This window comes from Lithobates pipiens, unplaced genomic scaffold (assembly GCF_037356315.1).
Source record: "Lithobates pipiens isolate NorthernLeopardFrog02 unplaced genomic scaffold, aLitPip1_a1.2 Scaffold_27, whole genome shotgun sequence".
Classification (NCBI taxonomy): Eukaryota; Metazoa; Chordata; class Amphibia; order Anura; family Ranidae; genus Lithobates; species Lithobates pipiens.
Genome location: NW_027507788.1, coordinates 7,571,938 through 7,644,026, shown reverse-complemented (window position 1 = coordinate 7,644,026; position 72,089 = coordinate 7,571,938). Strand labels below are relative to the sequence as shown.

At 45.4% G+C, this 72,089-nt stretch overlaps 1 protein-coding gene across 1 annotated transcript; it reads left to right on the top strand.

Annotated features, from left to right (window-relative positions):
• The first annotated feature begins 35,259 nt into the window (after positions 1-35,259).
• LOC143933070 (IgGFc-binding protein-like) lies at positions 35,260-68,042 on the top strand. The gene is made up of 6 exons (XM_077456027.1): positions 35,260-35,296; positions 37,883-37,936; positions 45,780-46,994; positions 60,215-60,777; positions 61,906-62,470; positions 67,880-68,042. The coding sequence occupies exons 1-6, from the start codon at positions 35,269-35,271 to the stop codon at positions 67,894-67,896; spliced, it is 2,442 nt and encodes an 813-aa protein (XP_077312153.1). The 5' UTR covers positions 35,260-35,268; the 3' UTR covers positions 67,897-68,042.
• Positions 68,043-72,089: the final 4,047 nt, after the last annotated feature.

Below are 72,089 nucleotides of genomic sequence, written 5' to 3'. Positions count from 1 at the left end.
AGAATACCAAGGAAGAAAACAGACCTTTATTATATGGCTCCAAACATCGTATGTTACGCAACGTTGATCAGCCACACCGTTATGATCGGTGACAGGTTAAGTGAATAGCATTGATTATCTCATTGTTAAAAGTGGGTGAGATATATAAGGCAGCAAGTGTACTTGCTGTCCTTGAAGTTGAAAGCAGAAAAAAAAATGGACAAGCATAAGGATTTGAGCGACTTTGACAAGGGCCAAATGGTAATGGCTAGAAGACTGGGTCGGAGCAACTCCAAAACTGCTGCTCTTGTGGGATGTTCCCAGGTGTTCCCGGTCAGGACCGACCAAAAGTGGTTCGAAGGAAAACCGGCAATGGGGTCATGGGCAGCCAAGGCTCATTGATGGAGGTGGGGAGCAAAGGCTGGCCTGAGTAGTCCGGTCCAATGGGCGAGCTACTGGAGCTTAAATGTCTGAAAAACTGAATGCTGGTTCGGAAAGAAAGGTGTCAGAACACACAGGGTATGTTGTGTATGGGGGCTGTGTAGCCACAGACCGGTCAGGGCGCCTATGCTTACCGGTGCCTACAATGGGTATGTAAAGATCAGAACTGGTCCACAGATCAATGGAAGAAAGTGGCCTGGCCTGATTCCTTACAGTTTATTTTATCATGTGGATGGCCGGGTGTGTGTGTGTGTGTGCCACTTACCTAGGGAAGAGGTGGCACCAGGATGGAATATGGGAAGAAGAAAAGAAGAGGAGGTAGTGTGATGCTTTTGGCAAAGTTCTACTGGGAAACTTTGGCTCCTGACATTCATGTGGATGTTACTTGACACCTACCACCTGCCTAAACAGTGTACACCCCTTCATGGAAATGGTATTCCCTGATGGCAGTGGCCTCTTTCAGCAAGATAATGCGCCCTGCCACGCTTCAAAAAGTGGTTTGAGGAAAACAACACCGAGTTTGGGGTGTTGACCTGGCCTTCAAGTTGTCTAGATCACAATTCGAGCATCTGTGGGATGTGCTGGAAAAATAAATCCAATCCATGGACCATCTCGCAACCCATTGAACTTAAAGGATCTACTAGTGATGGCTTGATGCTGGAGACCACGGCATACCTTCAGAGGTCTAGTGGAATCCATGCCTCGGTGGGTCAGGGCTGTTTAGGAGGCAAAAGTGGGACCTATTTAGTATTAAGTGCGACATCAAAATTCAAAGAAGGGCCTCCCTATGTCTGCACATCTGTTCAATCACAAAGATCAATGGTAAGTTGCAGCCTCAGCATGGACTCCAGCCAGGCCACACCCCAACGTGTTTCACTCTGCCCCTTGGAGCTTAATCATGATTTCCTTTACACTTAGCATTCACAGGGGCCGGGACGAGCTCCCTCCCGGACGAGCAAATTCAGTGATGGACATCAAGGACGTGCATCTCTTTCAGAGAGCCTGAGCGGCACAGGTCTTTTGGGTCACAGTGGGACACGATGCTGTTATGGCTAATAGGTGTATGTGTAATGTATATCACAAACAGATTTAAAGAGAAACCCGTAGCTTGTTCGTATAAAATATTCTACAATTTAAAACTCTTCAAATCACATAAAATAAACATTGATTGACCGAGGACCTGCTGTGATGTTCTGGTGGCTTCACTCAAGGTGTAGAGCTTCCCAATGAGTTCAGTCCAGCCAAGAAATACTGTTTAAGGGCTTGTTGGCTCACTTTTATTTTAAAAAAAAAGGAAGAGAAAGTTCCAACGAAAAAACAAAAGGTTTACCCTTACAAGGGGTTTCCACCATCACTACAAACACAAAAGTAAATGACATTAGCCTTCTGGCTTGCTCTGGTAATGTCACCTCTCAGACCTCAAACATAAAGCCCCACTCCGGGACTGCGAGGATTAATGTTGTTTTTGCCTGTGATATTGGAGACTGTAGATATACTTACCTAATCTTCTGATCCTCCCCACATCTTTTACATATTTTCTGGTGAACTTTAAGGCACGAACAAGCATAAAGGGGCCCTTAGGCTCCTAAGTATACAAGTTTATTTTTTATTTTTTTCTCACGCTAGAAATATATACCGTAATCATTGAGAACTTTGTCTATATACACTGTTCTGTTTTCTGTCATGATCTCTTGGTGTCCAAGGTAAAGATCTTGCCATTTAATCGAGTTAAAGAGCTGGACCCCTCTTGATTTTCCCTATATAATTCCTGCCTTCATCTCTCCTTTTTTCCTCTCTCTTCTTGCCCCAACACCCCCCCCCCCCCCCCCCAGTCTATTATTTCCCCTTCCCCTCCACTCCCGATACTAGTGCCTTTTTTTTTTTTTTTCTTTTTTTTTTTTCCTTTGTCTTTTTCCCTTTTTATCTACCCTGTATCTGTTTAGTGTATAGATAGATTATAAAACCATGATGACGTAGCCTGTATATGACCACATACCGGAACAAACCTTTTTTTTCTTTGGTTTTTGTTTTCCTGTTGTATATTTTTGTGTTAACGATTGGATGTTGACATAAGGAAATTTGGACTAAATCTTCGATTGCTGTAAAAAGTATTAACCACTCTGTAATCTGATCGAATTAAATAAAGTATAAAAAAAAAACAAAAAAAAATAGGTTATTTTTTATTACAATCTGACCCGTTATTTTGGAAATGAAAGCGTCACGTTACAACTGTGCGTTGTGTTTAAGTCATTAAAAAAAAAAAAATGGAATGTATAATGTTTTGCGTTCAGTTTAATTTTATTGAAAAATTAAAAATGTCAAATATCGAAAAACACCAGACATAAGCCCCGACGTATCTGGGGCCGAGTACAAAATAAAATAAAAAGGAACAACAACAAAAACACAACAATATTATATATTAGTGCCGGTTCACACTGGGGTGACATGTCAGGTGACTTGACAAGATATTTGGGGGGGGGGGGCACACCCTAAAAGATGCATTAAAGATGGTGCAGCCATAAGACCATACAACAGAACAAAATATTACAGCGCACACATGCAAAAAATTTTTTAAAAAATACATTTACCTCCAGCAAGGCTTATTTAAAACACCTAGAGCAGCCTTTCTCAACCTTTTCAACACAGAGGAACCCTTGAAATAGTTCTCCGGTCTCGGGGAACCCCCTTTTAAAAATTAGAAATCTACAACTCATGATACATTAGTGTGATGGTCAGTGGGAAGAATGGTCCTTACACTTGTGGTCAGTGGGAAGAATGGTCCTTACACTTGTGGTCAGTGGGAAGAATTACCTCCTTACAGGTAGCTAAAAAGATCAATGGTGTCGGTGGGAACTTATCTGAGAGGCAGAAATTGCCCAATGCTGAAGGAACCCCTACAACCTCTGGAGGAATCCTGGTTGATAATCACTGACGTAGACATTTTCAAAAAACATTATAAAAAAATATGGGGATTTGGTCACACCATATTGCTATATGGTGCTTAAGCCCACTTACTGCGACAAAGTACCCCATGATTAGCGGGTCCTACACTATCCATAGACTGGGAGATCCTGCTTCTCTAAACCATGGGAGCCATACACTTTCCTCAAATGGGAGAACTTGAGGTCTCCACCAATGACACAGGTGGACACTAATGAGAGGTACTTAATGAGGGAGTGTCTTTCTATTAAAGATGTCGTTTGCAAGCCGCGCTCAAGTCCCGCTGTGCGGGGGCAGCTTCAGAGTCTGACAATTTTGAAGCCGCCCCAGTGTGAACTGGCACTTAGGAGCGTTTCCAAGGAGCCAGCAAGGGTGATGCCAAAGATACTAAGTATTGGGACACTTGCCTGATCTCACAAATGTGCTTCTGGAAGAACGGTCAAAAATTCCCCATAGACACCCTCCTAAACCTTGTGGACGGCCTTCCCAGAAGAGTTGAAGCTGTTATAGCTGCAAAGGGTGGGCCAACTCAATATTGAACCCTACGGACGAAGACTGGGATGCCATTAAAGTTCATGTGTGTGTAAAGGCCGTCGTCCCAATACTTTTGATAATATAGTGTAAGTGGTCCAAAGTACAGGAGCTTAAACAGATACACAATGACCAGTGTCAGAGCAAGCTGTGTGAACATGACCAAAAGCAATAGATACAGTCCATAAACACCGTCAGAACTTCATGTCTCCATCCGCGATAAATGTAAAAGCAAGATGTAATGGTATCAAACTAGCCAAAGCCCCACATGCACAAAAAAAAAGATGAGCAAAGAAGAAAACTAGACGAGAAAGCATAGCCCAAGGAGGGGCAGAAAAAAAACCACCAATCGATCCGAAATAGGTAAGACAGCTTTCAACCCATTAGTAGGTCCAGAAGCTCCGAAGATTCTCTGTACATATTCCAGGAGAGCCACATACAATGACAAAGTTCTTGAGTCAGAAGGAATTCCATGAATTCAATGTGATCCATCTCCTCCACCCATTCCATCAAAGACGGAATACAAGCTGTACGCCAATAGCGGGGGATCACCAGTCTGGCCGCCCTCAAACAATGACGTAGAACAGTGATTCTCAACCAGGGTTCCTCCAGAGGTTGTAGGGGTTCCTTCAGCGTTGGGCAATTTCTGCCTCTCAGATAAGTTCCCACCGACACCATTGATGTTTTTAGCTATCTGTAAGGGGGTAATTCTTCCCAATGACCACAAGTGTGAGGACCATTCTTCCCACCGACCATCACACTAATGTATCGTGAGTTGTAGATTTCTAATTTTTAGCAGGGGGTTCCCCCGAGACCAGAGAACTATTTCAAGGGTTCCTCTGAGTTGAAAAGGTTGAGAAAGGCTGACGTGGAATAATACCCCGTTTTAAACTCTAAGCCCTTGTACACACGGTCGGAGAATCTGTCGGAATGAGTCTTATCGGACCGTGTCGTCAGATAATCCGACTGTGTGTGGTATGCATCAGACTGATTCCGTCCGACCCAATTTTCCAACATGTTGGAAATATTTCCCGACCAACTGGGCCGGACGGACCTAATCCGATCATGTGTAGAGAATTTTCATCGGACCAATTGCCACGCATGCTCAGATCAAATTCCTACATCAAAGCTATTGGCTACTAGCCTGAACGTAGTCCCATCGTAACAAAATTACGTCATCACGTTCTGAAAGATCGTATTTTTTGCCAAGTTGGCCCGACCGTGTGTATGCAACAGTTTCGGACTCAATCCGTCGGACTAAATCCGACGGGCAAAATCCGACGGATTTGGTTGGCAAAATCTCCGACCGTGTGTACGTGGGCTAATAAGATATGATGTTTTTTTAATAAAGCTGTTATTTGATCTCTAATGGGACGTTCAGGTTCAAAATCCTTACACAGTGGGACCATGTTCCTACATAAAGTGGGACCATGGAGAAAGACCATGGCTCCCACTAATAGAAAGTTAGATCATAGCAGGAAAAAAAATGGAATTTGGAGATTTGGGGGAAGCTGTAAGCAATAGAAGGGACTTTTTCTGAGTTAAAAAAAAACATACGTGAATAGATTTTCTTTAAAACCAAAGTGTAGTGCCCCTCTACTTATGACTCGTCTCGGGGATGGGGAATGAGAAGACCACCTCCTTGGAGATGGAGCTCAGCTTCTAATAACCTGATGACAAGAGAAGAATCTTATCTTTCCAAAGGCAAAAAAGAAAAATGAACCATACCCTTTAACTCAATGTTGATGAACCACATTCTTACATTTCTTAAACTAGTCTTGGGGAATAGATTAGGATTTATTCCAGGAAAAAGTCTGCTCCAGGTTCTGGTTTGTCTGCCAGAAGAAATGTTGTTTCTCAAATGTAACTCAAACTATACTCTGTTAGAAAGAAAACTGTACTCTACAGTTTGGAGGGGAGGCCCATATGTAAGTAGGTTGAGTTGAATTTATACCGCAGCCGGGAAGGTTGGTGTTAATATGTTTTCCTGGTTCTTTCTTTGCGGGATTTCTTGGGTCTGACCCACTGGTCTTGTTCCATATATAAGAGGGATGTCCAATTCAAGCACGTGATTAAGTAGGTTTGAATATTATCGGAGGTGTCACTGTTACTGGGGTCCTCCCACAAATTCTTCTGCCAAAACCGGAGCCCCCTATGGAAAAAGAGCCTTTACAGAGTGCGGGAGCACAAAACGGCCAAAGACCCACCAGAGCTCCTGGCTCCTCCCTCCTACCGAGTGCCCCCAGAGCAAGCAGCTATGGGGGCTTTCGAGCCGCTGCTCTGTGTGTCCATTCAGACACATAGCCCACCCCTTCTCTCTCCTTAAAGTGGTTGTAAACCCTTACAAACCACTTTGACCTATAGGTAAGCCTAGATTAAGGCTTACCTGTAGGTCCAAGAAATATCTCCTAAACCTGTACGGTTTAGGAGATATTTACCCGAAGACAGCCACCGCAGGCCGCAGATCACAGCAAAATGTCGTGAGTGTCGGCTCCCGTGCGCGTGCGCGGGAGTGATGTCATTGCGGCTCTGGCGAATCACAGCGCAGGAGCTGCGAGACCCGAAAGTCGCTCCGGGATCCATGGCAGCAGCGAAGAGGAAGACGGAGGACCGCTTCGGGGGCTTTGTCAGACTAGCACTTACCAGACCGGTGAGTTCGCTTGGGCAGAGGGTGGTCTCCCGTACGTGTCCGACTTACAACCCCTGATAGAGCAGACAGGTGGCTGAGAGTGTGGAGTAGTAAGAGAGCCTGTGGTGTGGATCCAGGAGCAGGAATCCGCAGGAAACTCTAAGCAGCAGGTATTAGACAGGACACAGGCAAAACTGGGTACAGAGCAGGAACTGAGCAGGCGGATCCGGGTACAGGCAGGGTTCGGCAACAGGCGGTCAGCAGAGGTACAGTAGGAGCGGGCAGGAGCGAAGTCAAACAGGCCATGGTCAGGTGCAGGCAGAAGTCAGGGATGTCCAAAGAAAGCCGGGTCGTCAGGAGATCAGGAAGCACGTATGCAGAATACAAGGAATGCAGGATACAGGCAGTGGAACAGGAACCGGGAAGCTGTTGATCAGGCAGCACCTGAATGGACCAAACAGCAGACCTAAATAGGCCGATTGGCGCCAAGCGCCGCGCATGTGCGCGCGCCGACGTGCACGGGAGCTATGCATACTAGCTCATTATGCCTTTGCCTTGCAGGGTGTGTTTTTTATTTTTATTTATTTTTCCTTTTACTTCCTCTTTAATGGCTCTGACTTTGTTTGACAGCAGTGGGAGCCAATAGTGCCTGCTGCTGTCTCAGCCAATGAGGAGGGAGAGTCCCCGGTGACCCGAGGCTGTCCTGAACATTAATGGATCGAGAAGGGGCTCAGGTAATTATTGGGGGGGACTGGAGGGTGCTGCTGCGCATAGAAGCTTTTTTTACCTTCATGCATAGATACATGAAGGTAAAAAACCTTCTGCCTTTAAAACCACATGTGAAAACACAAGTGGTTACCAAAGGCAACAAAGGTTTCTCTAGCAGCCTGTCATAAGCGTGTGCCTGTAGCAGGTGGGATAGCCTCTTGCAGGAGGAGTTGTGGTCAGCAGTCTCCCATAGCAAAGGGAGCAGATCAGCACCCCAGATTTGCTCAGCTTGTGCACAGGTAAGGAAGAAAAAGAGTTAGGTGAGTGCGCGCATGGAGTCCAATCTAGGTGCATGACGGGACCCTATTCCATTACTGGGAGTGAGGTAGTGGAGATACGCTGGACAGGTGAAGGGGCATTGGCTCTGCATGTCCCTTCTAAATGCAACAGTGACCACCACGTCTATATAAACATCAAGAGAGTTAACTAAAGTTCAAGTTAGCCGCACAAGTAAAGGTATCCCGTGTGTAAGGCAGTGACCCTATCCAAGGTGCCTAGCATAGCCCCGAAGAACATACCCCAGGGTAGGCCTTCCCATGGCCGGATTAAGAGTATCATGGGCCTGGTGCTGAGGATCTTGATGGGCCTTTTTATGGAAATAAATAAAATGAAAAAATGTTTTTTTTTGTTAAAGTAAATTAAATATTTGAAACAAACCACTCATTCACACTGTATGCCCAAGAGAACCCATGTGAATGAGCCCTTATTCTTTAAAATTATTTATTACATTTTTTAATTATTTTCTTCATTTATTAATATTTGTTGGAGTTTATTTATTTTTTTTTACATTTTTTTACTACTTTTAATACTTTTTTGGGATAATGGAGCAGTGGAAGGTGTCAGTACTGCATACACATGGGGGGGCCCAGAGCAGGGGGAATCTAATGGACAGTCTGGGGTGATCAGTATGGGGGGAGGTGGAATTACAAGCACTGATCTCCCTCTAGAGAAGGTGAAGTGGCTTTCAGCTGCTTCATAGAGGGAGGCTGTCATGGTGATGGGGCTTGTGATTGCCCGCCGCACCGATCACCCCCCGACTTTCAGATTCCCCCTGCTGCAGGCGCTACAAGGAGCGTCTCATGCAGTGCAGTATTCAAATGGTCAGTCCGTCCCTGCTGGGCCTATATTAAGGTAGGGGCCTGGAGCTGCAGCTCCAATAGCCCCTATGTTAATCTGGCCCTGGGCCTTCCATGTGACTCAAACTTGGTGCCCAATGCGGAGGGGAACATGGAGGATGTGACAACCACCCCCCTACCCCACTCTTACACACATACCGTAAGGTAGGTATGATGGTCAGGTGCCAACAAACCTTTTGCCATTATATTTTAAGAACTCTGTTCATCTCAACCTCATATGGAGGAATGAGAGGATCACCACCTTGAAGATCATTGGAGATAGCTATGAATAACCTAGTGACAGAAAATAATCTTATCTTTCCGAAAAGGCAAAAAAAGAATCATAACCCTTTACCTTAATGTTGATTAACTTGATTCTCCTGTAATTCTTATCTTTTTAAAATGCTCCTGTGGGATACATTGAGGTACAAATCAGGAGAAAAGTCTGCTCCAGAGGGTTGGTCTGTTGGCCTGAAAGAGCTGGATCAAGCTTTTCTTCTGAATGTATCAACTTGATTCTCCTGTAATTCTTATCTTTCTTAAGCCCTTGTACACACGGTCGGAGAATCCGTCGGAATGTTTCCTATCGGACCGTGTCGTCGGATAATCTGACTGTGTGTGGTATGCATCGGACTGATTCCGTCCGAATCTCCGTCGGACCCAATTTTCCAACATGTTGGAAATATTTTCCGACCAACTGGTTCGATCGGACATACTCCGATCATGTGTAGAGAATTTTGATCAGACCAAGTGCCACGCATGCTCAGTTCAAATTCCTACATCAAAGCTTTTGGCTACTAGCCTGAATCTAGTCCCATCGTAACGAAATTACGTCATCACGTTCTGAATGATCGGATTTTTCGCCAACTTAGTCCGACCGTGTGTATGCAACAGTTTTGGACAAGATCCGACGGGCAAAATCCGACGGATTTGGTTGCCAAAATCTCCGACCGTGTGTATGTGGGCTTAGTCCTTGTACACACAGTCGGACATTCCGACAACCAAATCCGATGGATTTTGTCCGAAACTGTTGCATACACACGGTCGGACAAAGTTGTCGGAAAATCCGATCGTTCAGAACGTGGTGACGTTATTCCCTTATGACAGGACTACGTTCAGGCTAGTAGCCAATAGCTTTGGTGTAGGAATTTGATCTGAGCATGCCTGGCACTTTGTCCGATCGGAATTCTCTACACATGATCGGACAAAGTCCGATCGGATCATGTTGTCGGAAAATTTTATAGCCAAGCTGGAAAACTTGGTCCGTCGGATATTCCTAAAGAAACAGTCCGATGGAGCCCAAACACGGTCGGATTATCCGACAACACGGTCCGATCGGACATTTTCCGTGTGTACAAGGGCTTAAAATACTCCCGTAGGATACATTGAGCCACAATAAGGAGAAAAGTCTGCTCCAGAGGGTTGGTCTGAAGAGCTTTGAAAGAGCTGGATCAAGCTTTTCTTGAATGTTACTCAAATTATACTTTATGTTAGAAACACCTGAATATTATCATTTGGAGGGGAGTCCACAAGCTTTAGCCATTTAAGTAGGCGTGATGGTCAAGTGCCTACAATGTTTTCGTCATTCGATTTTAAGAACTCTGTTCATCTCAACCCATTCCTATATACTCATTTGGAGGAATGTGAGGACCAACACCTTGAAGATGGCTTGCAGCTTCTAATAACCTAATGAAAGAAAAGACTCTTACCTCATTCTCCTGAAAGTAAGCATTTAATCATATACCTTTATCCTATTGTAGATTAACAAGATTCTCCTGTAATCTTTACCTTTCATAAATTAGTCCTGAGGGATAGATCGAGTTACAATCAGGAGAAAAGAATGCTTCAAGCAATGGTTTTTCAGCCTGAAGGAATCTGAGCAGAATTTTCTTCTGAATGTAACCCAATCTATACTTTATACTAGAAATATTATAATTTAGAGGGGAGTCCACAAGCTTTAGCCATACAGGTAGATGTGATGGTTAGGTGCCTACACATTTTTAGAATTCTGCTCGTCTCAACCTCTAAGGCGACTCATCTTGAGGAATGAGAAGGTCACCACCTTTGAGATGGCCCTCAGCTTTTAATAACGTGATGACAGAAAATAATCTAATCTTCCCGAAGGCAAAAAAAATGTATTCATAACCCTTTACCTTAATGTTGATTGACTAGATTCTACTGTAATTCTTACCTTTCCTAAAATGGTCCTCGGGGATAGATTGAGTTACTTATGAGAAGTCTGCTCCAGGTGCTGGTTTGTCAGCCTAAAGGAACTGGAGAACGCTTTTCTTCTGAATGTAACTCAATAAATGCTCAAAACTAGAATTACCTGAACTTTATCAAATGGAGGGTTGTCCACATTCTTCAGCCATATACGTAGGTGTGATGGTCGGGTGTCCGTAAATTATTTTGCCAATTCAATTTTTTAGAACCCCGTTCATCTCAAACTCTCAGGTGACACATATAGAGAAATGAGAAGATCACCACCTTTGAGATGGTCCTCAACTTTTAATAACGTGATGCCAGAAAATAATCTACTCTTTCCGAAGGCAAAAAAAAAAATATTCATAACCCTTTACCTTAATGTTGATTGACTAGATTCTACTGTAATTCTTACCTTTCCTAAAATGGTCCTCGTGGATAGATTGAGTTACTTATGAGAAGTCTGCTCCAGGTGCTCTTATGTCAGCCTGAAGGAACTGGAGAACGCTTTTCTTCTGAATGTAACTCAATAAATGCTCAAAACTAGAATTACCTGAACTTTACCAAATGGAGGGTTGTCCAAATTCTCCAGCCATATACGTAGGTGTGATGGTCGGGTGTCCGTAAATTATTTTGCCAATTCAATTTATTAGAGCCCCGTTCATCTCAAACTCTCAGGTCATCTAGAGAAATGAGAAGCTCATCATCACCTCTAAGGTGGAGAAGCTCATCATCACCTCTAAGGTGGAGAAGCTCATCATCACCTCTAAGGTGGTAAGGACTCATCTGGGGGACTGAGATTTTTTACCACCTCGGAGAAGGTTTTCAGGTTCTAATAGCCAGATGACAGAATAGAATCTTTCATTCCCGTAGGCAAAAATATTAACCATAACCCTTAACCTCAATGTTGATGAACCAGTTTCTTCTGTAATCTTTACTTCTTTTAAAATGAATAGCTCTGATAGAACAAAGCTCTTAAAGCGATTTTTTTTTTTAAATGTATTTTTTTTATTTTATTTTTTGTTACAGTCAGGCATATTTTCAGCGTGAACGCAGGGGAATGGAGTTCCAGCACCTCTAGCACTGAATGTATCTAATGGCAAAGGGTTCTGGGGTGTGCTAGAGAGTCCATTGATGTTGGCTCCTGGAGGATCTATTGTTCTTTGGGGATATCTATTGTTGAGGGAGGGGGTCTATTGTTGCTGGGCGGTCTTATGTTTTGGGGGAGGGGTCAATTGTTGCTGGGAGGGATCTACTATCAAGCGAGGGGTCTGTTGTTGCTGGATGCTGGAGGGTCTAATATTGTTGGCTGTTGGGAGATCTTTTGTTGCTGGTGGGTGTCTATTGTTCCTTAGCTAGTTCTGTTGTTAGGGGGTATTATGTTGCAGGAGGTCTATTGTTTCTGGGAGGGAACTATTGATGCTGGCTCTATTTTACTGCTTTTTAGATTATCCATACAAATTACTTAGCACCACAAAAATGATACTTGGTTCTGTTTTCTCTAAAAAGGGTGGCATTGAGAGGTGGGCAGGGGGTGGAACCAAGAGACGGTGCTTATAGGTGGGTTGGGGGGGGGGGCAGAGACAAGGGGTGACTTAGAAGAAGGGAGTACCTCTACCTATTCTCTGGGGAAAAAAACCCTGATTACAGGTACTTATATAACACAGTGAATTAACACGGTGCATAAAGTCGTTTTAAAGGCTCATGGTTTTTTACCTTCGCGCATGCATTCTATCCAGAGATGTTAGGAAAGGTTTATGGGTGGTTCCACGCGAATGCCTAGATATAAGGAGAACTTCTGCCTCAACAAATGCAGCCACCTGGGTGGAGTAAATGATGAAAGGTTTAAAAAGAAGTAGGTGTGGCTCTGTTCTTCAATTCTAGGGTGTGGGTGCTCCCAGCTCGCTCTCTAACCAATACTTTATACCAGGGTCCCATCATGCCTCTGCCTCTGGGTGTCATGCTTGAGTCTTGCTATGCCTGATGGGACTTCTTCAATAGCTGGAGGTCTGCCAATTGCATATCCCTGCTTTATACTATAATACTGGTCCAAACCATTGGTGGAGGGGGGATTATGGGTTGTTTTTCATGGGTTAGGCTGGCCCCTTAGTTCCAGTGATGGGAACTCTTAAGACGTCAGCACACCAAGACATTTTGGACAATTTCATGCTCCCAACTTTGTGAGAACAGTTTGGGGATGGCCCCTTCCTGTTCCAACATGACTGCTCACTTGTGCACAAAGCAAGGTCCATAAAGACACGGATGAGCGAGTTTGGGGTGGAGGAACTTGACTGGCCTTCACAGAGTCAACCCGATAGAACAACTTTGGGATGAATTGTAGACTCAGCAGTCTTTGGACACCTTAAGGAAAAGGGACATTATTTCGAAGATCAGCGAGGTGCACATTTTCGATAGGTTGTCAAGAGGCGTAAAAAAAGGCAGTCTACATCATCTAGACCACACATTCCTAAACGAGGTTGGCCTTTGTCAGTAGAGAGGTTCACACAGAGATGGATGAGCGAGTTTGGGTTGGAGGAACTTGACTGGCCTGCACAGAGTCAACCCAATAGAACACTTTTGGGATGAATTGTAGACTCAGCAGTCTTTGGACACCTTAAGGAAAAGGGACATTATTTCGAAGATCAGCGAGGTGCACGTTTTCGATAGGTTGTCAAGAGGCGCAAAAAAAAGGCAGTCTACATCATCTAGACCACACATTCCTAAACGAGGTTGGCCTTTGTCAGTAGAGAGGTTCATACAGAGATGGATAAGCTAGTTTGGGTTGGAAGAACTTGACTGGCCTTCACAGAGTCAACCCGATAGAACAAATTTGGGATGAATTGTAGACTCAGCACTCTTTGGACACCTTAAGGAAAAGGGACATTATGTCGAAGATCAGCGAGGTGCACATTTTCGATAGGTTGTCAAGAGGCGTAAAAAAAGGCAGTCTACATCATCTGGACCACACATTCCTAAACGGGGTTGGCCTTTGTCAGTAGAGAGGTTCATACAGAGATGGGTGAGCGAGTTTGGGTTGGGAGAACTTGACTGGCCTCCACAGTGTCCTGACCTCAACCCAAGAGAACACCTTTGGGGTTGAATTAGAGCGGCGACTGCGAGCCAAGCCTCCCCATCCAACACCAGTGCCAGAGGTCCATAAAGACATAGATGAGCGAGTTTGGGGTGGAGGAACTTGATTGGCGTGCGTCCTGACCTCAACCCGATGGAACACCTTTGGGATGAATTTGAGCGGCGTCCAACACCAGTGCCTGACCTCACAAATGGGCTTCTGGAAGAATGGTCAAACATTCCCATAGACACACTCCTAAACCTTGTGGACGGCCTTGGCAGAAGAGGTGAAGCTGTTATAGCTTCAAAGGGTGGGGCCAACTCAACATTGAACCCTACGGATTAAGACTGGGATGCCATTAAAAATCATGTGCGTGTAAAGACATAGAATGCATGAAGGCAAAAATACCTTCAGGCTTTACAACCACTTTAAATGAAAAGAAAAAAAAACGAATGTGCACATTGTTTTCTTGTCTTCCTTCTTGCATGGCAACTAGCTAAAAATAAATTGTTTTAAAAGTTACCAGTCCATCACCATTTGGAAGGCAATGTACAAATGTTATCTTTATGAATGTGTTCTATGTCAATGCATCTGTAGATTATAATGGGACAATGACCTTCAATTTCCCAGAATCTGTCTACAGGAGCTCTATAATACAGTAGAGGTTTAGTCTCGAAAAACAGGAAGAAGCACCTTTACAGGTATTTTTTGTTGTAGCTGGTCTAGAGCAAACAAATCTATTAGTATGTCTGTGGAATGTAAACAAAACACCCATGCAAATACCTAGAGGGACATACAAACACCGTGTTGCTAGTGTCCTGGAGGGGATTGCATTTAAGAGTCTCGGCAGAATAGGGCAAATGGGGTAGGGGCTATCTTGACAAGAGGGCAAAAATTGTAATCAGAAATTAGCTTTTGTTCAGCAGCTTCAGTCACTCTTGCTATACAGTGCCTTGAAAAAGTATTCATACCCCTTGACATTTTCAACATTTTGTCGTGTTACAACCAAAAACGTAAATGTATTTTATTTGGATTTTATGCGATAGACCGACACAAAGTGGCACATCATTGTGAAGTGGAAGGAAAATGATAAATGATTTTCAACATTTCTTTTTTACAAATAAATACATGAAAAGTGTGTGGGGGGGGGGGGGGGGCATTTGTATTCAGCACCCTTTACTCTGATACCCCCTAACTAAAATCTAGTGGAACCAATTGCCTTCAGGAGTCACCTAATTAATAAATAGAGTCCACCTGTGTGTGTGATTTAAGCTGTTCTGTGAAGCCCTCAGAGGTTTGTTAAAGAACCTTAGTGAACATCATGAAGGCCAAGGAACACACCAGACAGGTCAGGGATGAAGTCGTGGAGAAGTATAAAGCAGGGTTAGGTTATGAAAAAAAACATCCCAAGCTTTGAACATCTCACGGAGCTCTGTTTAATGGAAAGTGGAAAGAGTATGGCACAACTGCAAACCTACCAAGATATGGCCATCCACCTAAACTGACCAGGCCGGGCAAGGAGAGCATTCATCAGAGAAGCAGCCAAGAGGTCCATGGTAACTCTGGAGGAGCTGCATAGATCCACAGCTCAGGGGGGAGAATCTGTCCACAGGACAACTATTAGTCATCTCTCCACAAATCTGCCCTTTATGGAAGAGTGACAAGAAGAAAGACATTGGAGAAAGAAAGTCATAAGAAGTCCTGTTTGTAGTTTGTGAGAAGCCATGTGGGGGAGGGGGCAGCAAACATGTGGAAGAAGGTGATCTGGTCAGATGAGACCAAAATTGAACTTTTTGGCCTAAAAGCAAAATGCTATGTGTGGGGGGAAAACTAACACTGCCCATCCCCCTGAACACACCATCCCCACCGTGAAACATGGTGGTGGCAGCATCATGTGGTGGGGATGGTTTTCTTCAGCAGGGACAGGGAAGCTGGTCAGAGTTGATCGGAAGATGGATGGAGCCAGATGCAGGACAATCTTATAAGAAAACCTGTTAGAGGTGGCAAAAGACTTGAGACCGGGGTGGAGGTTCCCCTTCCAGCAGGACAATGACCTGAAACATCCAGCCAGAGCTACAATGGAATGGTTTAGATCGAAGCATATCATGTGTTAGAATTGCCTAGCCAAAGTCCCTAAAAGTCTCCTCTTGACCCAACTTAATCCCTGGACCTGTATCTGTGAATAGGCCCCCCAGCTAAGCCCGTTTGTGACCTTTGTGTCTTCCTTAAAGCCACCTAGAGGATTCTGCACCATCCTGCAGGAATGAACCAATGAACACTGCCCTTTGCTGCCCAGGCATCAGACTATTAATGTGATCTCTCTCCACCTTCCCTTCTGGGCACACCTCCTCAGAGATTGGTTGGAGTTCTTTAAATATTCAGGCTGCCCATTCTGCTCTTCCTCCCACTATACTTTTAGGATGGAGCATTATTGCTCCTACTGACACCAACAACTTCTCCCACCTACACCAATGATGGAACACTATATCTCCTTCTGATACCATAGATGGGGCAATGTTTATTCCCACCGATACCAGGACCATTTCTACTCCCACTGGCCACAGTCCAGCCCCCTAATGTCTGAAGGACATTAAACTGGCCCTGCACCAGGTTGGCAGAGCCCCTGCACACTGGACCAAGGTACACTGCCCCTGCTGCCCCTGCCTCAGACTATTTATGGGCTCTTCATCCACTTTCTGCGTACAGCTCCCCAGTGATTGACTGGGGTCCCATAAATATTCCAGCTGCCTATGCTGCTCTTCCTCCTACTACAGTATACTTGTAGAATGCTCTACGACAGTACAAAATAGATTACAGTGCACACATACAAAAATGACATTTAAATCCTGTAAGGCTATTTAAAACACCTGAACATATTAAAAAATATGGGGATTTGGTTACACCATATGGCCAAATAGTGCTTGAAAAATAATGCAGGGCGCATAGGCACGTGATTGGAGTCTGAGGCTCTAATAGGCTTCAAAAAAGGATGGGCTTCGGAGCACAGAGCACTGCCCCCTGAGCCCAGCCAGTTGTGTGTCAATAGCGAATGAATATCACACTGATTCTCCTCTCAGCCAATCAGGAAGCAGGTCGTGAGACCCATTTCCTAACTGCCCGAAAGGAGAAGCATTCCAATTGACCTAGGAGGAAGAGGGAGGACGAGGGAGCAGATGCCAAGGAGGAGAAGCAAGGGGAAGCCGCCGCCCGTTGACCACGGCATAGATGGGGTAAGTGCTTGGCTTGGGCAGTGCATTGGGTGATGATTACCCAACCGGACGGGGGGGTGGCTGGGGGTGCATTGTTTGCTGCCCCCCAGAAATATACAACCAGCCATCACTGCTCTACAACAGTTGTCTCTCCAAACTGTGGCCCTTTGCTTGCCTTTATCAGGTCCTTGGGGCCCTATTGACACCAAAAATACTGACATCAAGAACGGAGCACTATTTCTCCCACTGACACCAATAATAGGGCACTATCCCCCCCCCCCTGACACCACGACAGGACACTATTTCCCCCCACTGACACAAACGACAGGGCACTATTCCCCCCACTGACACCAAGGACGGGGCATTATTTCCCCCCACTGAACTATTTCCCCCCACTGACACCAAAGACAGGGCACTATTTCCCCCCACTGACACCAAAGACCAGGCACTATTTCCCCCCCACTGACACCAAGGACGGGGCATTATTTCCCCCCACTGACACCAACGACGGGGGACTATTTCCCCCCACTGACACCAAGGACGGGGCATTATTTCCCCCCACTGACACCAACGACGGGGCACTATTTCCCCCCACTGACACCAACAATGGGGCATTATTTCCCCCCACTGACACCAACGACGGGGTACTATTTCCCCCACTGAACTATTTCCCCCCACTGACACCAAAGACAGGGCACTATTTCCCCCCACTGACACCAAGGACGGGGCACTATTTCCCCCCACTGACACCAAAGACTGGGCACTATTTCCCCCCCACTGACACCAAGGACGGGGCATTATTTCCCCCCACTGACACCAACAACGGGGCATTATTTCCCCCCACTGAACTATTTCCCCCCACTGACACCAAAGACAGGGCACTATTTCCCCCCATTGACACCAAAGACCGGGCACTATTTCCTCCCCACTGACACCAAGGACAGGGCATTATTTCCCCCTACTGACACCAACAACCGGGCACTATTTCCCTCCCACTGACACCAAGGACGGGGCATTATTTCCCCCCACTGACACCAACTACGGGGCACTATTTCCCCCCACTGACACCAACGACGGGGCAATATTTCCCCCTACTGACACCAACAACGGGGCACTATTTCCCCCCACTGACACCAACGACAGGCTTCCCCCCACTGACACCAACGATGGGGCACTATTCCTAATATGAAAGGTAGAGCACTGTTGACTCCACTGATGCCAGGACAATTTCTTCTCCCACTGGCCACAGTCTGGCCCCCCACTAAATTCTGAAGGACAGTAAACGGGCCCTTTATTTCGAGAATTTGAAGACCCCTTGCTCTGGGAGACACGGGGAAGCAGCAGAGCAGCAGCTTGTGAAACACGGAGCCCGCCCCCCCCCCCCCTAAATAACCAACCCCCGCTCCACTAAGCACAGGGGAGCCAAACTAAATGTACCTAGACGCCTGCTCTAGGAGGAGGTTGCTACAATCGGTTGCACAATGGATAGGCTATTTACATCGTTTCGAAAACAATGCAACTCAGCCAAACTAGTTCACATACCAGTTAAAAGACCCTGAGTCTTTTTCCTGTTAAAAAAAAACAAAAAAACACCCTACGGCACATAAATAGTTCAAATACAATGTAGACATACCCGCTTTGTTAAAAATGTCACATATATGAGATTTAGTTGCTTGACATTGAAAAGTAACAGATTTTTAGTTTTTGTAGAGTTGAACTCTAAGTGGCTTTGGGTTAAAATGCTTTTCTTTACGCTGATCCTTCCAGATGGACGTGTTTCTAATGACGGAGATTCATTCACTACCAGTAAATGTTTGGTGAATGCAATGCTGGGACAAGGTCCCCTAGGGAGAGCCCAGGGCGAACATGCCAAACTGCCCCCCCCACCCCCACCCTCCTCCCAAGATGTATGAACATTATGTTAGCATAATTCCCCTCCCCGACAAAAACACTGAGCACTAATCTGCATGCTTACCCCCTAAGCATAAATCACCCCTCCTTTCCGGTACACATCCGTCCTCCTGCTGAGATCCCCCTTTTAGCGCAAATCATTATCTCCCCTCTCCACCAAATTCCCCCAGCTCAAATGTCCCCTCCAACAAAACAAAAAAATTCCCCCTCCCTCCAGTACAAATCCTCTAGCCCTAAAATTCCCCCTCTTAGTACACATCTTCTCCCCCCCCAATTCAAATCCCTCCCTCCCTGTACACATTTTCTTCCCCCCCAGCCCCCTCTCCCAACACAAATCCTCCTCAGATATCCACTTTTAGCCTATCCCAAATTCCCCCCATAGAAGAGCTTACTAGGGATGCACCTATAAAAAAAAGAAAAAAAAGGAACAACAAGTACGAGTACCAATACTTTTTTTAAGTACTCGCCGATATCAATTACCGATACCTATTGCCTAGGAGGAGTAGGTAGAGGGGTGGTGTGGACAGTGGGTGGGGTGGGTGAGGCTGGGGTGAGGGCAGGGTGGGGGGAGTAAAGCAGTTGGGTGAGGATGGGGTGAGGGCAGGGTGGGGGGGGGGAAGTAGGAGAATAAGTGAGGGAAGGATGGGGGGAGTAGGGGGGCAAGTGAGGGCAGGGTAGTTGAGGGTAGAGTGGGATAGGGGTTAAGGGCTGGGATGCAACTTTTCAGGCAGCTGGATCATCTGGAGCTGGAACCATCTTAGCACAAATCTTCTTCTTCTTCTACTTTTTTTAAGAACTCGCTGATATCAATTACCGATACCTATTGCCTAGGAGGAGTAGGTAGAGGGGTAATGTGGAAGGTGGGTGGGGTGGGTGAGGCTGGGGTGAGGGCAGGATGGGGGGGGGGGTTGGCAGTTGGGTGAGGATGGGGCGAGGGCAGGGTGGGGGGGGAGTAGGGGAGTAAGTGAGGGAAGGATGGGGGAGTAGGGGGGCAAGTGAGGGCAGGGTGTGGGGAGTAGGGAGTTGAGTGAGGCTAGGGTGGGGGGGAGTAGGGGGGTAAGTGAGGGCGGGGTTTGGGGAGTAGGGAGTTGAGTGAGGCTAGGGTGAGGGCAGGGTGGGTGGGAGTAGGGGGGTAAGTGAGGGCAGGGTGGAGGGGGGGAGTAGGGGGTTAAGCGAGGGCAGGGTAGGGAGTTGGGTGAGGCTAGGGTGAAGCCAGGGTAGGGAGAGAAGGAGAGTGAGTGAGGGCAGGGTGGGGGGGGAGTAGGGGGGTAAGTAAGTGCGGGTGTGGGGAGTAGGGAGTTGAGTGAGGCTAGGGTGAGGGCAGGGTGGGGGGGGAGTACGGGGGTAAATGAGGGCAGGGTAGTTGAGGGTAGAGTGAGATAGAGGTTGAGGGCTGGGATGCAGCTTTTCAGGCAGATGGATCATCTGGAGCTGGGACCACCTGAGCACAAATCTTCTTCCCCCCACACCCCCCCCCCCAACACAAATCCCCTGAGATATCCACTCTTAGCCTACCCCAAATTTCCTCCATAGAAAAGCTTACTAGGGATGCACCTATAAAAAAAAATGTGACACCAAGTACGAGTACCAATACTTTTTTTAAGTAGTCGCCAACACCAATTACCGATACCTATTGCCTAGGAAGAGTAGGTAGAGGATGGTGTGGAAGGTGGGGGGGGGGGGGGGGTTGGGTGAGGCTGGGGTGAGGGCAGGGTGGGGGTGAATTAGGAAGTTGGGTGAGGATGGGGTGAGGGCAGGGTGGGGGGGACGTAGGGGAGTAAGTGAGGGCAGGATGGGGGGGAGTAGGGGGGTAAGTGAGGGCAGGGTGTGGGGAGTAGGGAGTTGGGTGAGGCTAGGGTGAAGCCAGGGTGGGGGAAGAAAGGAGGGTAAGTGAGGGCTGGGTGGGGGGAGTAGGGGGGTAAGTGAGGGCAGGGTTTGGAGGTAGGGAGTTGGGTGAGGCTAGGCTGAGGGCAGGGTGGTGGGAGTAGGGGGTAGGTGAGGGCAGGGTGGAGAGGGGGAGCAAGGGGGGTAAGTGACGGCAGGGTGTGCGGGGGGTAGGGAGTTGGGTAAGGCTAGGTTGAGGGCGGGGTGGGGGGAGTAGGGGGGTAAGTGAGTGCAGGGTGTGAGGGGTAGGGAATTGGGTGAGGCTAGGGTGAGGGCGGAGTGGGGGTAGGGGGGTATGTGAGGGCAGGGTGGAGGGTCATAAGGGGTAAGTGAGGGCAGGGTAGTTGAGGGTAGAGTGGGATAGGGGTTAAGGGCTGGGATGCAGCTTTTCAGGCAGCTGGATCATCTGGAGCTGGGACCATCTGAGGACCAGCTGAGCACCGCTGACACATCTGTCCCTTCCTCCTGGGTAACTGGGGCTACTGGGTGCTCAGCGGGGGAGCGGATGTAGAGCAGGCGGGACTCCAAAATTCTGTGCACCAATTACCTAATCCCCCGCTGTGTACTGAAAGAAGAACTTCTCCGCCCCCCTATGTTCAGTGGGTGCAGAGGGAAAGAACGTGGACTATTTAACCACTTTCGGGTTTAGGGAAATGAATCTGCAGCAGCGCTCCCAACTGGCCCCAGTGTACTGATATGGAAGAGGCCAGCCTTCAATGTAGTTGTGTGAAGCGCTACTGCAGATTATTCTGCCTAAACCGAAAAGTGCCTAAATAGTCTGCTTTCTGTCCCCCCCGACACCTGCTGAACATAGGGGGCCTGGAGAAGTGTTTAAAACATAAATAGCTGCACAGCGGGGGGGGGATTAGCTCATACCACATTTTTGAGTCCCTGTCCACTATATTTCCAGCCCCAACCCCACTGAGATTGCAGAGACGGGCCAGGACAGGACAGGACAGGCTGGTCTGGTGTGAGTGGTGGGGGTGGAGATGGGGACAGAAGTGACAAGTGACAGCTGACGGGATGAGGAGGCGGGGGGAATCCCGCGGACAGTTAAAATGTCATCAGTTGTTAAGGACGCAGCGGCCCCGCTCCTTAGCAACTGTTAATTGCCGGCATTCTTTTCTTTTACATTTCAGCTGTTAGTGGGTAAATCCCGCTGACAGCTGAAAGAACTGGGCCAGAAGGTATCTGTTTTGGTGTATATGAGCATTTGCACGAGTACCGATACTCGTGAAAAATGCTTAGTATTGGCACAGATACCGGTATCGGTACAACCCTAATGATTACCCCCTTCCAACACAAATCCCCTCCCATTCTCCTTGTGGCTTCCCCCCACCCACACTATCCCCACTGTGAAAGAATCATTTGGCCAGGGATATTGCGCAAGGGGTAGTGCCACACCCAGTATTATAGAAAAAAAAAAGAGGAAAGGATCCCCTAGGTGATGGACTTTTAAGGCACAATATAATTTCAGAAAGATTTTGATAAAGTGTATTAATGTTGACAAAAATATTTATTTAGAAAATATAGAGAAAAAAAATGTATAAAAACATAGGATGCCTTAACACATCTAAAATGTATACATCATCGTATATAAATATACAATACAGTATGTCATTTCTTGCACCCTACGCGTTTCAGAGTAGTAACTTGCCTCCTTCTTCAGGGGGACATGCAAGAAGAAACCATACCAAACCACTCTACAATAGAATAGTGAGTAAGTAAACATATAGCGGTAACACTCTTATTCAGTGACATACAACATTCTCAGAACACAGTGTCAAAAGTCACTTACAAATATTGTAGCAATGTATTCAACATTCCAATAAGTTGTGTCATTTAAAAACATGCGAGGGCATAGATGCCTTCAAGTTCGCGCCCCCGGGGAGACCCGCAATGGCATAAACATATGTAGATGTTCACAAATGTCACATCCAAGGACCAAGGAGGAGCCCGCCGTGAGCCCAGGGGAAGGGAGAGCCTGAGGACACACTGGGGTCGGGAAAGGAAAAGCCCCGTAAGGTGTAGCCAAAGGATTCTAAAATAGAAGTCTATAGCAGGCAACAGCTGGAAATCCCATTCTCTGAACATTTCAGATTTCAGAAAATACAACACTACCTTCATAAAATCTGGAAATTTAAATCCCAACACCCTCCCCCACCCCCTTTGATTCCCTCCTTATGAAATTTGGTGAGGACAGTCCATGGAACAGAGGCGTGGAATCTCCATTGTCTACCAGTCGCTGGGCCAAATGCCCGTCAAAGCCCCGTATTTGATGTCTTAGGAGAATGACCTGCAACATAAACCAGACATCTTTTTCTAGAGCATTTAAAGAGATACAAAATATATCCCCGATCGAATCCAATTTAAAAGTGATGACCAGATGGTACCTCGCTCTGGCCAAGTCGGCCTCCACGTACCCTACAGCCAACCCTCAATGCTTCAGAGGGTGCCAATTTACAGGCAACATGGTGGGAATGCCCCAGATTGAGGTCATACTGGAACAGGGTGTTTGTCTTAAAGTGGAAGTAAACCCTTCTATCGTTTTCAGTCAAGGAAGCCGCCATCTTGGCCTCCAATGATTCTTCAACTGCCATAACGCCGCACATGTGATCAGTTATGAAACCAGCCATTGGATGGTTTGAAAGTTTGGTTGACAGCACAACCAATGTGAAAGTTAGCATTTCCGGCATGCCGGGAATGTAAGTGTTTTTTCGAAACTGGGTTTACTCCCGCTTTAATCCAAAGGGTTACAAATCACCAGATTCCAAAAACCCCGGCAGTTGCTCTTCTGAGTGCCAGGACGTCTAAAGCCGACGCGCAAATGAATACACTTCATTTTACTAGGCAACAGCTAAGGCTTGGAAACAACCAAAGGTTTCCCTTCCCGCCACCAAAAGAAAGATCTCATGGATTATGCCCCAAGAAAAACTCACAAGCATCCTCTTAGATAAAACCAAGGAGTTTGAAGCAAACCCTGGGCCAAATATATGGGTTGGACCACATATAACAGGGCTGGACTTACCATTGGGCTTGACTGGGCTCAAGACCATGGGCCCCACCGAACAGGGGGCCCCCGCAGGCCCCACCGAGATACATAGCCGAGTGTACTCAGCTTGGCTCCGCTCACAGTCATGCCCAGTCCCGCCCTACGATGGACATAATAAAGGGACTGGGCGTGACTGTAAGCCGAGCTGAGCACACCCGGCTACTCTTGGCTCCGCTCGGGACTTCGAGAGGACCCGAGAGCCGCCGAGATACACAGGACTCTGTATCTCCGCTGCGCCATTTTAAAACTTCAAGACTACAATGATAAGGCTGCAAATGACACTGGACAAGGCTGCAGATGGATGGGCAAGGCTGCAGATGGACACTGATAAGGCTGCAGATGGACACTGATAAGGCTGCAGATGGACACTGATAAGGCTGTATTGATGGGCATTTAAATGAAAGTTTTTTCCTTAAACTTCCCTCCTAAACTTGGGGTGTGTGTTATGCGCCGATAAATACGGTAATATATAGAAGGTAGGGCCCGAAAGTGACTCAAGCCCAGGGGCCCCCACCACCCTAAGTCCCGCCCTGAGTACCACCACTCCCACTCTGCTGTTTGGCGTTTTCCTTCTTTTCCCTGCCTCACCCCCCCCCCCTTTTTCTCCTGCTTTCTGCTACTCCTCTCCTCTCTCACCATACATTTGGCATCTTCTCCTCACACCGAGGGCACCTATGGTACATCCGCCTGGGAGAGAAGACTCTATAACAACCCCCCATCTAGAAGAGACTATAGGCCTCAGCTCCAAAGTTTAATTCCCGGCAGCCTCGGTTGTCGGGAAACCTCCAACCAGGCTCTCCTGGGGAGGGATTTGGGAGATATTCCCTGGGCACAGCATGATCCCCCAAAGGGGTGCCCAGTGTGTCCTCTTGTTCCCCTCAGTAAGTCCTCCAAAAAACAGGAAGCATCACAAGGTTTTCTATGACTAATTAATATAAATTTTACATGGAACGTATAATTTTAAAAATAATTTGAAATGTATTAAAAGTGTGTGTACCTCCGAGGGGAAGCTTCTTCTTTTTTTTTTTTTTTTCACCCTTAATATGACAAGTTCTTTAAATTAACAAAGAAAAATAGTGGAAGGATTGATTATTAAAACCTGAGATTAAAATTTAAGAATTCATTATTAGTGGTGATTAAACAAGCAATAAATAAATAAATAAATATATATTTGTATATATATTATTATTATTATTTTTTTTTTATTAAAGCCTGAGATTAAAATTGAAGAATTAATTATTAGTGGTGATTAAACAAGCATAATCAATCCTTCCACTATTTTTCTTTCTTAATTTAAGGAACTTGTCATATTAAGGGTGTAAAAAAAAAAAAAAAAAAAAACTATATATATATATATATATATATATATATATATATATATATATATATAGTGGGTCTAACCTATGACCTTATACACCTCTTAAACACATTCCGCACTTGTCAAATGTAAAAATAGAAGTCTATAATGTTTATTATGTTTGTAGTTGTGTTAAAGAATTTAAATACCCGTTAAAGATGAAATTTGTTCCTGCACGGAACGAATAAAATAGCATAAGGCCAAGGCTCTGAAAGGTAGTAATTATATGACTAATTAATATAATTTTTTATATGGAACGTATAATTTTAAAAATAATTTGAAATGTATTAAAACTGTGTGTACCTCCGAGGGGAAGCTTCTGTACTAGCCAGCAACAAACATAATCAATCCTTCCACTATTTTTCTTAGTTAATTTAAAGAACTTGTCATATTAAGGGTGTAAAATATATATATATATATATATATATATATATATATATATATATATATATATATATATATATATATATCTTTTTTTTTTACACCCTTAATATGACAAGTTCTTTAAATTAACAAAGAAAAATAGTGGAAGGATTGATTATTAAAACCTGAGATTAAAATTGAAGAATTAATTATTAGTGGTGATTAAACAAGCATAATCAATCCTTCCACAATTAAAGAACTTGTCATATTAAGGGTGGAGAAAAAAAAATATATATATATATATATATATATATATATATATATATATATATATATATATATATATATATATATATATATATATATATATATATTATTTTTTTTTTATTAAAACCTGAGATTAAAACTGAAGAATTAATTATCAGTGGTGATTAAACAAGCTTAATCAATCCTTCCACAATTGTTCTTTGTTAATTTAAAGAACTTGTCATATTAAGGGTGGAAAAAAAAAAGATATATATATATATATATATATATATATATATATATTTTTTTTTTTTTTTTTTTTTTATTAAAACCTGAGATTAAAACTGAAGAATTAATTATCAGTGGTGATTAAACAAGCATAATCAATCCTTCCACAATTGTTCTTTGTTAATTTAAAGAACTTGTCATATTAAGGGTGGAAAAAAAAAAGATATATATATATATATATATATATATATATATTTTTTTTTTTTTTTTTTTTATTAAAACCTGAGATTAAAACTGAAGAATTAATTATCAGTGGTGATTAAACAAGCATAATCAATCCTTCCACAATTGTTCTTTGTTAATTTAAAGAACTTGTCATATTAAGGGTGGAAAAAAAAAAAAAAAAATATATATATATATATATATATATTTTTTTTTTTTTTTTATTATTAAAACCTGAGATTAAAATTGAAGAATTACTTATTAGTGGTGATTAAACAAGCATAATCAATCCTTACACTATTTTTCTTTGTTAATTTAAAGAACTTGTCATATTAAGGGTGTAAAAAAAAAAATATATATATATATATATATATATATATATATATATATATATATATATATATATATAGTGGGTCTAACCTATGACCTTATACACCTCCTAAACACATTCTGCATTTGTTAAATGTAAAAATAGAAGTCTATAATGTTTATTATGTTTGTAGTCATGTTAAAGAATTTAAATACCTGTTAAAGATGAAATTTGTTCCTGCACGGAACGAATAAAATAGCATAAGGCCAAGGCTCTGAAAGGTAGTAATTATATGACAATAATTAATATAAATTTTCTCTATAATCTATAAATATTCTTAACATAGGATAGGAGACTAAACTATAGTATATGTATTACATATAACTAAGCCTCAGATGCTGGATGAGTGAAATACTCCACTTAAAAAGGCCAGCTTGTTAACATATTATATTGTATGGCAAAATGATCAATATATATATATATATATATATATATATATATATATATATATATATATATATATAGAGTGTTATATCCAAGATTTACATTTTTTATTTTAAAAAAAGAAAGAGAAAGAAGAGAGGAAAAAAAGAGAGAAGAAATGGTGAAATGACAGTGAAACATGGTGGTGGCATCTTCATGTGGTGGGTAGGGATGAGCTTCGTGTTCGAGTCGAACATCGGCTGTTCGCCCGTTCGGCGAATTCCGAACGTTATGGGCCGTTCGCGCCAAATTCGTGTGGCGCTCACGGCCCGCAATGCACTGCGTTGGCGCAGTGCATTGCTGGCTCATGATTGGCCAAGCATGCACTGTGACCCCCGCATGCTTGGCCAATCACAGCGCCAGCAGCGAGGAGAGCCATGATTGGCCACAGGCAGGATGCCTGTGACCAATCATAGCTCAGGCTGTGTAGTACACGCCCGTCACTATATAAGGCCGCCAGCGCGGCGGCCTTGTGTAGTGTGTTGGCATCTGTAGCAGTTAGTGGGTGTTCTGTGTACCTTCAACATAGTACACACCGATCGTTATCGGCCGATTTTTCGTTCTTGCTCTTCTGTAGTGGTTGTTGTCTGCGTGCCCTGACCGCAGTATACACCACTATATTCACCTATATAGCTAGCGATATATCTAACTTTTATAATAGAGCTGTCAGTCAGTGTTAGGAGATAGTGCGTGCTGTCTGCGTGCTCTGATCGCAGTATACACCGCTATATCCACCTATATAGCTATATATCTTGCTCGTTTTAAATAGAGCTTGCAAGTCAGTGGTAGGAGATTGTGCATGCTTGCATTGACCCCATGTCCCTGGGGCAGGAGTCAGGTCCTCAAACCCTTTTTAGGACAGTATCTTGCATATTAGCCGTTAAAATTAACACTTTTCATTTCGAACGTTCGAGTCCAATAGACTTCAATGGGGTTCTAACGTTCGTACGAATTTGGGTCCGTTCGAAAGTTCTGGTGCGAACCGAACCAGGGGGGTGTTCGGCTCATCTCTAGTGGTGGGGATGGTTTTCTTCAGCAGGGACAGGGAAGCTGGTCAGAGTTGATGGGAAGATGGATGGAGACAAATACAGGACAATCTTAGAAGAAAACCTGTTTAGAGTTTACAAAAGACTTGAGACCGGGGCGGAGGTTCCCCCTTCCAGCAGGACAACGACCCGAAACATCCAGCCAGAGCTACAATGGAATGGTTTCATCAAAGCATATTCATGTGTTAGAATGGCCCAGTCACAGTCCAGACTAAAATCATTGAGAATCTGTGGCAGACTTGAAAATTGCTGATCACAGATGGCTCTCCATCCAATCTGACAGAGCTTGAGATATTTTACAAAGAAGAAGAAGAATGGGCAGAAATGTCCCTCTCTAGATGTGCAAAGCTGGTAGAGACACCCCAAAAGACTTGTAGAGAAAGGGGGTTCTACAAACTATTCACTCGGGGGGGCCCATACAAATGCCCTCCCCCCCCACACTTTTCACATATTTATTTGTAAAAAAAAAAAATTTGAAAAACGTTTATAATTTTCCTTCCACTTCACAATTATGTGACACTTTGTGGTTGGTCCATCACATAAAATCCCAATAAGATACATTTACGCTTTTGGTTGTAAAATGACAAGATGTGGGGAATGTCAGGGGGTATGAATACTTTTTCAAGACACTGTATTTATATATATATATATATATTTTTTTTTATTAATATTTTTGCTCCCGCTCAATAGATTCTGCTCAGTTCCTGTCTTGGTGACAACATCACTAGTAAAGGGACAAAACTTCAATCACCACAGAAAAAAAAAGCGCAAGGCTTTGATTTAATACAAAAAAATAAAATAAATAAATAAAAAGAAATTTGAAATTATCGGTGTATAACACGCACATTCATTTTGAGAGGGAAGTTTCAGGAAAAAAATCTTAAATTTTAAATAAGGAACTTTGAAGAAAAATAAGGGTCAGTGCCCATCTGCAGCCTCGCCGTTGCCATTAATGCAGCCTTATCAATGCCCACCTGCAGCCTCACAAGTGCCATCAATGCAGAAGCCTCGCCATTGCCATCTATGCAGCAGCCTAACCATTGCTATCAATGCAGAAGCCTCACCATTGCCATCTATGCAGCAGCCTAACATTGCTATCAATGCAGAAGCCTCGCCATTGCCATCTATGCAGCAGCCTAACCATTGCTATCAATGCAGAAGCCTCACCATTGCCATCAATGCAGCAGTCTCACCATTGCCATCAATGCAGCAGCCCCACCATTGCTATTAATGCAGAAGCCTCGCCATTGCCATCAATGCAGAAGCCTCGCCATTGCCATCATTGCAGCAGTCTCACCATTGCCATCAATGCAGCAGCCTCACCATTGCCATCAATGCAGAAGCCTCGCCATTGCCATCAGATGCAGCAGTCTCACCATTGCCATCAATGCAGCAGCCTCACCATTGCCATCAATGCAGAAGCCTCACCATTGCCATCAATGCAGAAGCTCACCATTGCCATCAATGCAGAAGCCTCGCCATTGCCATCTATGCAGCAGCCTCACCATTGCTATCAATGCAGAAGCCTCACCATTGCCATCAATGCAGAAGCCTCGCCAATTGCTATCAATGCAGAAGCCTCACCATTGCCATCAATGCAGAAGCCTCGCCATTGCTATCAATGCAGCAGTCTCACCATTGCCATCATGCAGCAGCCTCACCATTGCCATCATGCAGCAGCCTCACCATTGCCATCAATGCAGCAGCCTCACCATTGCTATCAATGCAGCAGCCTTCGCCATCACCATCAATGCAGCAGTCTTGCCATTGTGATTAATGCAGCAGCCTCCCCAATGCCATTGATGCAGCAGCCTCACCATTGCCACCAATGCAGCCTCATCAGTCCACATCAATGCAGCCTCACCATTGCCATCAGTGCAGCCTGATCGATGCCCGTCTGCAGCCTATGGGGACTACATACAGTGAGACTCTCCCTCAGAAGCCTCCAGGCTTTCCCTCAGATGCCTGCGAAACTCTTTTTATGGTCTTTGATATTTGAAGAATCCGGCACTACCTGTCCAACTTCTGGTCTGTCAACAGGATCTCCGAAGATTATCCTCCGGAACGTATCGTTTTAAAATAATTTGAAATGTATTAAAACTGTGCGTCCCTCCGAGGGGAAGCTTCTTTACTAGCCAGCAACAAACATAATCAATCCTTCCACTATTTTCTTTGTTAATTTAAAGACTTGTCATATTAAGGGTGTGAAAAAAAAAAAAAAAAAAAAAAAATCACAGCACAGAGCTCTGTGTTTACTAACAACACAGAGAGCTCTGTACACGGAGCAGCGATCTGCTTTAACCACTTGACCACCGGGCACTTAAACCCCTTCCCTAACCAGACCAATTTTCAGCTTTCGGTGCTCTCACACTTTGAATGACAATTACTCAGTCATGCAACACTGTACCCATATGAAATTTTGTGTCCAATTTTTCACACAAATAGAGCTTTTTTTTTGGTGGTATTTAATCACTGCTGAGATTTTTATTTTTTGCGCTATAAATCAAAAAAGACTGAAAATTCAGTAACAAAAAAATAAAATAAAAACTGTTTGTTTAAAATGTATTGCAGAGTACTGGCAGAGTATTGCAGTGTTGCAGAGTATTGGCAGATTATTGCACAGTGTTTGCAGAGTATGGCAGAGTATTGCAGAGTGTTGTAGCGTATGGGCAGAGTATTGGAAGAGTGTTGCAGAGTATGGGCAGAATATTGGCAGAGTGTTGCAGAGTATAGGCAGAGTATTGCAGTGTTGAAGAGTATGGGCAGAGTATTGCACCATGTTGCAAAGTATGGGCAGAGTATTTGGCAGTGTGTTGTAGTGTATGGGCAGAGTATTGGCAGAGTGTTGTAGTGTATGGGCAGAGTATTGGCAGAGTATTGCACAGTGTTGCAGAGTATGGGCAGATTATTGCACAGTGTTGCAGAGTATGGGCAGAGTATTGGCAGAGTGTTGTAGCGATGGGCAGAGTATTGGAAGAGTGTTGCAGAGTATGGGCAGAGTATGGGCAGAGTATTGCACAGCGTTGCAGAGTATGGACAGATATTGGCAGAGTGTGCAGAGTATGGGCAGAGTATGGGCAGAGTATTGCACAATGATGCAAAGTATGGGCAGAGTATTGGCAGAGTGTTGTAGTGTATGGGCAGAGTATTGGAAGAGTGTTGCAGAGTATGGGCAGAGTATTGGCAGAGTATTGCACAGTGTTGCAGAGTAAGGGCAGAGTATTGGCAGAGTGTTGTAGAGTATGGGCACAGTATTGGCAGAGTGTTGCAGAGTATGGGCAGATTATTGGCAGAGTATTGCACAGTGTTGCAGAGTATGGGCAGAGTATTGGCAGAGTATTGCACAGTGTTGCAGAGTATGGGCAGAGTATTGGCAGAGTATTGTACAGTGTTGCAAAGTATGGGCAGAGTATTGGCAGAGTATTGCACAGTGTTGCAGAGTAAGGGCAGAGTATTGGCAGAGTGTTGTAGAGTATGGGCACAGTATTGGCAGAGTGTTCGAGAGTATTGGCAGAGTATGGGCAGAGTATTGCACAGTGTTGCAGAGTATGGACAGAGTATTGGCAGAGTGTTGCAGAGTATGGGCCGAGTATTGGCAGAGTGTTGCAGAGTATGGGCAGAGTATTGCACAGTGTTGCAGAGTATGGGCAGAATATTGGCAGAGTATTGCACAGTGTTGCAGAGTATGGGCAGAGTATTGGCGGAGTATTGCACAGTGTTGCAAAGTATGGGCAGAGTATTGGCAGAGTATTGCACAGTGTTGCAGAGTAAGGGCAGAGTATTGGCAGAGTATTGGCAGAGTATTGGCAGAGTGTTGTAGAGTATGGGCACAGTATTGGCAGAGTGTTCGAGAGTATTGGCAGAGTATGGGCAGAGTATTGCACAGTGTTGCAGAGTATGGGCAGAGTATTGGCAGAGTATTGCACAGTGTTGCAGAGTATGGGCAGAGTATTGCACAGTGTTGCAGAGTATGGACAGAGTATTGGCAGAGTGTTGCAGAGTATGGGCAGAGTATTGGCAGAGTGTTGCGGAGTATGGGCCGAGTATTGCACAGTGTTGCAGAGTATGGGCAGAGTATTGGCAGAGTGTTGCAGAGTATGGGCAGAGTATGGACAGAGTATTGCACAGTGTTGCAGAGTATGGGCAGAGTGTTGGCAGAGTGTTGCACAGTGTTGCAGAGTATGGGCAGAGTATTGGCAGAGTGTTGCAGAGTATGGGCAGAGTATTAGCAGAGTGTTGCAGAGTATGGGCAGAGTATTGCACAGTGTTGCAGAGTATGGGCAGAGTATTGGCAGAGTGTTGCAGAGTATGGGCAGAGTATTGGCAGAGTGTTGCAGCGTATGGGCAGAGTATTGGCAGAGTGTTGCAGAGTGTTGCAGAGTATGGGCAGAGTATTGGCAGAGTGTTGCAGAGTATGGGCAGAGTATTGGCAGAGTGTTGCAGAGTATGGGCAGAGTATTGACAGAGTGTTGCAGCGTATGGGCAGAGTATTGGCAGAGTGTTGCAGAGTATGGGCAGAAGATTGGCAGAGTGTTGCAGAGTATGGGCAGAGTATGGGCAGATGATTGTCACTGAGCAGCGCTGTGGGCACTTCACATCCAGCCCACAGCGCTGCTGTAATCTCTCCCCCTCTCCGCCTCTCCCCTCTCACTGTACCGATCGGTACAGAGAGGGGAGGGAGGAACCGGCGTCATGACGTGACGCCGGTTTGTTTACAAGTGATCACTCCGTCACATGACGGAGCGATCACGTGGTAAACAGCCGCGATCATCGGCCATTTACCATGATCCATGAAGCCAGAGGACCCGGTGTTCACGGATGTTCCCGGACGTTGAGGACGTCCATGGACGCCCTCCCAGAAAAAGGCGACCGTGCTGTAGCCGTCTTTCCACTATGGCCCGGCCGGCATGGGGTTAAAGCAGGGACCTGCTTTCAGTTAGTGTCAGATTTCTCACCACACTATCACAGTCCCATTATAAATCGCTGATTGCCCAACTAGTAATGGTGGCGAACGGTGATTTATAATGGAACTGTGATAGTGCGGCGGACAATCTGACACTGACACGGTGGGGGGGGGGGGGGGGGGGAACTGACTAACTGACAATAACATCACCAGTGACAGTTTGCAGGGAGAAAAAAATGGCCAGATCGCTGCTCCGTGTACAGAGCTCTCTGTGTTGGTACTAAACACAGAGCTCTGTGCTGTGATTCGCTAAACCGATCAGCAGGTCCCTGCTTTAAATCATTGGCTGGGACCTGCTGACCAACTTGTGCTGTACCAAAAGACAGCACAGTTCGGGTGGCGTGCGTAAGTGCCCCCTACCTGGAAATGCCAGATCACATACATGATTCAGGGCAGCGCGGCCGTCCTGCTGCAGCATTATTACAGTGGGGCGGTCCGCAAGGGATTATTCTGGGATGATCAATCCAGCTTGGCTGGGACCTGCTGACAGACTTGTGGAAAAAAATAGCATGCCCCCCCCAAATCCATACCGGGCCCTTTGAGTCTGGCGTGGATCTTATAAGGGAACCGTGTGCCAAAATGGGGGAGAAAAAAAGCGTAAGGTCCCCCCCCCCCCAAAATCCATACCAGACCCTTATCTGAGCATGCAGCCCAGCAGGTCAGAAAGCAAGCGCCCCCCCGACCATACCAGGCCACACACCCTTAACATGGGGGATAGGTGGGTGCACCTTGTCCCCATGTTGATGGGGACAAGGGCCTCTTCCCCACAACCCTGGGCGGTGGTTGTGGGGGTCTGCAGCCAGGGGGCTTATCGGAATCTGTGGGCCCCCAGATCCTGGCCCCCCCCCCACCCTATGTGAATGAGTATGGGGTGCATTGTACATGGTGTGACTTGTGCTCATCAGTGTCCACATATCAGTGCCCATAAGTGTGGCATATTAGTGCCTCCTCGTCAGTGCCACCTAATCAATGTCTATAAATGCCGCCTCATCGGTGCCCATCAGCGCAGCCTATCAGTGCTCATCGGCGCTGCCTCGTCAGTGAAGGAGAAAAATTACTTATTTACAAAATCTACTGACAGAAACTAAGAAAAACTTTTTTTTTTTTTCAAAAAATTTCGGTCTTTTTTCTTTTTCTTTTAAAAATCCAGCGGTGATTAAGTACACAGTGCCACCTATCAGTGCCCATAGTGCCGCCTATAAATCACCAATCAGTGCGTCATCACCAGTGCTGCCTATCAATACCACCTACCAGTGCAACTTACCAGTGTCCATCAGTGCCATCTACCAGTGCCCATCAATGACCTCTATCAGTGCAGCCCATCAGTGCTGTCTTATCTGTGCCTAGCAGTGTCACTTTATCTGTGCCCATCAGTGCCGCCCATAAGTGCCCATCAGTGCAGCCTCATAAGCGAATATCAATGAAGGAGAAAAATTACCGTTTGCTAAATTTTATAACAAACTATGAAACAGGATATTTTTTTTTTCTGGCCCCTCCCACCAGCCATGCATAGAGAAACACAGAGACCCAGTGATGACATCATTGTTTCTAAAAATAAGAAAAGTCCTGAAAACAAAAAGTTCTTATTTCGGGAACGGCATTGGCTACACCAAAACACCTATCCCTAGATATTGGAAATCTTCCAAAACCCGGGAGATCTCCAACCGGTTCCTCTGTATTGAGAGGTCGGGGAGATGGAGGAAACAATGTCCTCATACACTTCCATGGACTAGATGGTTCTGATTTAAAGACTTGGACCTCTATAAGCAACACCCCCCCCCCCCCCCCCCAGCTAATACTTTGAGGAGGCGCCTGGTATGGCTCTCTTCTCTTGGTTGGGGACTGACCTTCTGATTGCCTGGATATGGGTCCATTGGGAAATCCCGCGGCTTTAGGTGTATCTAAAGCCAAGAATATTTTTGCCGTTTGGATAGATTGTCACCTGTGTGGTCCACTTCATTTGTATGAAAACGCAATTTTTTTTTCTTTATATATAGTTTGGTATCGAGTAGGAAGAATAAGGACCCCTGTATGGTTTCTATTGCTGTTTGTGTCCCCAATGCAGAGATCTCTATTCATCCTTCTGACCAGAAGACTGGAGGTAACGGCAAAATCCAAACTTTTGAGTTGTCACCAAAACAGGAATAGAGGAGGAAATGTGACCTCCGCTTTCCCATATTGAAAGTCTCAGGCATTGCCTTGGGGATGTGGCCGGTCTCTGGTGAGGAGACGGTTAATATAATTGATAAGGGCGGCTTTATAAGCTCTCCATAGAGAGACTTGTTGGGTCTCTGAAGGATGCATGGTGGGGGTTGTGGGATGAGGGCAACCCAAATTGGCAGTGAAGGTAAGGCACCTGTCCATGGACTGATCTCTAGGCATTGCTTTTTTATTTATTTATTTTTTTTTAGATGTTTTTACTTTTCTTGTGTGGTTTATGTTGTGGTTACTGCAGTGAAATATATTTCTTTAGAGGGGTAATAACTTTTTTTTCCCCCATGTGTATTAAATTTAATTAAAAAAAAAAAAAAAAAAAAAAAAAAAAAAACCTCCCTTTTATTTCCATTTTATTAAAACAAAAAGTAAATGCTCTGATGTGGTGAGTATTGGTGGCTCACTGCACAGTTTGTAAGTGCTGTGGTTTATTTATTTTAATTTATTTATTTATTTTGCAAGTAATGAATCGGTGTTGGCAACTGTACAAGCAATAAGGGTTTGCTTTGCCCTTCTGGGGTTTTTTATTTCATTTATTTATTTTATTATTTTTCTGGAGGGGTGGATTTTGCCCCCCTGGGGTTTTTTATTTTTTTTTATTTTATTTTTTTTTCTGGAGGGGTGGTTTTAGATAAATTTCTTGTTTTGGCTTATAATTTTTTTTTTTTTTTTTTTTTTGTCGTATGCAGTGGCTCTTTGAAATGTATCTAATCATACTTGCCTGCTTTTATGTAACAAAATGCATTTGTTTTTGCTGAATGACATGTTTCCCTGTGATCACATTGAATCCAAGTCGTGTGCTAGCAAAAAAACAAAACAAAAAAAACATTTTAATTTCAACATCGCATTTTTCGGGGATTAATTCCGAACAGAAGAAACAAGTTTTGTAAATTTATTTTTTCAAAACTTCTTCCTTCTGTTTGTTTTTAATCTCTAAAAAATGTGATGTTGAAATTTTTTTAATGGGTTTTTTTTTTTTGGGGGGGGGGGGGTTTATTTTAATTTTATTTTTTGTTTTGTTCTTTTGATAGCACATGACTTGGATTCAATGTCAAACATGTCATTTGGCAAAATAAAATAAAATAAAAAAAAATGCATGTATTTTGTTACATTAAAAAGCAGACAAGTATGATTAGAAAAAAAAAACCGTTCAAAGAGCCACTGCTGGACCACATATAAAACAAAATTTGTATATAAAAAAAAAATAAAAATAAAAACAACGCACACAAGGAGGGGGGGGGGGGGGATATTAGACAAAAAATAAAAGCATGCACACAGTATAAAAAGGTGGTATGGAAGACCACTGATTGTAAAAAAAAAAAAAAAAAAAAAAAAAAAAAAAAAAAAAAAAAAATACAATTTTGGCAAAATTAAAAGCCACGCTTTTGCTTATCTGGCTTTTCTAAACATCTAAAAGGTTTAAAATGTCATTGTGGTAGTAAACTTGAAGTTTAAATAATACCCACATGTTTCCATCCGTCACTCGGTAAGATAAAGGTTTTAATAATCAAAAAATATCTATGGGGGGGGAGGGGAAAGATGCGGGCAGCACATCAATCGCCTTATTTTCATTTATTTTAATAGCTGTGTTCAGCAGTTACAAAATACAGATCTAGAGATGGATACATTCAAAATAAGATATATAGAAATGTAATCCCCCCCCCCCCCCCAATCTCCTCTGCCAGCTCGCTGGTGTTTTCGGGCTTACAGTTTTTACAGAGGTCCTCAGAGACCTTATTGTGTCTCTGATTGCCTCTATGATCTTGGAGGACTGGAGCAATGTTGTCACTTGCGGTCTAGGGCGGAAATAACATTTTTGTTACCTTGTTTTGTTTTTATATTATTTTTTTTCTATTTTTTTTTTCTTCTTCTTTAAGAGTAAAGGAGATCTCTCCATAAAGAGGACCTGTCATCCTGTATTTCTATTACAAGTGATGGGTTTTACCCCCTCTCCTCTTCTTTTTTTTTTTTTTTTTTTTCTCCCCCCCCCCCCCCCCCCCTTTATTTTTTATTTTATTTTTTTGCCTATAGTTCTAATTTAACCTCTTGCTGACTGCCCCACATCACATACATATACAGAGAGGCAGCAGCTGGCATGCACTCTGCTGGCAACCACCTCCCCACCAGTGTCTGCCGGGACCCGCCAATCGTTCCTGAGGGAGGCAGAACGGCGGTCTGTGACAAGGACAGAGATCCTGTGTTTCTGCTAAGCAGGAACATGGATCTCTTCCCACAGTTGGCACTCCCCAGGGACACCCTTTGATCACCCCTGACATTACCTCCTTCCCAGCCAGTGTGATTAGTACCGTGACAGTGCATATTGTGTTGGCACTGAAAACTGTAATGGTGCCACTGGTCCCCAAAAAGTTTCAAGTGTCCGTTTTTGTCTGCCGCAATATCGCAGTCCCACCATAAATTGCTAATCTCCCCTATTATTAATGGGGGGTGGAAAAAAAATAAAAATTCTATTCTATAAAAATATCCCATAGTTTGTACAAACCAATCAATATACACTTATTGGATTTTTTTTTTTTAACTGAAAACATGTAGCAGAATACATATTGGCATAAATTGTCAAAGAAATAATTTTTTTTTTTTTTTTTTGATGGGTTTTATAGCAGAGCGTAAAGTATTTTTATTTTTTATTTATTTTTATTTTTTATTTATTTTTATTTTTTATTTATTTTTATTTAATTTATTGCCTTTTTTGGTTTTGCAGCAATGGGTTCCAGGCTTCTTCTGCATATCTGTGTCCTCCTGTGCCTTGGTGGTGGTAAGTGATTCTGCTTTAGGTTGGCTCCGTGGGAAATGCCACCAAGGGATGCCTAATGTTTAGATAACGCAAGTCTACTAAAAGACTTTTTTTTTTTTTTTTTTTTTTTTTTTTTTTATCATTGCAATACAAACTGGAGAGAAGGAAATCCTTTCTCTTCCAATGAAGGGTTGGAAATCATTGGACATCAGCATGGCTCTAGTTAATGCCCACCCCATAGCTAGATAAGAATCCCTTATAGCGCAAAGAAACAAGCCATTATGTAGGCAGGTGCAGTCTGTACGCCCCATTGGAGGTGGTGCTCGACCAAGTAGAAGGAAGTCACGAGGAACTTGGTTCCTCTGATTTCCTGCGTTCTCCTAGAGAACAACTGGCCAATTGGGCGCTGGTGACCTAGGTGTCTATTTAAGATTCTGTCTCCCAGGTTTGGTGCACTTTTGGCGAGTAGCTAGGGTAGGGACAGATTCCCAATATGCTCTATGCCAGACAGAGACAGAGATGGGTTCCTGAGGAGTACCAAAAGTGCAGGGACTGCACCTTCTCCTTGTAGGAAGCCTCCCAATTGGGTGTCGGCCGACCACATTCCCGCTCCTTGTTGCAGAAGCTGCCGGCGTCGCCTCAAGATAACGCTCCTCTACTATAGTTTGTAGGTCTCCAGTTGGCTGTGCTTACCCACCGAGTCTACTTGTGTATTGCTGGGGCTCCTGTTCTCCCACATCTCGGTCTCTAAGCACCATCACACCACATTGCAGCCTGCTCACAAGTAGACTCTAGAGCAGTGATGGCGAACCTTAGCACCCCAGATGTTTTGGAACTACATTTCCCATGATGCTCAACTACACTGCAGAGTGCATGAGCATCATGGGAAATGTAGTTCCAAAACATCTGGGGTGCCAAGGTTCGCCATCACTGCTCTAGAGTGAAGTCATACCTGAATAGCTCACAATGCCAAATGGAATACAGCAGCTGGCTTCAAAGGACTTGGTACAGCTCCTCCGGAAGCTAGAAGGGATATCTGTAGTAATGTAAAGGAGACCCCAGAGGGTGCTTCGAAGTGCAACAGATGAAATCTTTTATTTGTAAAAAAAAAAACTCTAAATTAGCCGATATTAAAAGCTGACATCCATGAAAACCTGAAGCTTCTGAAGCGGATGGGAACACCACTAGTGTTGGGAGATGCGCAAACTCAAAACCAGAGGATACATGAGCTCAGGGGCCAGTCTAACATGGGAACTTGGCCCATGACATCAGATGCCATAAGACATGGAGGCATGGCTATGCATTTCGAGATGTAAGAAACCCAAGTGCCCCACATGTAAAAGATGTGATACATAATCCAAAAATATTCCAGGGTGATGAACAAACCACCTTCATAACAACATTCCAGAATTGTTCTCCCCGATTTGTGATTTATGGTTTGTCTTGCCCTTGTGGCTTTTCAAATTAAGGATGTATGATCACAACACTTTGCGTGAGGTTTGTGGAGGAAGGTAAAGGCTCTGTCCAGGGCTGGACTTACCATTGGTCTTGACTGGGCTCAAGCCCATGGGGCCTCACCCAATAGGGGGGCCCCCGCGTGCCCCGCCGAGATGCATACCCGAGTGTGCTTGGCTCCGCTCAGTCACGCCCTATGATGGACATAACACAAGGACTGGGCGTGACTGTGAGCCAATCCGACTACTCTCGGCTCCGCTCGGGACTGCAAGAGCCACCGAGAGGACCCGAGAGCCCCCGAGATACACAGGACTCTGCACCATTTTTAAACTTTAAGGCTACACTGACAAGGCTGCAATGACACTGACAAGGCTACATTGATGGGCATTTTAAATTTAAGTTTTTTTCCCCAATCGTCTTTCAGGACAGCCACCTTAGAGAGACACCGGCTCCTCCCCTCTGAGGAAACACCGCCTTCATTTTCATGATTTAAGCCTCCTCCTCCCTTCGTTCCTCAGTTATGGTGTTTCCTCCGGCGGGGAGACATCGCCAAGGAACCTGAAGGCTGAATTCGGTTGGTGAATCTGAAAGCTATCCGAGCGGAGCCCCGGCCTCGTTCGGCTATCCGACCATTTATCGGTCGGTCCGGGACAGTCCTATCAGCGGGGAGCTGAAGTGTTCGTACTGTCCATATACCCTAAACTTCGCTTGGGGAAGCAGGAAGTTTATGGGGTCGTCTGTTCGTTCACCCGTGGGTGTTTCAACGGAACAAACAGTCCAGTCGGCTGGGGAAGCTGAATACTCGACTGACCTTTACACGCACTCCAATCTTCGCTTGGGGAAAGCAGGAAGTCTTTGGAGAGGTTCATCCCTGCGTTTCGCCCAGTGGGGTACTGAACGAAGGCGTCCAGGGCCCCCCTGTGTATGCAGCCGGCTGGGAGCTGGAAGCCGGACCGGTAGGCGGGCGACGTCAGTTCCGGTGGGGGCGGACCCCTTCGTTCAATCCGCGTCTTCCGGTTCCGGACGCGGCACGTGAAGGGGAACCTAGCGTTCGGCTGGTGCAGCCTCTCTTTCTACAGTCTGCACAGGTAGCTGTTGGAGGCACGTTCGTACCACGCTTCCTCAACGGGAGAATGTCCGAAGCAGAGGCTTCAAGAACTCCTGGAGATAACAGCACCAGCCACTCAAAGGTAATAGCCCTGGAGAGGGGTTCCCTTACCTTATAACCAGTAGCTCCACTGGTGTGTTTTCCCCCTAGGTGGTCGGGGGGAAGGGCAGTGCATCTGGGATCCAGGTGGAGATTGATCCTAGGAGGGGGCACTCCCGGTGGTTCTCTTAAGTAGTGCTGGTGTTTCTTTTCTTTTCTTTTTAAAGTTTATGCTGCTCTCTCTCTTTTGCTTCAGGTATCTCAGAAAGACTTAAGCAGGTCCCCCCTTGGCTCTTGGAGGAAGTGTCCTTCATGTAGAGCCTCTTTGGGGAATTCCTGGTTCAAGGCACTTTGTAAGGAGTGTTTTAAAGGCCTGGATAGCTCAGTCCGTAGCTCTGTTTGGGTGCCATTAGAGAGCAGGCAGCAGAACAGGGTGCAGATCTGGCGGCTTCTGTAAAGGTTTCAATGCCCTCAGCTCCAGAGCACTCTTTTCACCAGCACAGCAGAGTGTTCCACCTAACCCAATGGTTGTTCCTCCCACAGGTTAGGGAGAATCCAGAGGGTTCCAGAGGGAAGTTGAGGAAGAAGTGGACAGTGCCGTCTCAGACTCCCAAAGGGAGACTGAGGGTGAGGACTTGGATGGGGAACCCAAAAGAACCTCACGGTATAAACTTCCCCTGGATGAGATGGAAAGGCTCCTGAGAGCTGTCCAAATCACTTAGGAGGCACTGTCACCCCACGATCAGATGTACTAGGGCCTAGGGGGAGCGGGTGTTCCCGGGTCATGACGTCTTGATTGATGCCATCAAGGATGGCAGGATCCCGAAGGAAAACTTTTCTTTTCTGGTGCGTTAAAGCAAAGGTTTCCTTGGGCGGAAGAGGAGGCTCTCATCTGGAATAAAATCCCCCGGGTTAGATGCGGCCTTTTCTCAGATGTCCAGGCATACTGACCTGTCCTTGGGGACATGGGGGCACTTTTAGACCCTATGGTTTGAAGATGCCTGGGTTTTACCATAAGGAAATCTCTAAGCCTACCATAGCAGCCACAGTGGTGGCTCGTAGTACAAAGTATTGGCTTATCCAGATGAAGCAATGACGGCAGAGGAGTCTTTTCTATCCTCCTTTTCCCGTGCTGCTTTAGGCATTGGCATACTCTGCGGATGCTTCGGCTTAATTCATTCGATGGTATGCAAGGTCCTCGGCTCTGACCAACTCAGCCTGGAGGGCCTTAAGGCTGTAGACATGGCAGAGGGACAGGGCGTCCAAATCAAAGCTCGGTGGAATCCCTCTTTAGAGGAGACCTGCTGTTTGGGCCAGGTCTTGAAGCAGTGCTATCGCATGGCTTATAAGAAAGAGGCCTTTCCCCTTAAGAAAAAAATAGGGGGAGCAGTTAAAAAGGGTCCTTCTTCCCCCAGTGGGAGATGATCACCTCCAATCAGTTTGTGTTGGGGATCATCAAAAGAGGTTACCGTGTGGAATTTTCAGAGCTTCCCCCTTTGAGACTCCTTGTCACTGAGCTGACAAAAGGTGCCTTTCTTTCCTCTGCAGGAGTTAGAGGAATAGGAAGTGGTAATAAAGGTCCCAGCAGATTAAATAGGCAAGGCTTCTATTCTCTCATTTGGGGTTCGCAAGCCTGTGGAAAAGTTCAGGCTCATCCTGAGCCTGAATCGTCTGGGTGTCTTGGTCACCTACAGAAGTTTTTGGTTGGTTTTAACCACGGGGTGAGGGCACCTCTTCCACCAAAACTGTTTCAGGGCATCGATAGTAAAGGATGCATACCTGCATATTTCCAACGCAGAAAGCCACCAGCGTTTCCTCATGCTGGCAGGGATAACCTCGGTAGGGGTGCTACACCTTCAGTTTAAAGCACTCCCCTTTGGGCTATCCCCTTCTCCCTAGTATCTTCACCAAAGGGGGTCACCTTCCTGCGATGGTAGAGGTCCTGTCCTTCCTGCGTCTCAGGGTAGTCTCTGTGATCGTGTATCTTAACGATCTTCTCCTGTTTGTCCCTTCTCTGGCGCAGTTGAACGGGGATCCACAGCTTATAAGGGACCTATTAGGGAGCCTGGGTTGGCCTCTGAACCTACGGAAACTCATCTTAAACTTCTTCCCAAGGGGGTCACCTTCCTGAGTAAAGAGGGTCAGGTTGAGCTTACTGACATCCACGCTCCTAGCTGTTCAGTGGACGGGGTTACGTTACTGTCGTCTGCAAGCTATTCATCTTGAAGGTTTGGGGCCACAGTAGAGGGCCTTAGGACTCTTTGTTTTCGGTTCTAACTCAGGTAAAGAAGCCAGGAGCGGTGGCGTGTGACAATGCGCGCCGTCTCCCAAAGGCGCAGTCTGCGGTTGGATTGCGTATGTCTGAGTTCTAGTCCACCCTGTGTCAAATCACGAGGGTCTCTGTTGCTAGCTTTAGCACGGTAGCTCATGACTGATCACCGAATGGCAAAGGTCACAGCTGACAGTCCCGTGCTGGCAAGGTAGCAGTGAGTAACCGACTTAGAGCATTGAGATAATACTACATAGCCTGTATTTTAAAGTCCCTTTGGTGGGATAGGGGAGCATGTTTGTCACAAGGCCTAGAGTGGATTTGGCCAATATCCAAGAAGGAGGGAGTCAAAGAGACCCTCAAAATTGGAGGGAGTTGAGAGCAGTAGATCTGGTTCTCAGGACCCCGTAGAGAGTGCTCTGGGGACATTAGGTAGCAGTCATGGAGACAATCCCTTGGCAGTGGCTTACGTCAATAAAACGGGGGCTTCTGGAGCAGAGCCTTAAGGGCCTTAGCGAAAAGCCACCCTCAGATGGGCCAAATGTTAAATTCCTGTCCTGCCAGTGATCCGGTGGAAAGGAGAGCAAATTCAGGTATTAGATGCCTCAGCAGGAGAACGCGGGGAGAGAGCAACCAGGTTCTCAAACAGGACGTTTTCGAAATGATCACCCGGGGGAGGGGGATGCCCTCGATAGACTTCTTTTGCCCCAAGGGAAAACGCGAAAGAAGCCATCTCCTGTTCTATGAGCAGGGGAGATGGGATGTCGGAAGCAGACGCACTAAGCACAGACTTAGGATTTCTCTAGGTGCTATGCTTTCCCCCTTCCCGTCCTGATTCCCGTCTTGATTCCTGCAGAGTTGAGGAAGTTCTGGTGACTCTTTCTAATCGCACCTCATTGGCCCAGGAGGCCGTGGGTCTCCATTCTTAAGGGCCTGTCGGTGGAACTCCCCTGGGTTTTTTCCCAGTGTCCAATCTGCTGCCCCCAGGTGGAACCTTGCAGCTTGGCTACTGAGGAAGTTCCGAATGGCAAAGGGGTCTCAGACTGTTAGTAGCCACTCTTTTGAATGGCAGGTAAATGGAAGCTCAGACCATTTTTTTGAGGGTATAGAGGCGGTTCAATAGCTGGTGCTCAGAGAACTCCTTCAAGGAGCACAGCTCGGGGGCCGTTCTAGAGGTCCGGCAGTCAGGGGCAGATAAAAGGTTAGCCCCGAAACATTGGAGAGTCAGGTATCCGTTTCAAGCGTGTTTCTGAATAGACTTCTAATGTCAGACCTTGGGATAGTAAGGTTCTTCAGAGCCTTAAGTAGGTGAAGACCAAGCCTTTGGTCGCCCCCTTCCCAGTCGGGATCTTGCTTTAGTTTTACAGGTTCTCACAAGGGAACCTTTTGAGCCGTTAGAACCTTGCTCGTTAAGATTGATCACTCCCAAAACTGTATTTTTGGTGGCAATCACTACAGCAGGGAGAGTAAGTGACTCGAAGCCCTTTCTATTAGGGCACCTTTTTTACCTAAGGTAGCCTCTAGTTTCCATAAGAATACAGGAGATTGTGCTACCTACTTTCTGTTCGAGTCCAGTAGGAGAACAGGAACACATGTTTCACAGATTAAGATGCTAAAAGATGTGTTCTTCATTATTTGGATTGCACAAGGTCAGTTCAAGAAATCTGATTCATTTTTTTGTGTTGTTTTCTGGGGCTAGGAAGGGTTCCAAAGCCTCTAAACGTACGATAGCTAGATGGTTAAGTTAGCCATTGGACAGGCGTACGTGACAGGGAGGTTAGGTCCTCCAGTTGGGGTTAGAGCACACTCAGCCGGGGCAGTGGCAACTTCTCAGGCAGAGTGGGCTGGGGCATCTCCTGCACAGATCTGTAGTGCTGCAACGTAGTCCAGTGTTTCTACGGTTGTGAAACATTATAGACTGGATCTTCTGTCAGCCAAAGAACAAGCCTTTGGCCGTATAGTACTGCAGGCAGTGGTCCCACCCTAAGGTAATGTACTCGCTTATCCTCTCTAAGGTGGCTGTCCTGAAAGACGATTGGGGAAAAATGGAATTACGTACCGGTAATGTCCTTTTCCAGGAGTCTTTCAGGACAGCACCGGTTCCCACCCAAATTGTTTGCAGATCATCGGGAACTCATTACATGAGGCCGTCAGGTAAGACTTAAAAAGTTTATTTGTTTGACGTGTTCTTGTGTCTCCCCAGTTTGGCCGGAGGTACTCTGGAAGAACTGAGGAACGAAGGGAGGAGGAGGCTTAAATCATGAAAATGAAGGCGGTGTTTCCTCAGAGGGGAGGAGCCGGTGTCTCTCTAAGGTGGCTGTCCTGAAAGACTCCTGGAAAAGGACATTACCGGTACGTAATTCCATTTTTTTTTCCTTAAACTTCCCTCCTGAACTTGGGATGAGTGTTATACGCCAATAAATACGGTAATGTATAGAAGGTAGGGCCCGAAAGTGACTCAAGCCCAGGGGCCCCCACCACCCTAAGTCCTGCCCTGGCATGTGTCGCCAGACAGAATGCTCGTGCATCTCCTAACATTGGCGGTGTTGATCCCATCTGCTTCAGATGACCCCAGGTCCTCGTGGATGACTGTTTAAGCTTGACATGCACTTATATTCCTACTTCATGTGAGTGGCTATATTATTTATTTTATTTTTTAAGTTATTCAGCTACACTTAGAAGTGCCTTCTGGTCTCCTCTACCCTAGAGCTAGCAGTGGTTATCCACTCAATGTCTGTAACTGATGCTCCTTTTGCGTGCGGGGGTTGCAGTGGTCTGGGCATTTTCATTTAATACTCATAGTGGCCAATAACCTAAATAAAATCTAATGGGCAAATCTCTTATTGATGGTTCCCTTTAACGTAGATTGGTCTCCTGGGCAAACCACCTAGTGATGGTTTCCTTTAAAGTGGAAAGATAATTGCATAGGAAAGGTACCTATTGAACGTCAATCTCCTAAACAACGTTTTACGCTTTTGTTTTTTTCTCTTTAGGTTATGCAGAGGACCCAGGCACGGACTTCGCCTTTGTCTTTATGCAGAACTTCCTTCCCGGTGTCAGGGACCTTAATTTAGAAGTTCTTCTCACTGCATTCTTCCCTGGCACTCAAGCCACCATTCATTTACCAAACATAATTGAAAGCCAGGTTGTCTCACTGGAACCTATGTTTCCCTTGACTGTTGAGCTGCCAGCAGAAATGGAGATTCTACATTCCACGAGATCAAACAACATTGTACGCATCACTTCCAACAAACCAATATCTGTAGTGGCCACCAACAGCAAGCATTACAAAACCAGTGTAACTGTTCTAACTCCGATAGCGGATTGGGGAACGGACTATTATGTTATGACACCTGATATCGGACCTGAAGATTCATTCCAACAGATGGCCATAGTGAATGGTCCTCAATCCAACTTTGTCTCCATCCTTTTGAGGGCAACGGTTGCGTTTGAGGACACGGTGTACCTTGCCGGAGAACATCTAAACTTGACTCTAAATCCCTGGGAAACCGTGCAGCTCCAAGCCAATGAAAGTTTGACTGGGAGCCATGTGCTGTCGCAAGAACCCATAGCCTTGTTTTCAGGGCGTACGTGCGCTGAAATGCATGGAAGGTGTCAAGTTTGCTTTCAACTTCCTCCAGTATCTGCTTGGGGTTCTAAATTTGTGTCCCCGCCACTGCCATTCAAAAAGTTTTCAAGTAAAATCTACATTCTTGCGGCAACCACGACCGAAGTAAACATTGTACGTGGGCTCAACATGACCAGTTCGATGATGACACCTGGCGTGGTAGAAGAACTTGATTTTGACCCAATGGCACTGCTTCTCATTTTAAGTCCTGGGAAAATTCTGGTCCTTTTGTATGTTGGTGAAAATCTCTTTGAGCCCTCCGAGGGTTTTCTCTTTAACCTTGTGCCCAGAGAAAAGGCTTGTTCTTCCTATTCTATTGTTTGGGTGCCTGGGTATAGGCACACTTTATTGGTGGTTGCCCAAGAAGATGGTCGAGAAGGACTGCACCTAAATTACATTGGCCTGCCCCAGTGGCATTGGAAAAACATTCCTGGCACAGACTTGGGCTACACACTTTTACCTCTTGATGAAGGAAATGAATACTATACCGTGTACAACCCTAGACATGTTTTTGGTGTAGGCATAATTGGCATAGGAGAGATGAACGCATATGGGGCGTTTGGAGTTTGCTTGGATAAAGGTATATTCTTTAAATCCTTGATGCCTGGTTCACATCTGTGTGGGTGGTTCCCACTATGGGTCCAGACCTGTAGCCGTAACCATCCGCACAGAAAATGCCTTGGGGTGCCATTCCAGAAATGAGACTGGGACTTTATGTCCGTTTTTCGGGATGCATGGCCACCCATTCAAATGAGTGGGCTGCCATGTCCATGCAAAACACAGCTCAGAGCCTCATAGATGAACCAGGCCTGAATGTCACATGTGGGTATGTTTTAAAATACCAATGAAATCACCCATGCTTGTGTTCATGCAAGAAATGGGGGGGGGGGGGGGGGGGGGCGAGCTTATATTATGTCTATGCAAGCTTTTGTGAAGGCTTTACAAACACTTTATAAGCTATGGTAAAAAAAAAGTTACAACTGCCAATTGGATCAAATTTGTCTTGTGATGTTGTCCGAACCAAATCGGAGAAGCCACAGAAGACTGTCCCCTTTTTTTATTGTTGTTCGTAGCTCACTGACTCTTCAATTTGTTGGCTATAAATGATCTGTCACATACCTGGTGGTACCCTGGTAGTGTTGACAGTAGGTCTGAGGAAAGGGTCACAAGGGAAAAGGTTGGTACTTGCCATAACATCCAACAGTGATTATCATTTATTTATTTTTTTAATGCAAGAATATGTAAAACAGCCAACACGTTTTGGCCATCAGGCCTTAATCATGGCTGAGGTGTTTTTGGCTGTCAGGCCTTAGCCATGGTTGAGGGTTGGTGTAGTGGGCTGTGCCAGCTGGTGTTTGCAGGATGTGGATGACCATGGACCACCAGGCAGTAACCAGGAACTAGAACATGGTGACCTTGGCATAGCCAGGAAACCAGCCAGAAGGTCAACAGCCAGGCAGTAAGATACAGGAACAATAGGCAGTCGGGATACAAGCCGGGATCTGTGTGCAGGAAGGTATAGGAATGTAGCAGTCTTGAAGTTCAAGCCGAGTTAACAGGCAGTCAAGAATCCAGAGGCAGCTCAGGAGCAACCGGAGTTGTGCACGGGTAGGCAAATATTAAAGGTTAGGGCGTAGGTAAAGCAGGAACTGGCTGAAGACCACTCAACAATCTGCCCTTGTCCTAGTCCAGCTTAAATAGGCTATTTCGTGCCAATTCCAGTGCGGGGACATGCATGTTCCAATGCCCATCTTGCAGTAAGCTTTTGCTCAGAATTATTAGTGTGCGCATGAACAATGGTTGTCTAGTTCCAAGATGTACTGGGCTTTTCTTACATGATCATTTAATAGACCTTGCATGAAGATGGAAGGTCTAATAATGTATTGTGTATAGTACCTCTGTGCTCAACCCTATGGGTGTACTGTGAGGGCAAGATTGGCTACTGCTGCAGGCACTGATGAAGGGGAAAAACTCTAACCCTAACAGAAATAAGTAGAATGTGTAATAGTAATACAGCACAGCAAGATGGAAGGTCTGCCTTATAAGCAATACCTCCCTTGATTAAAAAATTAAGGGGGGGAAAAGAAATTTGGAAGAGAAATTTTAAACCCGCCCTGACTGCTGGAGCACTCACTTGGGTGAGTGCTCCAAAGTGATGCCAAAGGATCAGGGGGAAAGCTGAGGATCCTGAGGGGTGCTCTGACCACTGTACAGGTAACCCAGGAAAAGACCCAATGATTACACCAGCAACTACATGGTGTCGCCAGACGCCAAGGTGTAGGATCATTTTACTAAATAAAGCCAACCAATTTACATGGTTGGAATCCCACTGGGTTTTGTCATCTGTCCCCATACACTTTACAATGGTTATCATTGTTGGGAACGAAATAATGAGTTTCAATGGTACTAATAGGGCGACATAGTCCAATGGGCACCATTGCAGCAGTGACAACTTGTCTAAGAATGCCCCTCACTTGAGAAATTCTCACTTCCTGCTCTGTCTACAGAAGTAAACTCTTCCATGTACACAATATTACCAAAAGTATTGGGACACCTGCCTTTACATGAACTTTAATGGCATCCCAGTCTTGGTCCGTAGGGTTCAGTATTGAGTTGGCCCACCCTTGTGCAGCTATAACATGTTCAACTTTTCTGGGAAGGCCGTCCACAAGGTTTAGGAGTGTGTCTATGGGAATGTTTGAGAAGAGCATTTGTGAGGTCAGGCACTGATGTTGGCTGAGAAGGCCTGACTCAGTCTCTGCTCTAATTCATCCCAAAGGTGTTCTATTGGGTTGAGGTCAGGGCTCTTTGCAGGGCAGTCAATTTCCTCCACTCCAAACTCGCTCATCCATGTATTTATGGACCTTGTTTTTGTGCACTGGTCCAAATCATTTAGTGGAGGGGGGGGGGGGATTATGGTGGGAGGTTTTTGAGGGGTTGACCTTGGCCACTTAGTTCCAGTGAAGGGAACTCTTAAAGCTTCAGCACACCAAAACATTTAGACCATTTCATGCTCCCAACTCTGTGGGAACAGTTTGGGGACGGCCCCTTCCTGTTTCAACATGATTGCGCACTAGTGCAAGGTCCATAAAGACTTGGCTGAGTGAAGTTTGGGGTAAAGAAACTTGACTTGCCTGCACAGTTCTGAACTCAACCCGATAGAATGCCTTTGGGATGAATTGGAGTGGAGACTGAGCCATGCCTTGTCCACATCTGTGTTCTCACAAATTCACTTCTGGAAGAATGGTCAAACCTTCCCATACACACACCTAAACCTTGTGGATGGCCTTCCCATAAGAGTTGAAGCTGTTATGGCTGCAAATGGTGGGCCAACTCAATATTAAACCTTATGGATCAAGACTGGGATGCCACTAAAGTTCATGTAAAGGCAGGTTTTCCAATACTTTTGGTCATATAGTGTACCTCTACATAAGTTGTACCTGTTTATCTGTAGCCCGCTGTCCTCTACGGCCTTCCAAAACACATTTTGCACCATGTCTCTGCACTAAAAAGCAGGGGGAGGGGGTCTGAAGTTTCTAACTGAAGAGCTCTGAGGACTGACTGGAAGGATGGGACACAGCCCCTTGATAGCCACAGGTGTGCATATTCCTGTACTATGACCAGCACAGGCTGCATGCTAGAGCTGTCCCCCACCAGTTATCTCTTTGGGGGGGGGGGGGGGGGAGGTTGTTAGACGGGACTCGTGATAACGGGAAAGAAGCAGCAAAGAGAAATTGCTCTTGGTGCTTTGAATAGATACAAGTGCATGGTATAGAAGGATGTACTTTGTTTGTATTTCATGTCTAAAGCCCCGTACACACTATCAGATTGTCTGCTGAGTTTTTCCTTCAGATTTACCAAAACCATGTAGTAGAAGGGCCTGCCTGATTGCATACACATTGAAACTCCTAAGGTTTCACCTCATATTATATGGTTTTGGTAAATCTGAAGGAAAAACTCAGCAGACAATCTGATAGTGTGTACAGGGCTTAAGGTTTACAACCACTTTGTAAAGCCATTAATGTACTCATTAACATAGAAATCACCCTTTAAGACAGAATTCTTGCATGAGACCAGTTGTCTTTGGGTTTTTAAAGAGGCCCCTTTGCAAAAATCTGATATACAGTACCTACAAAGAAACAGGAGTATATAGTAGTGTTACTGTTGGTGCTACCAAGCATTGCTCCATTGTTTAAGAATTGTCCACAGAAGTCTGATCTAAAACTGACAATTCTTGAATAGTCTTCCAGGGCGGCAAGCCTGGCTGACCTGCAAATCTGTTTTAACCGATTTTCCCTGCCTTCTCCACCCAGGATGCAGTGAAGGATCTAGTGGAGTAGCCCTATAAAGGGGTTACAGGCATCCAAGGCAATAATTGCTAGATGGTTTAGACGGCCAACCTCCCTCTAGCCTACAAACTTTTGAGGTGTGGTGTCTGGGGGTGTTTTTTTTTTTTTTTTTTTTTTTTTTTTTTTTTAGAATCCACTCTCTCCTAGATCCTTAGTTGCCTCCTGGGTGGAGAAGGCAGGGAAGTCGGAGCAGATGGCAAAGCCTGCCCTCCTGGAATATTCGTAAAAACATTGATACCAGTGTGACTGAGATTATTGGTAATGTCTCCCCTTCTGTGCTCGTTGGCTTCTTCTGCCGACCTCCATTTTGCTACAGGACCTAGTAATGATTTGGAGCTCAGCAGGGAAAATGGGGTGATAGTGGAATTCTGGGGGGGGTGGGTGATGTAGATATGATTCCTCAGTAATGGCTCTGTGCAGCAAGACAGGTGAGCATATTTCTGTTCTGCAGGTATTTTTTTCAATGCAAAATTATTTGTGCTAGGGTTTTTTTGCATGTGTTGATTTAAAGTAAGGCATGAGACCCCTTAAGGTAGACCATGTCTGGTGCCCCTTCATTAAGGTAGACCATCTGATTTGAATGGGTTCCCCTCATTCTTAAGGTAGACCATCTGGTTTGAATGAAGCCCCTTCCTCCCTTGGGGTGGACCATCTGGTTTGAATGAAGCCCCTTCCTCCTTGGGGAAGGTGGACCATCTGGTTTGAATGAAGCCCCTTCCTCCTTGGGGGGGGGGGGGGGGTGGACCATCTGGTTTGAATGAAGCCCCTTCCTCCTTGGGGGGGGGGGGGGGGTGGACCATCTGGTTTGAATGAAGCCCCTTCCTCCGGGGGGGTGGACCATCTGGTTTGAATGAAGCCCCTTCCTCCTTGGGGGGGGGGTGGGGGGTGGACCATCTGGTTTGAATGAAGCCCCTTCCTCCGGGGGGGGTGGACCATCTGGTTTGAATGAAGCCCCTTTCTCCTTGGGGGGTGGACCATCTGGTTTGAATGAAGCCCCTTCCTCCTTGGGGAAGGTGGACCATCTGGTTTGAATGAAGCCCCTTTCTCCTTGGGGAAGGTGGACCATCTGGTTTGAATGAAGCCCCTTTCTCCTTTGGGGGTGGACCATCTGGTTTGACTGGGCCAACAATGTACCTCAACACGCAAACTACCCACGCTATTTCTGGCAGTGTATTGTGCTCTCATCGGTGCGTGTGCACATTGGGGTACTATTTGGAGTTTGGTACTGCATATGCTATGTGTTGCATCTACAACTTTAATTTTGTTCAGATTTATGGAAACTCAACTAGCCTAAATTTGAGATGGTTTTGCCAACTGTTTTGTATCTCTTGGGCTCTTGGTGAACTTTTGCAATGGCATTGTGCCTCTACAACCCTTTACCAATATCACAAAGAAAATAGCATATTCAGTAGCAGGATTTGGTTAAAAATTCTGAACTGGAGACCATTAGAAAAGTAAGGCCATCATTTTAGCTTTGTAATGGCCACATTGGTTGGAAGGAAATGAATTCCAGAGGAGGTATCTCCTTATTGTGCACCAATAAAAGTCAACATTCAATTCTGTTCAACACTGAAGGCAGGGTGTTTTTTCAGCTGTTCTAACTTCATATGATTTTTTTTTTTTTTTTTCCCCTCCTTTCCTAGTACACAAGCTATGTGGGTTTGAATGTCCTGATGAGCTACTGTGCCGACAAGCCGCATGTATGCCCCCCGAAACTCAAACCTGCGTGGCGTGGGGAAGAACGCACATGCGAACGTTCCGGGGAACCCAGCATTTTCAGTCTGGTGACTGCCCCCTCACTCTTCTTGCTTCTAGAGGTGACGTGAATTTTGGCTCGTTCCATTTGGAGCGAAGGGCTGACTACCAATTCACGGTAATGCTAGAGGTGTTTGAGACGAAGCTGGAGATTTCTTCTAAAAGTCCAGGAACCGTACTAGTGAGTAAAGGCTTGCATTTCTAACCGATGCTTGCATAACTTTAAGTTGGTTCAACACACCTGAAAATGGGGAGATCTATTTCACAATGCTCCAAAACCAATTTTGTAAGAGTGAGACAGACTGGCAGAGGAGACCTTCTAGAATTCCTGTTAACTTGCCCCAACCAAATTTTAAATTGCATATGTTGGTAATTCAATGCCAAACCAACCATTAAAAAAATCATGGCACCCATACGGTTAACATTGGCAACTCTACACCCCAAAAAGTAGCCAGAAGGTAATTTGGCCCATGACTCTACATATAACTGGCTTGCCACTTTCTGGTGTACAGACAAGTTAATTTCCATACATTTTGGTCTACTGGATTTTTATACGAAGATTACTCTTTACATATTTCTGTATGCAACATGCTATATTTAGCTGAGAATGGGTATTAAAAGGCAAAATGTCTTGCATGGTAAGTTTGCAAAAGCCTAGGCACCCATTCACTCTTTTACAATCGGTAAACGAGATTTAACACAAGCCCCTCTGTAGCTGCAGACATTGTGGTGCAATTCAATCTCCATGTTCAACTGTGATGGTGTGGATGGAAAAACTTGAGCTCTCTGCTTTGACCTGGGGACGAATTGCTCCCTAGTGCCTACAGATAGGAATTATTTTATTGTTCACTTAATATTTTTAATGCACCTGTGCCAAGATGATATTTTTAGCATGCAGTAAAATGGCTTTAAAACAAGTCGTCAATAATGACCTCTAGCTGTAGGTACTGTAAAGTAATTCATCCTGAAAGATCACAACAGACTCTGAAGCCTGTTTCTATGAGCTTAAAGCCAGGGCCATCTTCAATATTGATTGGACCCTGGGCAAAACTCTTCTTGGGGCTGCAGCTAGACTCAAAATCAGTTTACTGAATCAGATCAGGCAGCTATTGCGATTGGTTGCCAGAGGTTACAGTGTATCATTACCGCTCACTGATTGGTTGCTAGAGGTTACAGCACACATTATAACTCGCTGATTAGTTGCTAGAGGTTACAGCACACATTACAGCTGACTGATTAGTTGCTAGAGGTTGCAGCACACATTACAGCTCACTGATTAGTTGCTAGCGGTTACAGCACATGATTTCTGCTTGTTGATTGGTTGCTAGAAATTACTGTGGCTATGACCTCAGGGGAGCATGATATCCCCCATTTACATATGAATGCTGGTCATTTACATGTAAACAGAGTCTGCAGGTGAGTCCTCTTTACACAACAATAAGGCATGGCTAGACAGCATTAGTTGCAGCATTTCAAACTGAGATATTGGGACATAGCACCAGGACAAAATCCTCAGGGGACGAGGGAATTTAAACCAGGATAGATGGCAAGTATGAGGCTGCTGCTTTGGGCTCCACAACAATGACAGGGCCCAGGGCAGCTGCCCCTTTTGCCCTGTCTTAAAAACGGCCCTGCTTAAAGCACATGGGAGTGTGCAATGCCTTTGGTTTTTTTTTTTTTTTTTTTTTTTTTTATAGATTAATTTTTCTACAGTACCTACAACTACAGAGGTCAGTGAAGGCGTGTTTAAGTGTATTTTCTGCTTGTTCCGTTTTTCTTTTTTTTTTTTTTTTTGGAACAGTTTTATATATACAAAGTCTAGCCACAGTGGCACTTTCATTTTGCCTCATTGCTAATTTTACATACTTGTGTTGGCAAAATGTTAAACCGTGTCACAATATACAGAGACCGTTTTTTAAAGAGGTAAAGAAAATCGGTTGTGAATGTACTACCCACTGAGGCCATGTCTTCTCCTGTGTAACACATTAGTTCTGTATTTTAACCACTTTCAGACCGGACCATTTTGCTGGTAAATGACCAGAGGTCTTTTTACACTTTGGCACTGCGCTGCTTTAACTGGTAATTGCGCGGTCATGCAATGTTGTACCCAAACAAAATTTGCGTCCTTTTCTTCCCACAAATAGAGCTTTCTTTTGATGGTATTTGATTGCCTCTGCGATTTTTATTTTTTGCGATATAAACGTAAAAAGACCGCAAATTTTGAAAAAAAATGATATTTTCTACTTTTTGTTATTAGAAAAATCCAATAAACTCAATTTTAGTCATACATTTAGGCCAAAATGTATTCAGCCACATGTCTTTGGTAAAAAAAAAGTCAATAATTGTATATTTATTGGTTTGCGCAAAAGTTGTCACATCTACAAACTAAGGTACGTTTTCTGGAATTTACGCAGCTTTTAGTTTACGACTGCCTATCTCATTTCTTGAGGTGCTAAAATGGCAGGGCAGTACAAAACCCCCCCAAATGACCCCATTTTGGAAAGTAGACCCCCTAAGGAAATTGATAAGAGGCATGTTGAGCCCATTGAATATTTTATTTTTTTGCCTCAAGCGATTGAATAATGACAAAAAAAAAATTTTTTTTTTTTTTTTACACAAAGTTGTCACTAAATGATATATTGCTCACACATGCTATGGGCGTATGTGAAATGACACCCCAAAATAAATTCTGCTGCTTCTCCTGAGTACGGGGATACCACATATGTGGGACTTTTTGGGAGCCTAGCCGCGTACAGGGCCCCGAAAACCAAGCACCGCCTTCAGGCTTTCTAAGGGCGTAAATTTTTGAGTTCACTTCTCACTACCTATTACAGTTTTGAAGGCCATAAAATGCCAAGATGGCACAAAACCCCCACAAATGACCCCATTTTAGAAAGTAGACACCCCAAGCTATTTGCTGAGAGGCATGTTGAGTTCATGGAATATTTTATATTTTGCCACAAGTTGCGGGAAAATTACAAACTTTTTTTTTTTTTTTTTTTTTTTTCACAAAGTTGTCACTAAATGATATATTGCTCACACATGCCATGGGCATATGTGAAATGACACCCCAAAATAAATTCTGCTGCTTCTCCTGAGTACGGGGATACCACATATGTGGGACTTTTTGGGAGCCTAGCCGCGTACGGGGCCCCGAAAACCAAGCACCGCCTTCAGGCTTTCTAAGGGCGTAAATATTTGACTTCACTCCTCACTACCTATTACAGTTTTGAAGGCCATAAAATGCCAAGATGGCACAAAACCCCCACAAATGACCCCATTTTAGAAAGTAGACACCCCAAGCTATTTGCTGAGAGGCATGTTGAGTCCATGGAATATTTTATATTTTGCCACAAGTTGCGGGAAAATTACAAACTTTTTTTTTTTTTTTTTTTTTTTTTCACAAAGTTGTCACTAAATGATATATTGCTCACGCATGCCATGGGCATATGTGAAATGACACCCCAAAATAAATTCTGCTGCTTCTCCTGAGTACGGGGATACCACATATGTGGGACTTTTTGGGAGCCTAGCCGCGTACGGGGCCCCGAAAACCAAGCACCGCCTTCAGGCTTTCTAAGGGCGTTACAGTTTTGAAGGCCATAAAATGCCAAGATGGCACAAACCCCCCCCAAATGACCCCATTTTGGAAAGTAGACACCCCTAAATTTAGGGGTACACTAGTGAGACTAGGTAATAAATGGCGGGTGCCCTGAAACTATAAAAAAATAACTAACCAACCAGCGTCACCTGTAACAGTTATATGGTGATCACTGGTGAAAGGGTTAACTAGGGGGCAATCAGGGGGCTTTATGCGGTAGTATATGGGGGTCCCTGGCGCTATAAAAAGCTGCGGCGAACCTAAATACCTACTTGCCTAACTAGCGTCACCTGTGACACTAATACAGCGATCAGAAAAACGATCGCTTATTAGGCTGGGTTCACACTGGAGCGATGCGGGAACGCCACGAATGCGCGGCGGGTTCCCGCATCGCATGCCTCCCGGCGGCAGTTCACACTGCCCTATGCGAACTGCTGGGAGTGTCAGTGAAATGTTACTGACACCCCCAGATCAGTTCGCATATCGCAGTGCGATCTGCAAACTCGGATCGCATGGTGTGAACACCCATGCGATCCGATTCTGCTGCGGGCCAAAAAAAGGGTCCCGTGCGAATTTGCGGCGGGTGCGGCGGGTGTGGCGGGTGCGGCGAATGGCTGAACTCGAATCGCACAGAGATCGGATGTGATTTGCACTGCAGTGCGAATCACATCCGTTCTCAAACCGCTGCAATCTGAACCCAGCCTTAGTGACACTGGCGACGGGGGGTGATCACGGGGTTAAACCTTTATTGGGGGGGTTAGGGGGGTACCTTAGAACTAAAGGGGGCTAACCCTAACTGCCCTAACAGTTATTAGTCACAAATGACACCCGCCGGGTGATCAGGGGGTTAAACCTTTATTAGGTAATAAATGGCGGGTGCCCTGAAACTATAAAAAAATAACTAACCAACCAGCGTCACCTGTAACAGTTATATGGTGATCACTGGTGAAAGGGTTAACTAGGGGGCAATCAGGGGGCTTTATGCGGTAGTATATGGGGGTCCCTGGCGCTATAAAAAGCTGCGGCGAACCTAAATACCTACCTGCCTAACTAGCGTCACCTGGGACACTAATACGGCGATCAGAAAAATGATCGCTTATTAGGCTGGGTTCACACTGGAGCGATGCGGAAACGCCGCGAATCCGCGGCGGGTTCCCGCATCGCATGCCTCCCGGCGGCAGTTCACACTGCCCTATGCGAACTGCTGGGAGTGTCAGTGAAATGTTACTGACACCCCCAGATCAGTTCGCATATCGCAGTGCGATCTGCAAACTCGGATCGCATGGTGTGAACACCCATGCGATCCGATTCTGCTGCGGGCCAAAAAAAGGGTCCCGTGCGAATTTGCGGCGGGTGTGGCGGGTGCGGCGGGTGCGGCGAATGGCTGAACTCGAATCGCACAGAGATCGGATGTGATTTGCACTGCAGTGCGGTGCGAATCACATTCGTTCTCATAAACCGCTGCAATGTGAACCCAGCCTTAGTGACACTGGCGACGGGGGGTGATCACGGGGTTAAACCTTTATTGGGGGGGTTAGGGGGGTACATTAGAACTAAAGGGGGCTAACTCTAACTGCCCTAACAGTTATTACAGTCACAAATGACACCAATGCAAAAAAAAAAAAAAAAAAAAAAAAAAAAATGACATTGGTGTCACTGTGACTGGGGGGCAGGGGTAATTGGGGGGGTGATCGGGGGGTAAAGGGGGGGTGTGAGTGTGCCTGGCATGTTCTACTGTGTGTGGGATGTGTTGGTGCAACTCACTGATCCGCTCTCCTCCGTGTCGGAACGAAAAATACCGACACGGAGGAGAGAATACATCACTTCCTCTCCTGTGTTTACATTACAGGAGAGGAAGTGATGTCACCGGGGATTTCTATTCGTCGGGAGCGATCGCGAGGGGGTGGCCATGAATGAATGGCCGTCCCCTCGTCCGGGATCGCTCCCGAACGAAAACCGACCGCCGCAGGCACCGGGCGGGGGCCCGATCGGGCCCCCGACCCGCGGGAGGCAAATCACGTACATGTACGTGCTTATGCCTGCCCGTGCCATTCTGCCGACGTACATCGGCGTTAGGCGGTCGGCAAGTGGTTAAAAGACCTTTTTGTATTTTCTAGGTTAATGGAGAACTGATGTATACCCCAATAGTCCTTGAGGACGGAAGAATAAACATAATCAATTTTGGCTTGTATATTTCTGTGAAGACTTCCTTTGGGTTGCATGTCATCCTTGGTGATCTTGGCATTGTCCACATTCAGATACCTCATTTCTATTTTGGAATTCTATCTGGCCTCTGTGCATACCCCACAGAATGGTCAACCTTTAATCAACAAAATCCTCTGTCTGGGGGAACTGGGGACACCAACCTAAATTGCAACTCTGACGACTTAAGTCCCAAACTCTGTGAGAACCAAGATATGTCCACGCATCTCGCTTTGTGCCTCCAAATGATGACTTCAGACATATTTCAAGCTTGCCATTCCACTCTGGATCCAGAACCTTTTGTCGAGGCCTGTAAGTTTGAGGTCTGTGTGACGGGCAATGTTTGCTTGGGTCTCGGCGCCTATGCGTTGGCTTGTGACGTTGAAAGGGTGAACATGACCGGGTGGCAAAGTCTCACTGGATGTGGTAAGTTGGTTCTTGGTTTGTAGATTTATTTGGTGAAGAGAAACTCTCCTTGCTCATCCCTGTAGGAGGTTGGGGGTTGAGAGCTTGGACGGTAATGCTTTCATTGACTTTAAATCTTGCAAAAAGCTTTAGCATTTGTCAGACTCATAGTGAATGGTACTGGGCGTGTCTTTAGGCAGGTGTAGTTCTCTGCAGGTGGTGCTCAACCACAGCAGCATATCAAAGGGAGAGGAAGGCAAGAGGAACTTGGTTCCTCCTAAGGATTCCTGGGTCACAGGGGGAAGCTATCCGATTGGCTGCTGGCACCCCATGTGACTCTAGACAGTCCTCATTGTTCAGGCAGAGTCTTATTTAAGACCATGACTTCCAGCCTTGGCACATGGAACCCATGTGGCAAGGAAGAGGTTCCTGAGTAGAAAGTGCAGGGACATTCCTGGAAGCCTCCCCACTTGGGTATGGACTGGTCAGGCCACATTCCACCTCTCGGCATGGATGCTGTGTTGGCACATCTGGGTCCTGCTTCTACCACACATAGCGGTTTCGTGCTGTGAGTGCTCCTGGTTGGCTTTCTTTCGCACTGGGCCTGTTCAGTATTGCCAAATGTCAGTTGTGATATATTTATGTTCTCTGCACTTTAAACTCATGCAAGTTGGGGCAGCGGCCAAAGAAAAAAATGCAAATCTTTGCCTTGAGATGTCACAAAATTGGTTGTGTGCAAGTTCCTGTCCTTGGGATCACATAAGTCAAGTGTAAAGGAAAATGGTGGACATGCTAATACAAGTATAAGCTAAAACCCTTAACTGCCCATCAGTTTGCATCCCAACCATGGCATGACCTGCCTGGAGGCTGTAAGGTTCTCCCTGTGTCTGCATGGGTTTACTCCGGGTACTCAAATTTCCTCCCACACTCAAAAGACCTGCCGGGGGGGGGGGGGGGGGGAGGTTAGTCTGTTCCTGTCTAAATTTGCTCTAGGATGTGAGTTGGGGACCTTGGCTTGAAAGTTCCTTGGGGATTGATGTGAATGTTGTATGTTCTGCGTTTGTGCCACACCTTGTTGCTCCTTTACATGGGGAAGCATCATCTAAGGTTGACTCCATCTCCCATCTAAACTTTTTTTTTTTTTTTTATTGCAGTCCACTGGGGACATTCCCATCACTTTTTATAAAGAAGGTATATGGAAATCTAAATAAAATGACGAGTTCAATGCTTTCCCCTACTGTCAAAAGTTTACCACTCAAGTACTCAGACCCCCCCCCCCGTTTCCTTCAGTAATGCTATAGTTGGAAAAACGCTCTCGCATATCCCCCATGGACGGTCTAGATTTTGATATGGTGATTCTCATTAAAACTTGGTGCTATAAACTTCAAATGATCAAAAAAGATGTCGGCATAGATCTTAAAATGAACCATTGTTGACTTATGAATGACCTGAATGTTTTTTATTTTATTTATTTTTTTGTCTTTTAAGATCACGCATGCCCACCAAACTCTTATTACTCCATGTGTGCTCCTGGTTGTCCAGCTACTTGTGACGTCAACTTTTCTTTGGCCTGTCCAGTCGAATGTCAAGAGGGTTGTGTCTGTAATCCAGGCTACGTCTTGGGTGATGGTGGCTGTATTCTGGAAGAAGAATGTGGGTGTTATGTTGATGGTCAGGTCTTGAAGCATGGAGAAGCCTTCTACGGTGATGGCTGCCAGGTTGCCTGCACTTGCATGCATGGAGAATTTTCATGTGCAAATCACAACTGCTCCGCCATTGAGGCATGCCAGACGATCGGGGGCATTACAGCATGTTATCCGAAGCCAATCAGTTGTTGGGTAGCTGGAGAAAAGCACCGTACTTTTGATGGCGCCTCCTTCATAGCCAATGGAGAATGTTTGTACACCATGGTGACGACAGAGTGCGCTTCCAGCAATATTACGGATCTTGACGTTAAGTTTCAGTTGAACAGCAACAGGCAACTTCCAAATATCAGGCTGAAGATCCGTGGGCATACAATAATTATACAAGAATACAGCAACGGTATTGAGGTAAGGATTATAATTGCGTGTTTGTGGTTTTTTTTTTTTTCTCCACACCCATTTTAAAACCTGGGTATCTGCTTCACTCATGTTAGTAGATGGGGTTCTGATCTAAATTAAGTAAATTTTGTCTTAAAGCTATTTGTCCAGTTTGCAATAACAAAATAAAGTTTCCTGTAGATGGGGTGTGTATATGTAGATTACTGCCTGAACATGAACTTTAATGGCATCACAGTCCGTAGGGTTCAATATGGAGTTGGCCCACCCTTTGCTGCTATAACAGCTTCAACGCTTCTGGGAAGGTTGTCCAAGGAGTGTCTATGGGAATGTTTGACCATTCATTCTTCCAGAAGCACATTTGTGAGGTAAGGCCTGGATTGGTCTCCTCTAATTCATCCATTCAATTTGTGCAGGCCAGTCAAGTTCCTCCACCCCAAACCCGCTCATATTTCTTTAATGGCTTTGCTTTGTGCACTGGTTCAAATCCTTTGGAGGGGGATTATGGTGTGTGTTTTTTTTTTTTTTTTTTTTTTCAGGGGTTGGGCTTGGCCACTTGGTTCCAGTGAAGGGACCTCCTAAGGTGTCGGCATACCAAGACAATTTCATGCTCCCAATTTTGTGGAAACTGTTTGGGGACGGCCCGTTCCAACATGACAGTGCACAAAGCGAGGTCCATAAAGACATGGATGGGGGGGGGTTTGGGGTGGAGGAACATGACTAGCCTGCTCAGAGTCCTGACCTAAAACTGATAGAACACCTTTGGGATGAAATGGAGAGGAGACTGAGCCAGGCCTTCATCCAACATCAGTGCCTGACCTCACAAATGTGCATCTGGAGGAATAAATAAACATTCCCATAGAGAAACTCCTAAAACTTGTGGACGGCCTTCCCAGAAGAGTTATTGCAAAGGGTGGGCCAACTCAATATTGAAACCTATGGACTAAGACTGGGATTCTATTAAAGTTCATGTGCATGTAAAGGCAGGCGCCCCAATACATTTGGAAATGTAGTGTGTGAATATAATATAAAATGTAATTTTTTTTTTTTTTTTTTTTTTATATAGCTAGGGTAAACTATTTGTTCTGAGGTCCATGTCCAATTTTATAACTATGTACTTTATTTTATTTTTTTTATTAGGTTGATGGCATCGCATACACATTGCCGTTTGAATTGGAAAATGGGATAAGGGTTTCAGGAAACAATTTTAGACGTGACCCTTACATCCGCATAGAGGCAGAACCTGGTCTTATCCTAATAGTTAGTTTTTTGACTGTCTGGGTTAACTTGCCGCCAGCTTATGCTGGAAAGGTCTGTGGCCTTTGTGGTAACGCTAATGGAGACGACACTGATGACACTGAAGGTTGGAGCCCGCAGGATTTCCTTTCTAATTGGACCTCCCATCGTGGCAACAATCTGTGTGGAGCTAGCCCAGAAATTTTTGATAGTGACGTGGACCCCTTCAATATGACTGGTGGCGATGTGGACCTCTCCAATCTGACAGCATTATGTGATGAGATTTTAATGCCTGAAGGGGCTTTTCGGAACTGCCATGATGTACTAAGTCCAACCTGGTTTTTTCACACTTGTCTGAATTATGTGAGTGACGGCCTTGTGCAGTCGGTGTGCTCGACTATAAAGGATTATGCCTTTGAGTGCCAAACAATGGGAGTCTCCGTGTACCAGTGGGAAAAGACCATCTGTGGTGAGTATTAAACAACTTATCCTGTTTAATTTTTGGTTTATAAAGCGTACCCCAACCGTGTGTGTGTTATATTCCCCTATTTTGTAGACGCTATAACTTTTGCCCAAACCGATATACGCTTGTGATATTTTTGGTAAAAAAAATAGAAGAATACATATTGACCTAAACTGAGGAAAAATAAGTTTATAGATTTCGGGGATATTATATGAAAGAGTAAAAAAAAATTGCTCTGCAAAAATTTGTCTTTGTTTATAGCGCAAAAATAGTCATAGTAATGAAGTGGTTAGCAAGGATAGCAGCAACATCAAATTGCTTTTTTTTTTTTTTTTGAACTGCAACATTAACCACTTGCCGACCGCCTCACGCCGATGTACGTCGGCAGAATGGCACAGGCAGGCATAATCACATACATGTACGTGATTTGCCTCCCGCGGGTCGGGGGCCCGATCGGGCCCCCGCCCGGTGCCTGCGGCGGTCGGTTTTCGTTCGGGAGCGATCCCGGACGAGGGGACGGCCATTCATTCATGGCCACCCCCTCGCGATCGCTCCCGACGAATGGAAATCCCCGGTGACATCACTTCCTCTCCTGTAATGTAAACACAGGAGAGGAAGTGATGTATTCTCTCCTCCGTGTCGGTATTTTTCGTTCCGACACGGAGGAGAGCGGATCAGTGAGTTGCACCAACACATCCCACACACAGTAGAACATGCCAGGCACACTCACACCCCCCCTTTACCCCCCGATCACCCCCCCAATTACCCCTGCCCCCCAGTCACAGTGACACCAATGTCATTTTTTTTTTTTTTTTTTTTTTTTTGCATTGGTGTCATTTGTGACTGTAATAACTGTTAGGGCAGTTAGGGTTAGCCCCCTTTAGTTCTAATGTACCCCCCTAACCCCCCCAATAAAGGTTTAACCCCGTGATCACCCCCCGTCGCCAGTGTCACTAAGGCTGGGTTCACATTGCAGCGGTTTATGAGAACGAATGTGATTCGCACCGCACTGCAGTGCAAATCACATCCGATCTCTGTGCGATTCGAGTTCAGCCATTCGCCACACCCGCCGCACCCGCCGCAAATTCGCACGGGACCCTTTTTTTGGCCCGCAGCAGAATCGGATCGCATGGGTGTTCACACCATGCGATCCGAGTTTGCAGATCGCACTGCGATATGCGAACTGATCTGGGGGTGTCAGTAACATTTCACTGACACTCCCAGCAGTTCGCATAGGGCAGTGTGAACTGCCGCCGGGAGGCATGCGATGCGGGAACCCGCCGCGGATTCGCGGCGTTTCCGCATCGCTCCAGTGTGAACCCAGCCTAATAAGCGATCATTTTTCTGATCGCCGTATTAGTGTCACAGGTGACGCTAGTTAGGCAGGTAGGTATTTAGGTTCGCCGCAGCTTTTTATAGCGCTAGGGACCCCCATATACTACCGCATAAAGCCCCCTGATTGCCCCCTAGTTAACCCTTTCACCAGTGATCACCATATAACTGTTACAGGTGACGCTGGTTGGTTAGTTATTTTTTTATAGTTTCAGGGCACCCGCCATTTATTACCTAATAAAGGTTTAACCCCCTGATCACCCGGCAGGTGTCATTTGTGACTAATAACTGTTAGGGCAGTTAGGGTTAGCCCCCTTTAGTTCTAAGGTACCCCCCTAACCCCCCCAATAAAGGTTTAACCCCGTGATCACCCCCCGTCGCCAGTGTCACTAAGGCTGGGTTCACATTGCAGCGGTTTATGAGAACGGATGTGATTCGCACCGCACTGCAGTGCAAATCACATCCGATCTCTGTGCGATTCGAGTTCAGCTATACAGATAGTATGGCTGAATTCGTGTCGCACCCGCCGCACCCGCCGCAAACTCGCACGGGACCCTTTTTTTGGTCCGCAGCAGAATCGGATCGCATGGGTGTTCACACCATGCGATCCAAGTTTGCAGATCGCACTGCGATATGCGAACTGATCTGGGGGTGTCATTAACATTTCACTGACACTCCCAGCAGTTCGCATAGGGCAGTGTGAAATGCCGCCGGGAGGCATGCGATGCGGGAACCCGCCGCGCATTCGTGGCGTTCCCGCATCGCTCCAGTGTGAACCCAGCCTAATAAGCGATCGTTTTTCTGATCGCTGTATTAGTGTCACAGGTGACGCTAGTTAGGCAGGTAGGTATTTAGGTTCGCCGCAGCTTTTTATAGCGCCAGGGACCCCCATATACTACCGCATAAAGCCCCCTGATTGCCCCCTAGTTAACCCTTTCACCAGTGATCACCATATAACTGTTACAGGTGACGCTGGTTGGTTAGTTATTTTTTTATAGTTTCAGGGCACCCGCCATTTATTACCTAGTCTCACTAGTGTACCCCTAAATTTAGGGGTGTCTACTTTCTAAAATGGGGTCATTTGGGGGGGGGGGTTTGTGCCATCTTGGCATTTTATGGCCTTCAAAACTGTAACGCCCTTAGAAAGCCTGAAGGCGGTGCTTGGTTTTTGGGGCCCCGTACGCGGCTAGGCTCCCAAAAAGTCCCACATATGTGGTATCCCCGTACTCAGGAGAAGCAGCAGAATTTATTTTGGGGTGTCATTTCACATATGCCCATGGCATGCGTGAGCAATATATCATTTAGTGACAACTTTGTGAAAAAAAAAAAAAGTTTGTAATTTTCCCGCAACTTGTGGCAAAATATAAAATATTCCATGGACTCAACATGCCTCTCAGCAAATAGCTTGGGGTGTCTACTTTCTAAAATGGGGTCATTTGTGGGGGTTTTGTGCCATCTTGGCATTTTATGGCCTTCAAAACTGTAATAGGTAGTGAGAAGTGAACTCAAAAAATTACGCCCTTAGAAAGCCTGAAGGCGGTGCTTGGTTTTCGGGGCCCCGTACGCGGCTAGGCTCCCAAAAAGTCCCACATATGTGGTATCCCCGTACTCAGGAGAAGCAGCAGAATTTATTTTGGGGTGTCATTTCACATATGCCCATGGCATGCATGAGCAATATATCATTTAGTGACAACTTTGTGGAAAAAAAAAAAAAAAAAAAAAAGTTTGTAATTTTCCCGCAACTTGTGGCAAAATATAAAATATTCCATGGACTCAACATGCCTCTCAGCAAATAGCTTGGGGTGTCTACTTTCTAAAATGGGGTCATTTGTGGGGGTTTTGTGCCATCTTGGCATTTTATGGCCTTCAAAACTGTAATAGGTAGTGAGAAGTGAACTCAAAAAATTACGCCCTTAGAAAGCCTGAAGGCGGTGCTTGGTTTTCGGGGCCCCGTACGCGGCTAGGCTCCCAAAAAGTCCCACATATGTGGTATCTCCGTACTCAGGAGAAGCAGCAGAATTTATTTTGGGGTGTCATTTCACATACGCCCATAGCATGTGTGAGCAATATATCATTTAGTGACAACTTTGTGTAAAAAAAAAAAAAAAAATTTTTTTTTTGTCATTATTCAATCGCTTGAGGCAAAAAAATAAAATATTCAATGGGCTCAACATGCCTCTTATCAATTTCCTTAGGGGGTCTACTTTCCAAAATGGGGTCATTTGGGGGGGTTTTGTACTGCCCTGTCATTTTAGCACCTCAAGAAATGAGATAGGCAGTCGTAAACTAAAAGCTGCGTAAATTCCAGAAAACGTACCTTAGTTTGTAGATGTGACAACTTTTGCGCAAACCAATAAATATACAATTATTGACTTTTTTTTTACCAAAGACATGTGGCTGAATACATTTTGGCCTAAATGTATGACTAAAATTGAGTTTATTGGATTTTTCTAATAACAAAAAGTAGAAAATATCATTTTTTTTCAAAATTTGCGGTCTTTTTACGTTTATATCGCAAAAAATAAAAATCGCAGAGGCAATCAAATACCATCAAAAGAAAGCTCTATTTGTGGGAAGAAAAGGACGCAAATTTTGTTTGGGTACAACATTGCATGACCGCGCAATTACCAGTTAAAGCAGCGCAGTGCCAAATTGTAAAAAGACCTCTGGTCATTTACCAGCAAAATGGTCCGGTCTGAAAGTGGTTAAAGCGGACACGTCGGAGAATATTTATTTATTATATTATTATTAATAATAAAAACACGTCGTGATCAATGCTACTGGCATTGAGAGGGTTAAGTGTGTCCTAGTAAGTGTTCTAACTAAGAAGGGGATATGGCAGTCTGTTCATAGTCAGTTGTTCATACAATCTGTCTGGTCTCCCCTCCAAAGAACTGAAAACCTTGTTTACACAGCCAGATCCCAGTTCTCGGTTTGCCCCAAGCAATCGCGGGAGCCTGGCGGTGATCGACGGTCGCTCGCAGCGGCGGGGGGAGGGTGGTGGCCTAGCTGGGACTGCCATGTTTTCAAAGGCTCCTTCTAGGTTCCTCTGTCTCTGTCTGCCCCAGGGGCAGAGCCCCTACACAGGGCAGGGTCTCCTCCTGATGGACTGGACCCAAGAGCTCCTTCACCTTGGCAGCCAGGCCTCCAGAATATTTACAGGCTTTTCCTCCACCTTTTGGGCACACCTCCCCAGAGATCGGTTGGAGTCCCATAAATATTCAGGCTGTCCATCCTGCTCCCCCCCCCCCCCCCCCACAATACTTCTAGAAGAGGGGGGAGTAGTAGAACGACTGCCTGTAAAATACTAAACAGCCCTAAGCAATCAACCCTTGATCCACTGTTTTACAAAGGAGCCAAACTAAATTTACCCGACAGCCTACGCCGAACAAGAAGGGTGCTACATTTTAGACAATGTGGTTTGTATGCTCATTGCTCCCATATCGGGTGCATTTTTTTTTTGAGAGCCGCTGCAAATTATCATTCAATACTATGCAATTTCTTGCATTATTATTATTGACAATAATCATAATCAACAATAATTGTTGAATGTTTATTTTAATTTATATTATAATAATAATTTTATATTTATTTTTAATTGCATATTTTAGTGTGTGTGTGTTTGTGTTTTTTTTTTTTTTTTATTTTTTTTTTTTTTTTTTTTTTTTTAGCTTGTATTTGTAAGGCAGGAAATTCAGTTATTCTGTGTTTTTTGTTCTGTTCCCTCTAACACAAATTTTAATCTTTGCCTTGCCAATCACCACCAATGCAGTTGGTGTCAATATAATCAGCAGTGTGGTTTTGCAAAAACTCAATAAGATAAGGGTCCAACAGAAACGTTTAATCTGATTTTTATTTTAACATCTACTTGGTAGATTTATTCCTCACTACTAGTACAAAACGTGATCCAGTAAAACAAAATTGGGCTCTTCTTGGGGGGGGGGGGGGGGGGGGAGAGAGGAGAATATAATATTATATTTTTTTCTATTTTAGATTTTATTAATTTTTAGATTATAACTTTTAAATGTTTATTATATTCATGCACAAAGTAACAATTCTTTTTATTTTCCTTTTTTCATACAGACCACTTTGGGGCCTAACACAAAAAGTGAAGAAAAGAAGAAAAATCTAATTTTGAGTGTTCAGTTCACTTTGTAGCTCAACATTTCATGGAAATGCTATAATTCTTGATTGTTGTGGTTATTTTGTGACAGAATTCAAGTAAAAGTTAAACTTTTTTTGTTCATGTCTTTGGTTTCTTTTTTTTTTTTTTGTTAATCGCAGAAATTCTGATGAGCTGGAAGTATTTTCAAACAGTTGTAGAGCTTTCTTTACCACCTCTAAAGACGAAACTTGTTGGTCCGTGTTACACTGGAGACTCTTTTTTTTTTTTTTTTTTTTTCTCCCCACTTCCTGTGCTGAGGCATGGCAGGAAGTGAGAGGAAATCTCTCAAAGCTGGAACAAGTCTCATTTTGGGAAGATTTGCCACCTGTCCAATGGCCTCATCCTTTTTTTTTTTTTTTTTTTTTTTTGGGGGGGCGGGGGGGGGGGGGGGAATTCACTTATGGTCCTGGGGCTTGTGGTGTCTTCAGTAATAAAGGGGCGTGCATACAGTGAATTTCCTCACTGAAGACACTAAGCAATAAAAACACAACAGAAGCTCTAACACCCCACCACCATTTCTACAATGACAAAAGCTTAATTTTAAATGCATAGATATGGATGCAGGTTGACCTCCTTGGTAAGACCGGGGGGGGTGTTATAATGCCCAACGTTGGGTCATGCAGTAGTTTGTCTCATGTCTGCCGTTAGACCGTGGAGCCCCATGCAGCGAACCGGACAAGCCCCCAACCCCCCCCCATAGTTTACTATGCTTTGGTTACGAATGAACAGTGAGTGATCGTGTTCCTTTAGGAAAGGAAGGGGCTGTGACACTTATTAGACCCCCCCCCCTCAATCCTGAAGGCCCTATTGTGTGCTTGCTACTGCTGGTGGGAAGGAGATGAGGGAAGCCAGAAACACTGCATGGGTGGGGTTGGGCTCACACGGAGGGGGGGCTTGGACAGTATAGGGCAGTGATGGCGACCCTTGGCACTCCAGATGTTTTGGAACTACATTTCCCATGATGCTCATTCACTCTGAAGTGTAGCCGAGCATCATGGGAAATGTAGTTCCAAAACACCTGGGGTGCCAAGGTTCGCCATCACTGGTATAGGGACACCTACTCCATCCTGAAGGCCCTATTGTGAGCTTGCAGCTGCCGGTGGGGAAGGAGATGAGGGAAGCCAGCAGCACTGCATGGGAGGGGAGCAGACTGCGGCTTGGACACGATGGGGAGAATGTAGGATGCACAGGGAAGGGTGATCGGTGTGGTGGGGGACAATTACTGGAATCAATCTCCTCCTGTATCTCTGGAGGGAGAGAAGAAGCCAGCTTTCAGCTGCTGCAGAGAACCATACAGGGGATCGGTTCCAGTAATTGTGCAGGGTCCAGTGAATATTAAAGATAGCCCTGCTTCCCTCAAGCCACCAATGTCGGGGGCATTTCTCTTTCTTGCCACAACTGTAAAAAGTTCCTTTGCCCACTCAGTCATCACCAATCGAAGGGCTTGTGATCCTTTGTTCAACTTCATTATTTGTACTGAAAGTGATGTTGTTCTATAGAACGGCTCAGGGTGTCAAATACGCCAAGTACACCTCATTCCTCTATCTGTTCCTTTACATCAGCTTACTGGTCGTGTTTTAAGTACCCTGAACTCTCAATATAGTGATTAAGAGGAACTCTTGAAATCCTGATAAGGGATTGAGAAGAGTTGTTGGCGTGCAAGAAGATTTTTCAATGCAGATTGCAGTGGCGGCTGGTGTGTTTTATTTTTTTTTGGGGGGGGGTGGGAACAGCAGCAGGGATTGGGCATCGGCAGGGCTGGACTGGGACAGAAATTTGGCCCTGGACTTCATCCAGACCGGCCCACTTACATTTTGAGTGTCCCATCAGCACTGCCTTACATCAGTGTCCCATTACCAGCCCCCTTACATCAGAGTGTCCCATCACCAGCCCCCTTACATCAGAGTGTCCCATCACCAGCCCCCTTACATCAGAGTGTCCCATCAGCAGCCCCCTTACATCAGAGTGTCCCATCAGCAGCCCCCTTACATCAGAGTGTCCCATCACCAGCCCCCTTACATCAGAGTGTCCCATCACCAGCCCCCTTACATCAGAGTGTCCCATCACCAGCCCCCTTACATCAGAGTGTCCCATCACCAGCCCCCTTACATCAGAGTGTCCCATCACCAGCCCCCTTACATCAGAGTGTCCCATCACCAGCCCCCTTACATCAGAGTGTCCCATCACCAGCCCCCCGGGAAACTCCCGGTTGTCCCAATGGCCAGTACATGCCTGGGCATCGGCAGACATAAGGCTGTGGCAGGGATCGGGTAACGGCTCCTGTGACTTCTCCTCTCTTCCGCCTGTGCATCTCTGCCTAGCGAATCACAGCACAGAGCTCTGTGTTTACTAACAACAGAGAGCTCTGTACACAGAGAAGCGATCTGGCTTTAAAGCAGGGACCTGCCTTCAGTTAGTGTCAGCCCACCGCACTCCCAGTATAGATCGCTATACTAGTAATGGTGGCGAACAGCGATTTTTTTTTTTTTTTTTTTTTTATATAATGGGACTGTGATGGTGCGGTGGACAATCTGACATGCAACTGACAATAACATCACCAGTGACTCTTTGCTGGGAGAAAAAAAAAATGGCCAGATCTCTGCTCCATGCACAGAGCAATCTGTGTTAGTAAACATAAAGCTCTGTGCTGTGATTCGCTAAACCGATCAGCAGGTCCCTGCTTTAAATCATTGGCTGGGACCTGCTGACCAACTTGTGCTGTACCAAAAGACAACACAGATCGGGTGGCTTGCGCAATGTGACCCCCCCACCTGCAAATACCAGATCACGTACATGATTCAGGGCAGCACGGCCGCCCTGCTGCAGTATTACAATGGGGCAGTGATTATTCTGGAATGATAAATCCAGCTTGGCCGGAACCTGGTGACCGACTTGTGCTGTACCGAATGACGGCACAGATCGGGCAGCTGGAGTGTGCGTGCCCCCGCGCCCCCCTGCCTGGAAATGTCGGATCACCTACATGATCTGGCACAGAAAGGCTGCCTTGCTGTGGGATTTTTAGGCCTCATGTACACAGGGCGTTCAGAAAAAACAATTTGCAAAGCCATTGCCAAGAAAAAGCAACTATAAAAAAACGCGCTTTTAGTAGCTTTTTGCATTGGTGTTAATGTGCGTTTTTAGCCTCATCTGCTTTTAGCAGTGTTTTTCTGCTTCTGTTGAAAATCAATGGTTCCCTATGAGAGCCGTCTTAACTGATCCGACTTTCAGCCCATTGATTTGAATAGGAGTCGGATCATGATGAGCTTGAAGGGGAACCCCACACCAAATGAAAAAAAATAGCCCCCCCCAAAATACATACCGGGCCCTTTGAGTCTGGTGTGGATATTATAAGGGAACCCCATGCCAAAATGGGGGGGGGGGAACAGCGTGAGGTCCTCCCCCCCCCAAATTCATACCAGACCCTTATCTGAGCATGCAGGTCAGGAAAGGGGTCATACCAGGCCACACGCCCTCAACATGGGGGGGGGATGCACCTTGTTCATGGGGACAAGGGCCTATTCACCACAACCCTGGGTGGTTGTGGGGGGTCTGCAGCCAGGGGGCTTATCTGAGGCTGTAAGCCCAGTTTTAAGAATGGGGGCCCCCAGATCCTGGCCCCCCACCCTATGAATATGGGGGTGCATTGTACCCTTACTCATGCACCCCAAAAAAGTATCAAAAATAAAAACCGTACACATGACTTTTGACAAAGTCCTTTAATAAAGTAGCTCTAACATGTCTTCTCCCCTCTCAGGTGATGTCTTCTCCCTCCGGTTCTTCTTCTGGTTCATCTGCCTTAGGTTCTACTTACTCCCGATGTCTTATATAGCCATGGGGCGTGGCCTTCCGGTGATGTCATTTGGAGACCCCACTCCCCCCCGGTGACCATGCTCTATGGCTGTATAAGTAATGGCACACGCTGGAGCTAACACAGCAGGGGGCACTAGTGGGGGGAAGAAGAACTGGAAGCAGACAGCGGAGGGAGAAGACATTGAGAGGAAGAAGAACTGGAAGCAGCAGAGCCAGAGGAAGAAGACATAGGGAGGAGGAAGAAGAACTGGAACCAGAAAAGCCAGAGGAAGAAGACATTGGGAGGAGGAAGAAGAACTGGAACCAGAAAAGCCAGAG

What these genes read in the sequence shown, in the direction of transcription:
- LOC143933070 (XM_077456027.1), top strand. Translation starts at nt 35,269, where the DNA reads ATGAGGGCAACCCAAATTGGCAGTGAAG. An exon ending in CCTCCTGTGCCTTGGTGGTG is followed by an intron (nt 37,937 to 45,779) that starts GTAAGTGATTCT and finishes TTTTCTCTTTAG; the next exon opens with GTTATGCAGAGGACCCAGGC. An exon ending in TGGAGTTTGCTTGGATAAAG is followed by an intron (nt 46,995 to 60,214) that starts GTATATTCTTTA and finishes TTGTCTTTTAAG; the next exon opens with ATCACGCATGCCCACCAAAC.